Below are 72,089 nucleotides of genomic sequence, written 5' to 3'. Positions count from 1 at the left end.
GAGTGATTTCCAGGCCCATACAGTCTGGTGGCAGAGAAAATTGCTAAAACTGATGATGGTATGATTCATTAAGCATCATGAAGTGTGAGGCATTTGGCAACTTGCGGAGGAAGGAAGGAAGGAAGGAAGGAAGGAAGGAAGGAAGGAAGGAAGGAGGGAGGGAGGGAGGGAGGGAGGGAGGGAGGGAGGGAAGGAAGGAAGGAAGGAAGGAAGGAAGGAAGGAAGGAAGGAAGGAAGGAAGGAAGGAAAGTGGGAAAATGAAATAAAAAAGAAAACTTAAAAACTGAAAGTCTATAAGTAAAGGACGACCGAAAACATTACCTGGTTCCCCATCAATGGATACCTATCTCTAAAAACTCTAACTGGGAGAGTTATAGGCTATATCGTGTGTGTGTGTGTGTGTGTGTGTGTGTGTGTGTGTGTGTGTTTGCTCATGGGCATGTACTCAAAGTAGAATATTAAAAGAAAGTCTCAAACTGTTGGGAGGGAGCCAGGGAGGATCAGAAAGACCCTACCAACTCCTGACCTCATTCGATTCTTCTTAGACAACAGTATGATGAATAGTGAAGAGTTTTGGTTTGGAAGTCAAACTGTTGGGTTTGGAGCCCAGTTCTACCTCTGAGTGTGGCAGAGATCACTGTTTGATTTCCAGTATCCATTCTCCCCTTCTTCCCTGAACTGTAACCGGACATGTGACCGGAATAAAGACCACATTTCCTAGCCTCCTTTGCAAGGAGATGTGACCATGTGACCATGTGGCCAATGGAGTGTGAACACAACTTCCAGGCCATGCCCTTGAAAAGAGGGCTGGATCCTCTATTTCCTTCCCCTCCCCTCCCCGCAATGGAATGCAGAGGTGACATTGTTCCTTCTTTGACAAGGTGGAAGAGGGCAGACCTAAGGGAAGGCAGAGCAACATGAAAGTAGCATGTTGCTCTGCCTTATCAGCCCTGGACTGCTCCTAGTGAGACTGACATGAGAGAGAATTAAGCTTCAATCTTGTCTAAGCCATTGCTACTTTGGGCCTGTTAGCAGCCAAATTAATATCCTAATAGTAACTGATTAAAAGCAAGTTACTTAACCTCTCTGAACCTCAGTTTCCTCATCTGTAAAATGTGGAAAATACAATAACACTAGCCAACAATAATAATACCTTCCTTAATGTAATGAGTGCATGTCAAATGATTAGATGAATTTTTGTCACATAGTGTGCACTGGAGATGCTCTTATTATTAAAGTAAAATTATTGAATTCTGGTAATATGCATAGAATGATAGTAGTCTCTGGTAGTTCTAAGTTTATTCTTTATTCAGCCATCCTCTCCTCATTGGCATTTGAATATCTTTTTAAAAATTTTTTTTATTGATTTCAGAGAGAATGGGAGAAGGAGATAGAAACATAATGATGAGAGAGAATCATTGATCGGCTGCCTCCTGTACACCCTCTACTGGAAATGGAGCCTGCAACCCGGGCATGTGCTCTGACCTGGAATCGAACCTTGACCTCCTGTTCATGGGTCAAAGCTCAACCACGGAGACATACCAGCTGGGTGGCATTTGAATATCTTTAGTCAATTACTAAACACTATTGTAATTATATTTGGTGGGTATAAGTTCTGTCCCCTGAGCATTGCATGCTGTATTTTAAAAAAAAAAAAAATTGCTATCCTATATATCCTGTATAGGTTCCAGAATATGACTTTCACTGCTTAAGAAAATGCAGGGCAAGCTTAAAGATAATCACAAAGGCTGGTATATACTTGATAGGTGGGCAGCTGTGAAACTCCATTAAAATCTGGATTTAGCCCTAGCCGGTTTGGCTCAGTGTGTAGAGCGTTGGCCTGCGGACTAAAGGATCCCAAGTTGGATTCCGGCCAAGGGCACATGCCCCGGTTGCAGGCTCAATCCCCCCATAGGGGGTGTGCAGGAGGCAGCCAATTGGTAATTCTCTCTCATCATTGATGTTTCTATCTCTCTATCTTCCTTCTTCTCTGAAATCAATAAAAAAAATATTTTTTTAAAAAAATCAGAATTTATAATAGGAAGAATAGTCATACAGATAAATTCATTATGTTCAGAACAGATTTCATCTCCCAGGCCTTCTCCTTAGTCAGGACTAGCCTCCTTGCAGTGTCTTCAGCCCAGGATCAATTATAGCCAGGTGGAAACACTTTACCCTGTAACCAAATATCTATGAAGCATTTTCCCGTGCCTCATCTCATTTGATCCTCACAGAAGTCCTGGAGTAAGTAGATAGGAGACTCAGTGGAATCCTATTTTCTTTTCATTTAGCCAGAAAAACGGAGATTTAGAAAGCTTAGAAACTTGACCCGACTGAAAAGAAGTAAGAAATGGTGGGCCTTGAAAATGACTTCAGGTTTTCTTACTGTGCAGAATATAGTCAAACACAGCTGCAGTTCAGTATTTTACCCTTTGTTCTCCCTGCCTGATCTACAATAATAATCTGCTTTGTGTTGATATTTACTGCTGTGTTGCTGACAATTACCTGAAAGAGAAGTTGGGGTGCTTCACTGGGCTGGAAAAAGTTTAGCTAAATCAGAAAGCAAGTCTAATTAAGCAAGTTTGTTCTATATACATATATAAACGGCTAAGTTGATTCACACATGGGTGATACATATAAAGCTCTGGCTGGCACCAATCGCACTTGTGTGTTTCCATTTGTCATTGTCGATTGTGAATTTGGTTGACACTTTTATTCTAGAGAAAGGACAAATAGTGATATTAAAATATTTCTTCTAATTAATTTCCTTTCAATGTGCACAAATTTGTGCCCCGGGTCACTAGTAGTAAAATAAAAGACATATATTCAGATAATTTAGGTAGGCTAAGTAGGGTGCACTGGAGAGGAGGAAGGAGAGGGGAGACAGCTGCAGACCTGGCTCCCATCGAGAGGCTCCCACATCTTTGTCATGAGACGGGAGCATGGGAGGACCAGCTTCCTTTCAGCTCTGCAGGCTCGCTCCATCTCACTATTAAGTCCAAGATGAAAAGAAATGTAATCTCCTTTAGGACCTCAATCTACTACAATATTTACACTTATGATCTTGTCTCTGATATCCTCTTGAATCTGGGCTTTCTTCATCTCTCACCTTGATTACTCTGACAACCTTTCTACTGGTCTCCTTGGGCCAAGCTTCCAATTCCTCAAACTCATCCTCTAAACTTTACATTTCTTTTCGGAAATGAATACCTGGTCATGCCCCTCCAGGCTCCTTCCATGCTTAAAATCCCACAGTTACCCAGTGAGCACAAGACAACATCTACATTCCTTCTCCATCCTTCAATAATCTTGCCTCTCCCCACTTATCTTTGCTCTGCCCACCCATGGCTGTGTGTGGTTTTCTGAATGGCCCAGCCTGTCATACTTTGTGGCTTTGAAGGATATGTTGATCCTTCTCCCTGAAGCCCCGCCCCCCTTCCTGTATTGTCACCTGGAAAAGTCCATTCTTTCATCAGGATTGGGCTCAAATGCCATCTTGTCTTTGTGACCCAAGATGACTCCTCTTTTTTGCCTCCCCCCCGCCCCCAACCATGACCCCGATCACCCACACACGCTGGGCACGTGCCTGTTAACACTTTACCCTATATTAACATTATTTCTACACTTTTATCAGACTCTCTGCTGCATGAGTACAGGAGTTATAACTTACTCATCTTTATATTTCCAGCATGTTCCGTGAAGAAACTTGGAAGAGCAGTTTGTTCTGGATTAAATCCTCAGGATTGGCCACAAAGAATAATAGCTAAGGTACCCTGAGGTTGCCTTCCAGAATTCTGTAAACTTGGCTCTGTCCCTGTCTAAATAATGATGAAGTTTAAACATTACAATTGGCTCTGCCCCTGACTAAACAATGATTGGAGTTGAAACTCCAGCCAGCTCAATGTTTAGCTCAATTGTGTGTGTGTGTGTGTGTGTGTGTGTGTGTGTGTGTTTAATGCTTAAGTACTTGAAGAGATGTGGCCTTATACCACGGAACACAGAGTGGATTTATGTGCTATGTGAATGCTTTGAAAGTTAGGACATGTCACATTCCTTAGTAACAGCACAGCGATACTGTGGCAACAGGTAGGCTCCAATAGCAACCATGTGTGGACAGAGTCGCTTTGGGGGAACTCCAAGCAGTAGAGTAGCGGTGTTTGTGGTTCCAGACTGGACAGCCAAGTGTGACTTTTGCACAGTGCGCCTCTCTGTAGGGTGCTTGTGGTGAATGCGAATGAAATGAGAAACTACTGAAAGACTAAAGCCCGTAAAACTTTTTGCATACTTTTTCTTGGTATTTTTTTTATTGTAGTAAAGTAGACATCACACACAAACTTACCATTTTAACCACTGAAAACAAGCATGTCAAACTCAAAGGCTAACATGGGCCAAATACACAAGGTTTAAGTTTCTGTGGGCCACAAAAAAATAAAAGCTTCCATTTTCATAGAAACGTAGGTTTATTTCAATTGAGACATGCTGAATACAAAGGGCTGAAATCAATGAGTCACCGTGAACATAAAATAATAGAACATTTTAATAAAAATTAATATTTTTTCTTGAACATTAACTTACCAGACATTGAATAACTGCACAAATTAATAAGCGTAATGCAAATAAACCTATTTTTTTTTTTGTTTTCCGAAAGCGAAATATTTCCTGTTGCTCACACCAAACAAGTCAGTACAAGACTAATGACGTGGCAATCAGCTGCTAAAATATTTGCAACTAGTATTTGTGGAGAGATATAGTACACCTGTGTGTAAGGCACATAAGGGAAATGAATGCAATGCGATTATAGTAATCGGTCATTAGCGAATGTTGTAGTTCGTTATTAATAACTAGAGGCCCGGTGCACAAAATTTGTGCACTTGGTGTGTGGGGGGGGGTCCCCTCAGCCCAGCCTGTGCCCTCTTGGCCAGGAGCCCTTGGGGGATGTCTGACTGCCAGCTTAGACCCGCTCGCCTACGGAGGCGAGAGAGGCTCCTGCCACTGCTGCTATGCTCGCCAGCTGTGAGCCCGACTTCTGGCTGAGCGGCGCTCCCCCTGTGGGAGCGCACTGACCACCAGGGGGGCAGCTCCTGCATCGAGTGTCTTCCCCCTGGTGGTCAGAGCACATCATAGTGACTGGTCGTTCCACAGTTTGGTCATTTTGAATCATGTTTCCAGGTTCATCCATGTTAGGGCATGGATCAGGACTTCATTCCTTTTTATGACTGATAATATTCCACAATTTGTTCATCCATTCACTTTTTTTTTTGTAATCCTCACCCAAGGATATTTTCCCCATTGATTCTCTTAGAGAGAGTAGAAGGAAGGGAGGGAGGGGGAGAAAGAGCCAAAAACATCAATGTGAGAGAGACACATCGATTGAACCTGCAACCCAGGAACGTGTCCTTGACTGGGAATCAAACCGGAGACCCTTTGGTGTTCGGACAGACTTTCTAACCACTGAGTGACACTGGACAGGGCCATCCATTCACTCTTTCTAAAAATATATATATAGATAGATAGATTTTATTGATTTCAGAGAGGAAGGAAGAGGGAGAAAGAGATAGAAGCATCAATGATAAGGGGAAATCATTGATTGCTGCCTCCTGTTCGCCCACAATCTGAGCATCAAACTATGGCCTCCTGGTTCATAGGTCAATTCTCAGCCACTGAGCCACGCCGGCTGGGTTCTACTCACTTTTTTTAAAAAAAATATATTTTATTGATTTTTTACAGAGAGAAAGGGAGAGGGATAGAGAGTTAGAAACATCGATCAGCTGCCTCCTGCACACTCCCCACTGGGTATGTGCCCGCAACCAAGGTACATGCCCTTGGCCAGAATCGAACCCGGGACCCTTGAGTCCACAGGCCGACGCTCTATCCACTGAGCCAAACTGGTTATGGCATCTACTCACTTTTTGATAGCCATTTGAGTTGTTCCACCTTTTGGCTACTGTGAATAATGCTGCTGAACAATAGTGTACAAGAATCTGAGGTCTTGTTTTAATTCTTTTGGGTATATACCTAGAAGTAGAATTGCTGTATCATTTGGTAATTCTATGCTCAACTTTTTGGGGGAATTGCCCAATTGTTTTCCACAACAACTGCACCAGTTTACATGCACACAGGGCTTCCACTTTCTCCACATCCTTGCTAACACTTGTTGTTTTGTTTTGCTTTGTTTTAATAACCATTCTAATGGGCTTCGTGTAGTTTTTAATTACATTTCCCTAGTGATAGTGAGCACCTTTTCATGAGTTTATTGGCCATGTGTGTATCTTCTTTAGAGAAATGTCTATTCAAATCCCTTTTTAAGTTGAGTTTCTTTCTTTCTTTTATTTTTCTTCTTTTCGAATTTTTTTCTTGTTGAGTTGTAGGAGCTCCCTTTCTATTCTGGATTTTAATCCCTTATCAGATATATGACTTGCAAATATGCTTTTGCATAATTTTAAAACTTCATCCAAAAGAAAGTAGCAATGTTATCATTAATAGCCATCAAAGTGATAACGGCCTGCCTGTCGAATGCTAGCTAACGTCAAACGCATTGCCAGCTGGGAGACTAGCTTCCTTCCTGTCAGTGCCTCCGGAATGGGGGCAAGCCACCAACAGGTGGCAAGAACGAGAGCCCCACGGGGTCATGGCACAAGGGGGAAAACAGCCAGAGCTGGAGTCCTGTTTCAGAAACTTGGAAGGTCGAGCGATAGACCCTGGCTTCTCCCTCCTCCTGCCCCACAGCCATGCCTGTTGACTGGGAAAGCCTCTTCCCAGTCTTCCTCCCAAGTGGCCCGCCCTCCTCCTCCAGCTTCACTTGCTGAGTTTATCACCTCCTCCCCTCCTGATCCTGTTCCCCAACAGGGAGCCAAGCCGTTCCTAGTATTTCAGGCCAGGCTGTCTTTTCACTTTGTTTCTAGGGCCTCATTCATCTGAGGCTGACCGTGGAGCTGGCAGTAAGATGGCTGACAGTCCACATCTCTCCAAAACGGGGCTGGGGTTAAAGACACAGGCTCAGGCCTCAGGGGCAGTGCCATGTTTGAGCTCAGTCGTCGAAGCTGTGTTTGAATCCTGGATCCCCTCTTTCTGAGCCCTGTGATCTTGGGAAACCACTTCTCTGAGCCTCATTTTTCTCGTTTGCCATTGGGGAATCATCAGAGGAATGTGTCTAGACCAGGGATAGCATGTTGTATGGGCTTAATAAGCTATTATTGTCGTCACTCGCTCCACAGTTCTTCTGGAGTTCTGGAATCGGCACGTCCCTGTGAGTAACCCCAACCATGCTATGATTTTCTGCTCGGTGCCTTTCCCGGGTTGCTGACTGCATGCTCCACGAATAGACAATGATTCCGCCCAAGGTGTCCTGATAACATTAGAAACTGAATCACGGTGCCCAGATACAAAGCAAGAGAAGAGGGTGTCCCAGAGAAAGGTGGGGCACTCAGAGCCACCCTGTGGAGCATTGACAACACTATGTGGTATCTTCCTTGACTGCCTAAAACAGCATCACACTCACCTGGGAGCGTGACGTAATTTCAGTGTTGTGGCCAAGATCCAGTTGTGGGCAGTGGTAATGCCACCAGGCGTTAGAGTGGTGAGTTCAGACCGGGCCTCAGTTCAGCAACCTGGGTTCTTGAGTTCTGGCTAAGAAAGAATTCAGAGCCAAGACTCAAACTATAAGAGAAAGTTTATTTAGAAAGTCACAAAATGCCTGTTTGATTCTCAATCAGGGGGTGGGGTGTGCAGGAGGCAGCTGATGTATGTTTCTCTCTCATCGATGTTACTGTCTCTATCCCTCTCCCTTCCTTTCTCTCTAAAAGTCAATTAAAAAATTTATAGAAAGTCACAGAGGTAGAAGAAGTGAACTGTAGAAGACATGGGCTCAGGAAACGAGTTGCAGAGGCAAAAGAAGGGACCCCTGGTGCTTAGGAGAGAAGGTAAAGGTATGCACCTGGGGGGAAGGGGAGGGGGGTGGGAAGGGCGTGGGCATACTCTTCATACGGAGAAGGCACTGGGTCCTCTGTCCTAAGGGCTTTTAAGGGTGACTATTTTAGGGGCGCTCTCAGGGAAGGATCTCAATAGAATATTCATCAGCTTTCCAGGTGTGTCCTTTCAGGGTGATAGGTCACACCAGGGCAGGGAGTCATTAGTCAATGCAGCTGGTCCTGATGTCAGCCATGGCGCTGCTTGTCTGGTTTTGCTGCTTTTCTAGGCCTGTAGCTGAAACACAGCTGAGGCCTAGATGTTATCCCTGGGGGCTAGTGCTTAAGGGAGTGGTTGTGCAAGGGTCTACTTGGAAGTTGCTTGAGACCACTCTTTGGCCCCTTGTTCCTCCTCTGGGAGAGGTGGGGGGTCAACCGCACGAACAGCGCTATGAAAGGTCAGGGCATGTAAACCGCATGGCCAGCAATATGCTAAGGGAGGAAAGGTTACCCTGGGGGCAAGGTCCTTGTATTCCCAGTTTTGCCCATGGCTAGGCACCTGGGGCTTCCCACCCTGGTGACCTTCTGTACCTGGCCCACCAGCCTTGTTTTGATCTTGTCTAACTGCCTACCACACGGCATGGCAGCAGCAACCCAGCCATGGATAGGTCTGGCGTGCCCAGGAAGGGATGCCTGAACGAACACCCTGACTCAGTGCAGAATCACTATGGCAGAGCAGCTAAGAGCATGGGTATGAGAGTTAGGCAGTACTACTCATCAGCTGTGTGACAGAGGCAAGTAGCTTCACCTCTCTGGGCCCCAACTATTTACCACCTGTAAAACGGAGATTTTAGTACTACCCACTTCATACTATTTTATGTGGATAAAAAGAGTTCACGTGTGCACAGGACACAGAGCAGGGCCTGGCATTTGGTAAGCACGCTCTTAAACAAAGCACATTATGTTCTGGATTCATCCATCATGAGGACGCAGTAATGGAAGAGAAATTTAACTATCAGGGTGAAACACACGGACAGAATGACCTGAGACCCGCCAAGCAACATGCTTGGCTGTGCAGGGAGGAAGAAGATAGCTGGGTGCCAGGCCTTGGTGTTGGTACTTAACTGGCATAGTTCCGTCACTATCACACAGAGACACCTGCACCCAGCGGGGCGGGGCAGGAAGCTGAGGTGAGGAAGGATAAAGAGCCTTCACTGGGGCTCTTCTGGGGAAGCACCCTGGGGAGGAGCACTCATTTCATTCAAAACATCTTAGCAGACATCTCATGACTTACTAGTAAGCTTCATCATTATTATTACTTATTATTTTGCCCCAACAACATATATTGAAATAAATTTACATTGAAATAAATTCTAACATCCTCCCGTGGCTTTCCACACCTCTGCAACTTCCACACTGAGTTAGTGTCAGGCAGCGGCTAAGGTGCTGCCTTTTTATACTTCTGCCAAAGGAACTCAAAGAGTCTGGAGCCCAGCCAGCCTGGCTCAGTGGCTGAGTGTAGCCCTGTGAATCAGGAGGTGCCAGTTTGATTCCTGGTCAGGGCACATGCCTGGGTTTCGGTCTCGATTCCCAGTGTGGGACATACAGGAGGCAGTTGATCAATGATTCTTTCTCATCATTGATGTTTCTATCTCTTTATCTCCATCTCTCTTCCTCTCTGAAATGTATATATCTATATCTATATCTATCTATCTATCTATCTATCTATATATATATATATTAAAGAGTCTGGAGGCTTGAGCTAGAAATAAATGTTAAAGATTTATTCACCGGTTTTAGCCTTTGCAAGCTGGCAACACAACTAGGCAGAAAAACTAGATGCGTTTCAGAGAAGAGAAGTTAAGAGTTCTTATACTAAAAAGTACATTTTGAGAATTATCAGTCCTGTATTTTTAGCCCTAGGATAGACCAGGATGGTTATCAGCCAGACATCATGAGGTCTGAAGAATGGGTATCAGGTGGGTGTTAGGTGGTATGGATGAGTGAGTCTTGGGGGGGTGGAGGGGCTGTAATCAGAGGGTTATCTGGAGGTCTGGATATCCAGGAATTGACCCAGGACTGAAAAGTTTACAAAGTTAAGTTTCCAGTCTAGTGAGGACAAGAATAGTCTTTTCTCAGCCCCAATCTCAATAATGTTAATTGCTTTGGAGCTTGGCTAAAGTGACCCCATTTTATAGATTCCTTAGCTTTCCTCTTTCCTCGTGTCTACAGGGGCACGCAGGGTTTGCTGTTTGTGTCCCACTCCGTGTCCCAGGAACACCTCCTACCCCCTTCGCTCCCCTCCCCACACACACACTGGGGTTTCCAGGAGGTGATCTGTCAATTCTCAGGTTTCAAACCCCTTTCGGTTTGGCATTTGGCAATGGCTCCCTTCCTGGCTCAACTGGCATTTCCTGGCACCCACTCTCCTTAAATTCATCGGCTGGAAGAAACAGCAGTGTCGCATGGCGCTTAAAAGCACAGAATCAGATGAGAGTTCAAACCGGTACTTACTGGCTGTGTGGATTTAGGTAAATGACCCCACCTCTCAGAGCCTCAGTTTCCCCATCATCCGCATGGGAATCACCTGCCCTTTCCAGCACGGTGGTGAGGATTACCAGAGATAAAGGAGCAGCGCTTAGCACATACCTGGCGGAATGAGTGCTAGATACATGGGAGCTATTATTAGCTGGCATCTGATAGCTCAGCCAGGCCCTGCAGCTGCTCTTTTGAGTCCCCACCCAGACTCCCTCCTCCCTCCCAGCCGCCAGGGTTGAGGAGTAGGATAATTACTAACGTGTTGAAAACTGGGTGGGGCACAGGTATATTTAAAATTACAAACCAGTTTGATTTCGGGCGGGCAGATTGTAGGGCACCATTTGCCCCAGGCTGATGGTTTGCTGTTTTAATCATTTGGGTTGGGGGTGGGAGTGGGGAACCAAGACAGGGTCCCAGATGCTGGGCGCTGTTGTTGGCTGGCCTAGGAAGCCACCCACAATAAGGGGGAGGTCACATCCCTCTCTGTTCTCCTGGTTCCAACTGGAGTACTTGCGAGGGCTGCGGACAATTGAGCCACAAGTAGGAGGTACCAGAATTTGTTGCTGGCACCAAGGAAACCAGACTCTAAGCGGCTCCTAAGACTCACTCTTTCGAAACAAAACAAAACACACAACTAAACCAGGAGTCTCTGGCCAGTATGAGGCAGAATGTTGACCTCTGAAGCAAGTTCACAGAAACAGTTGCTATCAGGAGTGGAGTATTTGGTGACTTTTCATAAAGCTGGAATGAGTTCTACTTGTCTTCCAGTCAGAAAACGAAAACAAAACAAAAGAGATCTTGGGTCCCCTGGTGCAACGGAGAACAGTCTTTATCTCTTTGAGGTTCATTCATGTCAAATGAAGGACACAAAGAGGTCAAAAGTGCCCATGCTTATCTCTTAGCTAACCCCGGGCTTTCCTTGCTTGCAGCAAGGTTCTAGGCCAGGCTCAGGTGTATCAGGGCATTGTCCCTGGAGTTCCCTCTCTCGGCTGCCCTTGGGGTCCGAGAGCCTGCAAAGGTCCTCTTTTGGGGACCAGGAAGCATTGAGTTCCAGCCTCCCAGCTTCATGAAAGCCGATGTAATGTGGCCAAATGGACTGCGACGCACGTCCCGTGTTGCATTTGGAATCCAAACTGGAGCTTTCTGCTGAATGAGAGGCGACAGAGTGAAAGGGAATGGAGGAAACTGAGAGACAGAAAAAATTCCGTGTGGCATTTCTAAGTGCGGCTGTAATTAAACACACAAATATAGTATCTGCTCTGAGAACAAAACTTGTTTGGAGGGTAGTTTTGGGCCTGATGAACCTTCCCTGAAAATCTCCTAAGAGAGTCCTAGGTCTTGGTTTTTCTATCTTTTCCTTTTCCCCTCATCTTTCCTAATTCCTTCTTTCTCCTTTGCTCCCCTCCACGGACATTTTTGGAGGAAGGCAAATGGGCTCCATCAGCCAATTGCAGAGCTCAAATCCTATATAATATGCAGGTTGACCAAATGGTGGGACGACCAGTGGCGATGACGTGCACTGACCACCAGGGGGCAGATGCTCAATGCAGGAGCTGCCCCCTGGTGGTCAGTGTACTCCCACAGGGGGAGCACCACTCAGCCAGAGGCCGGGCTCATGGCTGGTGATCTCAGCGACAGTGGCGGGAGCCTCATCAGCCTCCATTGCAGTGCTAAGGACTCCTGGGGGGATTTCCAACTGCCGGCTTAGGCTGGCTCCCCGCAGGCCTAAGCTGGCAGTCAGACATCCCCCCAGGGGTCCCAGACTGTGAGAGGGCACAGGCCAGGCTGAGGGGACTCCCCCCACCCCACCCCCCACCCCCAGTGCATGAATGTTGTGCACTGGGCCTCTAATATGGAAATAAAGATGCACCACAGCTGAAATCTCAGTGTTCTCTGACAGCCATGTCTCTGAACAGAGCGTCCCAGAACAGCAAGAGAAGTTTTGAGGCATGGCTTGGGCGTTTCAGGTCTTTAATCCTCAAAGCCACCAACTCTCTGCAGGGCTCTTGGGGTGACCTTGGAAGCAGCCCACTTCACCCAGCCCTCTCTGCTCGATCCCTCCTACAGTGGTCCAGCAGTGCCAGGAGCGTCCTAGGGTGCAGACATAAAGACTGGAGCAGAGTGCTTACAGCTCTTTAAGAATTTGTCCAGCAGGTTGTTAACATAAAAAAACCATTGAAACCTGTAAAGAATTTTTGTGAGTTTATTTGAGCCAAACTGTCGACATAAGCCGGGAAGCAGAACCTCAAGGAACTGAGGTAATGCTCCAGAGAATGGCCAGTTACATCTGTATGTATACATTGCAATCAAAGGAAGGGATGTAGGTGGGTTACATGAAATCCATTGGTGATAGATTAGAGAGGCAGGAGAAGGCAAATTGGGGGGGGGGGGGGGGGTGGGGGCGGCTGGCAGGAACCCCTGGGATTGGATAAAAAGTAAAATGATGGACACATACTTAGGTGGGTGCAGGAACAATTAACATGATAATGAAGGAATCTGTGGTATCTGTCCTGGGACCCAGCACACCTGGTTGTGCCCCAGGGGCTCCAGAAAAAGGGAAGTTACAAATTACCCAGACACTTCAAGGGTATGTTATCATAGATGCAAAAAGACAGATAGGCTCAGTTAAGGTAAAGGTTGACCTTGTCAGTGAAGATACTGGCCTAGGACGTAGCTGCCTACCATAACTGCTTTTAAAGTTTAATTTCAGGCCATCTTTTGTGGTTACTTTAGGTCTCTGAGTTTGCAAGACCGCCATGCAGGCCTCCCCTGAGCTTGTCAGGTCAGCATGTGGCCCCTTTCGTCCACAAGGTCTTCCGACTTTTACCAGAAGCCTCTCCCCCCCGCCCCAACTTCCCCCCCAACTCCTACCGCCCCCCCCCCACCCGCCAAAAAAAAAAAAAAAAGACTGGGGCAGTTGCCCGGCCAGCATGGCTTAGAGGTTGAGGGTCGACCATGAGCCAGGAGGTCATGGTTAATTCCCAGCCAGGGAACATGCCCGGGGTTGCTCAATCCCCAGTAGGGGGCGTGCAGAAAACAGCTGATCAATGATTCTCTCTCATCATTGATGCTTCTATCTCTCCCTTCCTCTCTGCAATTAATAAAAATACATTTAAAAAACAAAGGAGACGGGAGCAGTTAAAGCACATGGGTAAGTTTAAGGATATAAGGTCTCTGGGCCTGCAGCTCCCCAATATCCAGGCAACACCTACTTGAGCCCAATAGGGAACCCCAGAGTGCCCGCAGCCACAAACCGCTACATACCTTCTTTCTGAGGTGGGTGAGTAGGAGCTTCTCCCCACGGAGGGGCTGGGCTGCATCCTAGCATCTCCGACCTTGAAGGGAAACTCAAAACCCTAACTACACAGGGAAACAAAGCCTGGAAATACCCTGGGGCTTCACTTGGGTGAGTCTCTCCTCAGCGTTGGAATTGGAAGGGGAGGCAAGGGACTGTGGGAAACCCCTCCCTGCCCAAGGGGGGAAAGGCTTTTCTGTGTGTGCCTGGGAGCCACGAAGAAACAAAACCAGGAGGGCCGTTGTGATTGTGATGGAGATTTCTTTCTTTGCAGTTAAACAAAGGCGTAGCACTCTCAGGTTGGCTCAGAGGACCAAACTTGAACTTCCATCCTGGAAGGATTCCTGGAATACTGCTTAGGTGAGCAGAGAACCCCCACTTACCCCCAGGGTGTTTGATCCTTGCTACCCGGCCCTTCTACACATGCCAAATAGACAACTTGTGCTAACCCAAGAAGCTGAAGGTCTTGTGAAATTCAAGCAGAAAATTGTCTGAAGGAGGCTGACAGCAACAGAAAGGGCAGCAAGGCGCAGAGAGGCCTTGGTGAATCACACCCACAGTAGCTCACAGTTTTGCCTGCAGGCACGGTGCCCAAGCTGTTAAGTGATTATCCTATGTGAATATGTAAATACGAAAGTGCATCGACACCCATTTTACAATCTGTGAATCAGAGGCAGCGTAGGAGAGCAGCCCAGCGCTCAGTTCCCAGAGCCGCACACCCAGGTTCAAATCCTGACTCCATCACTGCCCAGCCATGTGACCTTCAGCGAACTACCCAGCGCTCAGTTCCCAGAGCCACACAACCAGGTTCAAATCCTGACTCCATCACTGCCCAGCCATGTGACCTTCAGCGAACTACCCAGCGCTCAGTTCCCAGAGCCGCACACCCAGGTTCAAATCCTGACTCCATCACTGCCCGGCCATGTGACCTTCAGCGAACTACCCACCTATCCCAGGCCTCGGTTTGCTCTCCGGTGATCGGGGAAAATAATAGTACCTGAAGTGCTGTGAAAAGTATGTGAAATCAGCCCAGCCAGCGCGGCTCAGAGGTTGAGTGTTGACCTATGAACCTAGAGGTCATGGTTCAATTCCCAGTCAGGGCACATGCCCGGATTGCAGGCTCCATCCCCAATGTGGGGTGTGCAGGAGGCAGCCGATCAATGATTCTCATCATTGATGTTTCTATCTCTCTCCCTCTCCTTTCCGCTCTGAAATCAATACATAAAAGTAAGGTAAGAGTCACAAAGTGCTCGGGGCAGTGCTGTGCACACGCAAACACACGCAGTAAAGTATGTGTTTTATCATCAGAACCTTGTTTACCCAGCTGGGAGGCCACGGAGCCAGGATTAGACCCAAGTCACCTGGCCACCAAGGCCTCTGGTTGTGCCGGTGGATTCTAGGAAATAAGCAGCTGCTGAAAAAGCCCTGGAAGCAGGGAACGGCCTTTGCTGCTCCTGTTTCGGGTGCCTCCTGCTCAGGCAGGTCTGGGTTTTTCCTTTCAGCCAGAGGCTGAGCCGCAGCTCTGACTCCCTCTGACACATCCATCAGCAGCAAGCCACAGGCAGACAGACAAAATGTGTGAGCTCCATCTGTCCCTGCAGTGGCCAGTTTTTGATGCAAAATGTTCCTCCGATTCTGAGAGGCCCTGGCTGAACCTTTCAGGCTGGTGTCCTGCCAAGCACTGTGCTTGAGGCGGCCTTGTTCTCCAGGTCTGGCTTCTCGGGCACCACTCTTTTCCATGAACAATTCAATGAGCTCTTTCTTCAGCCCAGCCATGCATCACCGCGGCACGACATGGGCTTGGCTCACCACCTCCGAGCAGTGGGACTTCTGGACTCCAATGCCCAGTTGAGTTGGCTGCCCTCCCTGCTGAGGGCTGCTCTTTCTTGGGTATTCCCCTGGCTTATACCCTCACCCTGGGAACTATTCCCAAGGGACTTCAGTGATTGTTGCTAAAGCAACTTCCCACCCTCACCCTGACACACACTCACACCATTGTCAGGCAGGGCCCTCCTAAGCTCAGGAAATAGGCCAGAATTCAAGTCCATGTCCTGCTCGTGGAGAGGCTCATGGGACATCAAGAAACCACCGCCCTGCCCTAACTGGTTTGTCTCAGTGGATAGAGCGTCGGCCTGCGGACTGAAGGGTCCCGGGTTCGATTCCGGTCAAAGGCATGTACCTTGGTTGCAGGCACATCCCCGGTGGGGGGGTGTGCAGGAGGCAGCTGATTGATGTTTCTCACTCATTGATATTTCTAACTCTCCATTCCTCTCCCTTCCTCTCTGTAGAAAGTCAACAAAATATATTTTTAAAAAAAGAAAGAAGCCACCGCCCCAAATCTCCACTGATCAGGCTTCTAGCCCAGGAATCTGTTCATTGCAGGCGTTCCTTCAGGTTATATTTAGCCTAAACCTCTGTTCCAGGTTGCCAGGACACACCTAGTTTATACCTGTTGTTCTTTATTTTTTCTTTGTTTCGTTAATCCTTACCTGAGGATCTTTTTCCATTGACTTAAATTTAGAGAGTGGAAGGGAGGGGGAGAGAGAGAGAGAAACATGGATGTGAGAGAGACACATCGATTGGTTGCCTCCTGCACATGCCCAACAAGGGCCGGGATGGAGCCTGCAACCAAGGCATGTGCCCGTGACCGGAATCAAACCTCGGACCCTTTCAATTAAGTAAAATGAATGGGGGTTTAGGGGGGAAGAACCAGGTGTTGGGAAGGGTGTACATACAACATTATTAGTCACAGAAAGTGGGGGTGAGGAGAAAGGGGGCAGAGCAAATATGAAAGAAGGGTGTTCCCAGGGCACCTTCATCAGCTTTGCAGTACTGTGCAGGACCAAGATGACAGCTCCGTGTCCTATGGCACCCTCACAGAGTCCGATGCAGGGGGTATTATGACCCCTTTCACTGCAGGACACTGAGGAGAGTGGCCAGACAACTCACCTAGGATTCAACAGCCGTTGAGAAGCAGCATTGAGCACTGACATGCACTGCAGACCTGCCTGGGCCAGAGCTTCCACACAGTCTTAGCTTGCTGCCCTCCTGGGGTAGGGGACGCAAGAAAGATCTGGAGTGAGGTAGCCCAATTTCCATTTCCTGACACAAGCTACTAGAGGTGGGACGCCGCTGGGCTCACCCCCCAGCACAGGGCCTGGTCTCCAATAGGCTCCCAGCCAACAGCGAATGAAGCCAATGAGAGCTGAGTTCAGGTAAGCTCTTGCTGGCCCATGGCAGTAAGGCAGACACATACCCAAACTGGAATTGTCATTGGCATCATTCCTGGATACTCTTTGCTTCTCACACAAGGATCTTGCATCAGGAACCGAGAGAGAAATGTAATTATATATTTTGCTTGGAAACCATTACTTTTAATTTAATTTATTTATGTATTTATTTCTTATTTGTATTAGTTTTAGAGAGGGGAGGAGAGAGAGAGACAGAGAGAGAGAGAGACAGAGACATTGATTTGTTGTTCCACTTATCTATGAATTCATTGGTTGATTCTTTTTTTTTCCTTCTTTTTTTTAAAATATATTTTTATTGATTTTTTACAGAGAGGAAGGGAGAGAGATAGAGAGTTAGAAACATCGATGAGAGAGAAACATCGATCAGCTGCCTCCTGCACATCTCCCACCGGGGATGTGCCCGCAACCCAGGTACATGCCCTTGACCGGAATCGAACCTGGGACCTTTCAGTCCACAGGCCGACGCTCCATCCACTGAGCCAAACTGGTTTCGGCTGGTTGATTCTTGTAGGTGCCCTGACGGGTGCCTAAACTCAACATTGGCACATTGGGATGATGCTCTAACCAACGAAGCTACCTGGTCGGGGATCATTTTATTTTTTTAAATAGGAGAAATAAAATAAGAGTGCCCATTAGATGCCTATAAAAATAAGGTTGGCCTATATAATGTACATACAACTTAAAATTCATGCTTAATGACTTTTCTTCCATTCTAATACTTTTTTAAAAATTAGAATGTAAAAAAAAAAAATTAGAATGTAACCCTAACCGGTTTGGCTCAGTGGATAGAGCATCGGCCTGTGGACTGAGGGGTCCCGGGTTCAATTCCAGTCAAGGGCATGTACCTTGGTTGTGGGCACATCCCCAGTAGGGGGTGTGCAGGAGGCAGCAGATCAATGTTTCTCTCTCAACGATGTTTCTAACTCTCTATCCCTCTCCCTTCCTCTCTGTAAAAAATCAATAAAATATATTTCAAAAAATTAGAATGTATACTTATAATATTTTGCAGCTTGGCATTTCTCTGATCAAACACCCACTCTTCAGGTAAGAAAGTTGAGAACAATTTGTATCATGTGGCCAAGCTCTGTGGAGCTTGGTTAAAAGGCACTCCCTCTAGACTACAAGTTTTCAAATTGTGAAGAGTGACCATTAGTGGGTAATAATATCAATTTTATAAAGTTATAACCAACTTTTATTTTACTTGAATTTTTTAAAAAATAAACTTCATTTTTAGAGCAGTTTGAGGTTAACAGAAAAATTGCACAGAAGGTGAAGCATAGTAATCTCTATTTTGTAAAACTGCTGTTTGAAATTCTCTGCTATTTTTAGACCGTCCCTGTTCTGTGAATTAACTCCGCTTTTTAGCGTCTGTAAACACACGCTTCATGCTTGCTTGAATAATAGGGAAGATAAGCTTAGCGTCTGACCTTGCAGGCTAGTCATCTAACATAAGGGGCTGATACTCCCCTGCTCCCATACCAGGTACCTTTTAGTTAGCTGTACTCAAGGCTACAGGCTTCCTGCGGGCTATCTGCTAAGCGTTCATAGGGCTCTTTTGAAAACTTGCACAAGGGACCGGAAGTCCCATATTTAGGAGACAAAGATATTAGAAACGTATAAAGGGAAAATTTCCCCCATAATTGCTTTGCTCAGACTCTGGAAGCATTATTCCTCTGAGCCCGCTAGCGTAATAAAAGACTCCAAATTAATTTGGCTTATTAAGGCGTCCTATGTTCAGCTCGCTGATTTACAATATAACAAAGGTACATTTGTTACAATTGATGAACCCAAATTGATACATGATTATGAACTGGAATCCATAGTTTATGTTAGTGTTCACTGTGTTTTATTGGGTCTTGACAAATGCTTGTCCTGTGTCCATCATTAGCATATCATACGGAGCAGCCTCGCTGACTTAAAGGCGCCCTGTGCTCTGCCTGTGCATCCTTCCCCACACCTGCTGAGCCTCTAGTGCGATATCTTTACATGTAAGATAGAATACAATTTTAAAAAATCATAGTACACACCTCACAGCATGGGTATTATTTCATGAAACTTTTGCTTTATATGCATATATATGTAAATATACGTATATTTAGGTTAGAATGTAAAATACATTTCTTATTGTGGATTGGAGGGGGGGAAAGTCCAAGAAACACTGCTTTAAACTGTCTCTTACTTAAAATTCTAGGGACTAAATCTAGAAAATGAAATACACAGATGGAACATTTCATATGTGAAACCAAAACAAGATAGATCACAACCAAGAGACATTAAGAAAATAAACAAGCACACAAAAATTTCCTGAAGAGTGAGTACAAAGAGGTCAGAAAGTTTTCCCCTAAATCAGTTTTGATTTTAGTTTCCCCATTGAACTGCAAACCATTCAGATTTGAAAACTTTAATGTTCTCAAAGGACAAGATATGGAAAGTTTCAGGGGGACGGGTAAGAGGAGCAAGAATTTCATCCTTGGGAATCGATTCTGTTCAAAGTTACTAAAAACGTTTTCTGGGCTGCAAGCAACAAAGAAGGGCTTTTTGAGGTTGGTTTGGCTCTACAGCTTTAATTCCTTACCTTTTTTTTTCAAGTTATTAAATTTAATTACAGAGCAGTTATGGAGATGGTGATGAATCAGAATAGGTTAAGAGTAAGTGTCTTTAGTGTAGAAGTAACTATAGTTGATAATCCACATAGTTTTGGGAGAGTATTTTATTTATTTATTTTTTTTATCAGAAACATCAGGGAAGTAACAGGGATGCTGCTGTATTTAACTTCATGTCAAGCCAAGTGTCTAAAGATTTCTAAAGGATTCTAATTAATGCTTGAGCTAGAGTCCTATATTTTAAAAACTCTCCCTTCCATGTGTATTGATGCTTCATCTGTCCAGGAGCAATGTGGAATCTAGACACGCCAGGGTCTCAGAGAAATCCTGATTTCAAACTTTGAATCACATCGGCCAATCATGTGGCCTGCCCCTCAGACTAGGATTCGAATCCCAGGTTCTAGTACTGATTACTGTGTGAGCCTGAGAAGGGATTCTCTCTGAGTATTCTTTTTCAAGCATGCTATGTAAACAGTCCACATTAAATGATGCTAAGATTATATTAGGAGCTTCTTATGAGTAACATGTTGGGCTAAACCCTTTGCATGTGTCTAAGCCTATTAACAATCCTATGACAGAGAGATTATCATACTCATTTAACAGTTGAATAACCTTAAGCTCAGAAAGCTCAGGGAACCTGCCCAAAATCACCCATGATAGCAGTTAAACTGGTTGGGAGCCCATGCCTTCTGAGTGTCTCCAGGGCCTAACATAGTGCATGGTACATGGTACATGGTACGCGCTCAGGAAATGTGTCCTGAAGGAATAGCTGATGTGAAGAGCAAGGCTTAGCAAAGATTGTTGGTGGTTGTAAGGATAAATTATACTTTTTTATACTACTACTATGCCTGTCATTCATTGAGCACTTCGCATCAGGCACGGTGCTAAAGGCTTTACCAGTACAGTTATGGAATGAACAGGAGGCATGGCCTGTAGTAAAGACATCGGTGTTACTAACATCATTCTATGTCACTAGAATGCTAGCTATCCTCATGATAACACTGCGATCACGTCCAACCCACACGCTGAGCCACGTGGAACAGGGCACGCTGAGGGGCAGCCCTCTCAGCCGTGAGCTAGCCCCAACCTGGTTTCTCCTTCCACCTCCTTTTCCCTTAGGTGCCATTACATCAGATTGTGTTGGTTGATCCCTAAATTACATAAGGATCCCCCAGTGTGCTCTTTGGTGTGAGGGAGGAAGGAGGTTGTGTTCTGTGCTCGCACTTAGTTTGCATAACGTGTTCTTCTTTTTCAGGCTGAATTGAGAAAGAGGCGATGTGGTCTGGTGGCAGCAGCTGGGAGGAAAGTGTGTGACTCAGCAGTGCTCTGCGTGGAACAGTGCAGGGCAGTTCCGAGGAGCAGCGAAGATCGGCCTCCCCCCAGCCGTGAGGGAGCTGCGTGCTCTGAGCAGAATCCGCCCCACAAAGCAGCCCTGGCTGGGAGGAAGGAGAGGAAGAGAGCTCCCGTGGTGGGACCTGGCCAGGCTGTGTCAGTGGCCTTGAGGAAACTGAAGAAGTTGTGAGGAACTGGACCGCATGGTATCAAAATAATTCTGAAAGTTCTCTGCTCCCTAGCTGGTTCGGTTCCGTCAATAGAGCGTCGGCCTGCGGACGGAAGGGTCCTGGATTCGGTCCCAGGTTCAATTCTAGTCAAGGGCACATGCCTAGTATATATTTTTTTAAAAAACACACACAAAAAACTTCTGTGTAACCTGAGCTAACATATTTTTTTAAAAATATATTTTATTGAATTTTTTACAGAGAGCAAGGGAGAGGGATAGAGAGTTAGAAACATCGATGCATTGATCAGCTGCCTCCTGCACACCCTCTACTGGGGATGTGCCCGTAACCGGTTGCCTCCTACCCCAAGGTACATGCCCTTGACCAGAATTGAACCTGGGACCCTTCAAGTCGACGCTATACCCACTGAGCAAAACTGGTTAGGGCTGAGCTAACATATTTTAGGATGAGGAAGTACCAGGTATTGACTGCCCATGGGTCTAGGTTAGGTCTTGAGCCTACAGCCTTGAAATTAAACTTCTCAATGGTAACTGGAATCCAAGAAGCCTAGGCCGCAGCAGGAGTATTATGCATATTTGTAGAAATGGAGCAGTTTATTATAACAATAGATCTTCAATCTAATGGTCCTACTATTAAACTCAGTATCAATATATTTTAAAAGAGGACCCATATAAATATGAAGTTACTGTTAACTCTAATGACTTGAAAGTTTTTCACCAAAAGCTCTCAAGAAAGAGATCTTAGAGTTTATTCATTCATTTGTTCATTCATTCATTCAATCAATCCATCTGTATTTATCATCCTTAAAAATGATTCTTTATGTTCTTTGAGGTAGAGTTGATGGTGACCTGAGCAGATAGAAGCCAGAAGACTAGTGTGTAAGTCCCATTTGCACTAGAGGCTTAATTTTGAAATCTTGGGAAAGTTTCTAAGAGGTGAACAAAAATTCTTTGCTTGTATTCCAAGAACTTTTTAAAAATATTTTTTTATTGATTTCAGAGAGGAAGGCAGAGGGAGAGATAAATAAAAACATCAAAGATGAGAGAGAATCATTGACCAGTTGCCTCCTACCCCACACTGGAGATTGAGCCTGCAACCCAGGCATGTGCCTAACCAGGAATAGAACGATGATCTCCTGGTTCATAGGCCGACGCTCAACCACTGAGCCATACTGGCCGGGCCCAAACACTGATTAAAAATTCACCAAATAATGTATGAAAAGGGATTGGTAAGTGGTAAAGCACCATATGAAATTGTGGTGTTTTACCTATTAAAGAAACTGAGATAGGGAATGACAAAAAATTTGTCCAAGGTCATAATTAGCTACTAAGGGAGGGCCAATAAATTCAAGTGATTGAACACGTTTCAGGCTGGAGTTGCTTCAGCAGAACAATTTTCACTTTGCGGCCAGGATGCCCGTGGCTGTGAGCAACATTAGTCCTTTGAGGCGAAAAGGGGTAGGGGCATTTAGGGGTAGGGGCACTCACTGAGAGTATCCAGAGATCTTGCAGCATTCAAGGGTGGAAAACAAAGTGCTGCTGGGCTTCATTTAAACTAGCCAGAGAACGGGGAGCCCTCGGGGACAGGATGGCTCACCCCGTGTTTCTGTCTCTGCTCCTGAGCAGCTCCAGCCCTTCCTCCACTGTGCCTGCCTTCCTCTGCTCCTTCATCTTACATGAGGCCCAACATGGCTGCTCCTCCAGGACCTGCACCAGGACCTTTAAGCCCCAGCACCCACCTCCGTTGGCAACACACTGAAATTCTAGGGAAGGAGGGACTGGCCTGGCTCAGAAATGACCTCTGAGTACTGGGGCCACACAGGTCATTTCTGAGCAAGGGAGTAATTCCTCCTGGGTCAGGTGTGTGCTCACCCCTGGTCCAATCAGCTCTGGGCTTCCCCACCCCCACCATCACCAGCTCAGTCCTTAGAAGTCACATTATCACACATTATCTTAAGCAGCTATAGCTTCCAGAGAGCTGTGGGCGGTAAGGGTGCTACATTGCCAGGCTGGATGTTATCACATAAAGAGAGGAACTATTTTTAGAGAGAGTGTAGTTGGAATGATTTTATGATGTAGTTCAATCATGAAATTTAAGACCTGGATTTCCTGGTCAAAAAAAAAATTAATTCGATGTAATAAATATCGTGTTGGGCTCTCTAGACAGACACATGTGTCTACAAGATATGTGCACAAATAACTGTAATATAAGATAGTCTATGGAAGCACAAAAAGAGGAGTAGCTCTAGCTAGTTTGGCTCAGTGGATAGAGCGTCAACCTGTGCACTGAAGAATCCCAGGTTCCATTCTGGTCAAGGGCATGCGCCTGGGTTGCAGGCATGATCCCGTGCAGGTGGTAACCAATCAATGTGTCTCTCTCACATTGATGTTTCTCTCTCTCTTTCTTTTCGCCCCCCTTCCACTCTCTCTAAAAATAATGGAAAGATATCCTCGGGTGAAGATTAAAAAAAAAAAAAAGAATTAAATCTGGGGGACTCTCAAAGGTTGCACTGAGTAAGTGCAATTTGAGATATATCTTTAGGTACTCATTTAATTTTTATAGAGAGAGAGATGGGAGATCGGGAAGGCACACATGAAACAGTGGATAAGATATGAAGCAAAAAGCTGGAGAAATGAAATTACATGTATGCTCTGAGAGGGCACAACCTATAGTATGGCTGAAGAGCAGGGTGTAGAAGGGAGAAAAAGAAACCAGCATGAATTGGCTGGTATCACTATATGGCAAACATTTTCAGATGTCACCTTATTTAATCCTGTCAACACACAATCCTTATTGTGGTGTGTATTGTTCTGATTTTACCAAGTGCACAAAGGCCAAAGCCATTCCTTCCATGACAATGATGGAGATGAGGTGAGAAGCCCAACAGAAAGCAGATAGAAGGAGATCCACCCATCATAGAAGGTGGCTACAAGGAGCATTTGACTCTGAAGGCACTGAGAAGTCTTGCAAGATTTCTGAGCAAACAATGGTATGATCAGATCTCAATTTTAGAAAAGTAATGCTGGTGGTGATGTGGGAATTAAAAAGAGTATTCTTTCTCTCTCCTTCATTAATTTAATTAAAAATAGATATTGAAGTCCTAGCCGGTTTGGCTCAGTGAATAGAGCGTCGGCCGGTGGGAAGGATCCCAGGTTTGATTCCTGCTAAGGGCACATGCCCAGGTTGTGGGCTCGATCCCCTGTAGGGGCTGTGCAGGAGGCAGCCAGTCAATGACTCTCTCTCATCATTGATGTTTCTCTCTCTCCCCCACTCTCCCTTCCTCTCTGAAATCAATAAAAATATATTTTAAAAAGTAGATATTGAAAATTTAATGTGGGCCAAGATCTTGTACCAGGCACTATGGGGAAAAAATTATACATGCCAGACACAACCCCAAATCTCATCAAGTTTACAATCTCTCTTTGTGTGTCTACATATAATACATAGCCTATCTATGCCTTTCTCTACATAAATATTGTCTGATACACACACACACACACACACACATAACTAGAGAGAAAGAGAGAGAGAGAATAAACTTTTAAATTTTAATTCTCTTTTATCTCACAAAAATAGTATGATAATATTCTTTTAAAAATAATCTGTAGATTCTGGATATTAATTCCTTAACAGATATAGAATTTTCAAATAGGTTCTACCATTCTGTGAGTTGCCTTTTAACTCTGTTGATAGTGTCTTTTGATGCACAAAAGCTTTATATTTTCATAACATCCAATTTGTCTGGTTTTCTTTTGTTGCTCTACCTTTGGTGTCATATCCAAGAAATCATTGCCAAATCCACGTCATAAAGATTTTCCCCTATTTTTTGTAAGAGTTTTATAGTTTTAGCTCTTAAGTTTGCATCTTTGATCCATTTGAGTTAATTTTTGTATATGGTGTGAAGTAAGGGTCCAGCTTCATTCTTTTGCATGTGGATATACAGTTTTCCCAAACCATTTGTTGAAAGACTGTCCATTCCCCATTGAATGGTCTTGGTCCTCTTGTTGAAAATCATTTGACCATATAAGTAAGGGTTTATTTCTGGGCTCTCCATTCTATTTCATTGGTCTAGATGTCTCTACTACACCAACACCACACTGTTTTGAATGTTATAGCTTTATCATAAGTTTTGAAATCAGGAAGTGTGAGTCCTTCAACTTTGTTGTTTTTCAAGGTTGTTTTGGCTGTTTGAGGTCCCTTTAGATTTTATATAAATTTTAGGATGGGTTTTTCTTTTCTTTTTAAATATATTTTTATTGATTTCAGGGAAGAAGGAGAGAGAGATAGAAACATCAATGATGAGAATCATTGATTGGCTGCTTCCTGCAAGCCCCACTCTGGGGATCGAGCCCACACCCCAGGTCTATGCCCTGACTGGGAATCGAACTGTAACCTCTTGGTTCATAGGTCGAAGCTCACCCACTGATACATGCCAGCTGGGCAGGATGGGTTTTTCTATTTCTGCAAAAAAGATGAGATTTTGATAGTGATTACATTTGAATCTGTAGACTGCTTTGGGTAGTATTTGCACAGCATTTTGAATGCACTAAATTGTATCCTTTAACATGGTTAATTATGTGTAATGTGAATTTCAGCTCAATTAAAAAAGTGATAGGGTGATTACACCTGCAGAGCAGGTATGGGGGTGGCATGAGGCAGCTGGAAGGGAAAGGAGGTTGCAATCAGAGGAAGGAATGTTGGGCTTCAAGACCCCTATTACAGAACAGTGTAGGGTAGGTGAAGGAGTTGAGCAGATAAAAAGGCTGCGAGGCTAAGGTACGCCAAGGTAAGCAGAAAAGACACCCACTTCACAAGGAGACTCCAGACTGCACTTTCAGAGGGACACATGTGTATGTGGGAATGATGGACATCACTGGAGTGTAGGGTTACAGGGGAATTTTATTATTTAAGGAGAAAAAAAATAATGAAAACTGTTTTAAAGCTGTAATATAGAAAATGTAAGAAGACAGTGAACAAGGTGCCTCTCTCTCACTTTCAACCATCGTGGGAGTGGCAGGAAGGTGTTAGATGATACGGGCATGGATAGAGAGGGGGTGGGCATACCAGCTGGTTTAATCTCTTATTTATTTTCAGTATAACGGTCTGGCAATAGCATTGTGGAGCTGGGAGAAGGCCAACCCTGCCTCCCAACCCTGAAGTGTATGAGGCTTGGTAGGGTAAACACCCCTCGATTCAAGACTTGGCAGGGGAAGCTATGTTCTTGTAAGACAGCCAACTTTCAGTTAAAGCAAGGAGTAAGAGACAGGCTGGGGATGCAGAAAGGTCTGTTCGTCATGAAATGATCTTCCACAGGGAACAGAAGCGAGTGTGAGGAGGAAAGCAGCAGTGCAGGAAGGCACAGGATGGGCTGGCGACCAGTGAATAGGATAAGGTGGATGATTGAAGGCCCTGAAATTTTAGGTGCTTCTCTAGCACAGGCATAGAGGGGTTCAGTAGGGAATAGTGGCTTTGTCAAGTTTAGTCACAGTGAAACAGGCCTTCTGGGATCTGAACAGGATGTTGGACTTGAGCTGGGACACCTTGGGTGGTAGAATTTGGGTAGACAAAACAACAGCAGAGCAGAGTCAGATACTTGCATGGATGACTTGAGGGCCAGTGAACAAACTAGACAGAGCTAAGTTCAAGGTTTGTGTCAGGGATTAGAAAGCTGGCTCCCAAGGATAGAGCTGGGTTCTGAAGAACCTTATAAGCCAGCAGAAAAGTCAAGGCATGATTTGTAAAAAACAGAGGTTCATTATGGGTTTACCAGTGGAGGGTCAGATTAAGGAAGATTAGTGTGAAAAATAGCCATGCAAAGTGGATTGGGGCAAAAAAACTTAGACTTGCTGAGGATTCTGCAACTATCCAAACATGATGTGGTGTAGGATTGGACTAGGAGGAGAAGGAAAAGATAATTTCAAAATAAAAACAGAATTTAATTTTTGTTGTTGAATTCATTGGGGTGACATTGGTTAATGAAATCATATAGGTTTCAGGTATTACCATTCTATAATACATCATCTGTACATTGTATTGTGTGTTCACCACCCCAAGTCAAGTCTCCTTCCATCACCATGTATATCCTCTTTACTTCCTACCTCCCCACCCCCCATATTTCCCCCTGGTATTGTCTGTGTCTATGAGGCTTTTTGTTTGTTTTTTGCTTAATCCCTTTACCTTTTTAACCCAGCCCCCAACCCCTCTCCCCTCTATATCTATGAATCTGTTTCTATGTTGTTTATTAGTGTACTAGAAGCCCAGTGTGGGAAATCTCGCCTTCCTGCCCACCAGCCCACTGCCCCGCCCGCTCGCTGGCCTCCAGGCACCTGGAACCTGGGCTGCTTTGCTCTGGCTGCTGCTAGGCACCTACCTAGGACCTGGGCTGTTTCACTCTGGCCACCACCGCCACCCACCTGGTTCCCCATGGTTCCCCGTCTGGTCGTTGGTCGTTACGGTGTTACAGCCACAGGCCTTTTATAATATAAATTTTGTTCATTATATTACATGTATGAGTAAAATCATATACTTGTCTTTCTCTGACTGGCTTATTTCACTTAGCATAATGCTCTCCAGGTCCAGAACTTGTTTTATATATGGAGAGGTGAAGAAAAGGGATGAAAAATTTTCAAAATGTTGTACCTGGCTGATGAGTTATAATAAGAACATGGGCGGGGGACCTGAAAGAGGAAGATCAGTTTAGGGGGAAGGAATGGACAATGATGAATTTAGTTTGGGACCTAGATTCCTTTGAATATTACAGCTAGATGAGACTTTGCATTAGACTATGTAGAACATCTAGAATATTTTATAGATGAAGAAATCTGGAGTTTGAGATAATACAGATCATCTTAGTAGAGTTGTCCTAGAGGCAGTTTGGCCATTTGTAGCTGGATTTTATGTGTGTAGTTTAAAAAAAATTTTTTTTGAATTTTTATATATTTTTATTTATTTCAGAGAGGGAAGGAGAGGGAGAGATAGAAACATCAATGATAGGAGAGAATCATTGATCGGCTGCTTCCTGCACGCCCCTTACCAAGGATTGAGCCCCCAATCTGGGCATGTGCCTTTGACTAGAATCAAACCTGGGCCCTTCAGTCTGCAGACCACCGCTCTATCCATTGAGCCAAACCAGCTGGGGCTATGTGTGTGTATCTTTTGGGTTTTTTTTTATAGAGAAAGAGGAAAGGGGGTCGGGGGGGAGAGAGAGAGAAAGAGACAGACATCAAATCAATTGCCTCCTGTACACTGGGGATCGAACCTACAACCTAGCTATGTGCCCTGACCAGGAATCAAACCCTCAACCTTTTTGGTGCATGGGATGATGCTCCAGTCAACTGAGCCACCCATGAATTGTTCACTTAAAGGTTATAATGAATTGTTCACTTAAAGGTTATAGCTGGATTTTAATGACAAAAAAACTAGTGATACCAATGTTGGATTCACAACAATAGTCTTGTCAAATAATTCTATAAGAATGGATGGAAGATCTGAGAGAGGGAATGGAGAAAAAGAGGAGACGACTGAAGACGTGAAGGAAACAGAATTGAATCAAAAGGCAAAGAAGAGACAGGAATTTTAGCTTTGTTACTTACTAGCTATACGAACTTGACAATTTATTGACCTTCCCTGGGTCTCAAGCTGCTGTCATATCCAGGCTTGATGGGGGGTGGGGGGGTGGGGGGTGGGAGGTTGAAGGGTGGAAGACTCTGCTTCCAAGCTCACTCATGTGGCCTCTGCTCCTTGCTGGCTGTTGGCTGGAGACATGGGGACCTTGCCATGTGGGTCTCTCCATAAGGGCACTCACAATGGGGCCCTGGCTTCCCCGGAGTGCTCTTGCCTCCTCTGTCAAATACTAATAGCCATGGAGGCATGGGTTGATTTCTTGGTCTCTGTCCTGTCCCATTGATCTATATGCCTGTTCTTACGCCAGTACCAGGCTGTTTTTATTACAATGGCCTTGCAGTATAGTTTGATATCCAGTACTGTGATCACTCCAATTTTGTTCTTCTTTCTCAAGATTGCTAAGGCTATTTGAGATCTTTTTGGGCTCCATATACATTTTTAGAGTATTTTTTCTATATCTGTGAAATATGCCATTGTTATTTTAATAGGGATTGTGTTGCTTCTATGGATTGCTTTGGGTAGTATGGACATTTTAATTACGTTAATTCTTCCAATCCATGACGGATTATGCTTCCCCTTGTTTGCATCTTCCTCAATTGCTTCAATGTTCCATTGTTTTCTGAGTACAGGTCCTTTACCTCTATTCAATTTATTCCTAGGTACCTTGTTTTCTTAGTTGCAAGAGTAAATGGGATTGTTTTCTTAGCGCCTCTTTCTGATAGTTTATTATCGGTGTATAGGAATGCTTTCAATTCCTAGATATTGATTTTGTATCCTGCTACTTTCCTGAATTCATTTATTAGATCTAGTTATTTTCATAACATTTTAAAATGAAAAATTTTTAAATTATTTAAAACCTATATATTTGGGGTTTCTTTATAAGGAGTACTCAAAGAATGAAACTCAGCGATAAAAATTCCTATTAAGCTCTCTTTACACAGTCCCATTAAACTGGAATTTTTACTCTCAGTTACTATTGGACTCTTTACACTTATCACATTTATATGTGACTATAAAATATTTGTTATAGGCTGCTGATTTTAGGTTTACCTCTTGTTTTTGAGTGACTTGTCTTTATCAACAATCTAATTCATTCAATCTTTTATATCTATTGGTACAACAGTAAGTTTGAGTCAGTGTACTAGGATGACCTAAGTGTGAATGGTTATATCATTTCATCTTAGGGCTCTCTATTTAATGATAATATTTCCTCTGGCACTACCTGTGTATGTATGTATGAGTAACCCAACTTGGCAAAAAATCCAAAACCTCAAACCCCAAACACAATTAAATATGCTGTTCTCATTGGGAAGCTATCCTTCTGTTAAAGTTACACACTATGCTGTCTATTTCATTGCAGTACAGTTTTCAAGGTTCTATTGTATTCATTAAAAGCTAGCATTATTCTTTAAATTTGAATACAACAATGTTAATCATGAGGACACACAGTTTGAATAATAAAAGTTGAAATACTTCCCTATAAATGATGCCAGATTAGGCTCTAGTCCAGTAGCTTCCACTTTAAAGAGTGGTCACCATTCAAGGACTTCATGTCAGCTGCTCCTCACTCCAACCTCTGCAACTCATCTGTGCCTCCCACTCCACTGAAATTGTTCACTTAAAGGTTACAGATAACTTCTTCTTAGGCCCTTATCATTCTTCTCTGTGAATCACTCCAATAGCTTTCCAGCCCAGCAGGCGTGGCTCAGTTGGTTGAGCATCGCCCGAGCATTAGGAGGTCACGGTTCAATTCTGGGTCAGAGCACATGCCCTGGTTGCGAGCACAATCCCCAGAAGGGGATATGCAGGAGGTAGCCAATCAATGTTTCTCTCTCTCCCTATCCCTGCCTCTCTCTGAAATCAATCTTTTTTAAAAAACAAAACAGAAAACAACAACAATAGCTTTCCAAGTGTTCTCCCTGCCACACACAGTCCTTTCTCTTCCCAACTCCATATTATTCTCTTTTCTCAACTTCAAACTGCCATCATGATTGAAACGTTTTCAGGATAAAAATTCAGACTTCTTTAAAAAAAAAATTCAAAATTTTCAATGTGGGACTGGATTTACCAATGATTTGCCATTTGCCAAAACCAGGACCCCCTTTTCATCCTGCTTGAGGTTGTGGACGAAAGGGGCCACATGCTGACCTGACAAGCTCAGGAGAGGCCTGCATGGCAGTTTTGCAGACTGGAGACCTAAAGTAACCACAAAGGATGGTCTGAAATTAAACCTTAACTAAAAGCAGTTATGGTGGGCAGTTATGTCCTAAGCCAATATCTTCACTGATAAGATCAACCTTTACTGTAACTGAGCCTATCTGTCTTTTTGCATCTATGATAACACACCCTTGAAATGTCTGGGTAACTTGTGATTTCCCTGTATCTGGAGCCCCTGGGGCACAACCAGGTGTGCTGAGCCCAGGACAGATGCAGCAGATTCTTTCATTTATCATGTTAATTGTTCCTGCACCCACCTAAGTATATGTCCATCATTTTACTTTTTATCCTATCACAGAGGTTTCCCCCACTTCGCTTAATCCCACCTCCTTAAATGTGTCACCAATGAATTTCATGTATAAATATGGATGTAACCCTGACATTCTCCGGAGCACTATCTCAATTCGTTGAGGTTCTGCTTCCCGGCATATGTCGACAGTTTGGCTCAAATAAACCCACAAAAATTCTTTACAGGTTTCAATGGGTTTTTTTACGTTAACAAGGTACATGATATCCTGATCACTCATTCCATCTTGAATGGCTTGACAGTGTACAACTGGGACTATCCCACTTCTCTGGCTGGTCTTCTTGGTCTTCGTTGCCAGCATCCCTTCTCTCTGGCATTTCTGTAGATCCTGCGCTTATTTCCCTTTTCCTGTAGACCTCAACATTTCCTTAATGATCATGCCTGTAGAAGGGGCTCCCAAATTCACAGCCAAAAGGGCTCCAGATCTATTTCCAGGGGCCTTTGCACCATCTTTATATGAATATTTCATCAACAGCTCAAACTATGCTCAAAGCAGGCTCATCTTCCCTCCCAAATGGGTCCTTGTATTTCTCTCTTTCATGATTCCAGAATTCTCCCTGCTGATTATCTTATATCCCCAAATCATGACACTTTCTTATATCCCATGACATTCAAGATTACCTCTATTTTTCCTGTCTTTTCCCTCCCATCCATTCTGAATCCCTTAGTCCCTTAATTGTGTTAAGAGTCTCTCTCCCAAACTTTCTCTTTTCAATCCCACTGATGCCAGAGTAACCTTTTAAACACATCTTTGGGTATACTGTGTCCCTGATTAGTGGTTCCAGAATAAAGTCCAAGCTCTGAACCCCTCTGGATCTCACCCTAACCTACCTTTTCAATCTCATTTGCAACCTTGCCCCAATGTTGGATCCCGAAAGCCCATTTGCAGTTCTACAAACTGACCCATTTCTCTGCCTTCTCTCACCCGTTTCCCTTACCTGGAATATCTGCTCTCAAAGTCACTTGTTTCCCATGTTTGGAACTTCTCTCAAAATCTATCTTTATCTTTCCCCAGCAGCCTTTTTCTCACTTAGCTGCGATCATTTCCTCCTCCTATTAGATTCCACACAGCATTTTATCTATCTGTCAACAGTTTATTTTGTGTCATCTTATTTCCCCTGCTAAATTGTAAGCAAGATTTCAAGTGGTGTATTCATTTCTTGCCTTCCTATTTCCACCAGGGGGTCTAGTGAAGTGTGCTTATAAATTTTCTGAATCAAAGAGAATTTTTAAAATGAAAGAGAAAGCCACGAAAGCAGAGTGAAATATGGGGGGGAAAAAAACGGGGAATAGAGTCCACAGCTTCTGATTTCTACCTAATATTTTCATCCAAGAGTTGCTCCCTTTCCACGCAGAAAGGCTCTCTTTCCATTTGATGATTTATTAATCACGCACCGAGCTGCTCACAAAGTAAACAGACGGCGGGGAAAGGACGAGAAACTAAACAACTCAGGGTCTTAATCTCAAAAGACTTGAATGTGGGAGGGGTGTGTCAATCCGTATTGCATTTGGGTCCCTGAGTCTGAGCGGCAAGGCGTTTTCACCCCCAGAACTCGGGGTTTCTAAATCACTAGTGCGAAGACATTTTTAAAAGATGAGAAATTAAAAGCTTTGTAGGTTGTCCCAGGTCCGCCAGTAGAAGTTTGTTATGCGGTGGTAACATTAAAATAACTGCGAGAACGAGACGGGGGAGATGACAGTAATGCGAGCTTGGAACATCAGCAATCCCCTCCCAACACTGGTTCTTTATTCATAAGGGCTGGGTCTGACTGCACCAACACCTCTTAAAGTGAAGACATAAAAGCCACGCTCCTTAAAAAACAAATCCTGCTGCACCGCACTGCAACTCACGAGCACCCGGGACGTGCTCACGCGGTCGCTAACATGGGGCCCACGGCCCCTGGCCATGGGGAACCCGCTTCCGTTAGGGGCGCCGCAGCCCGCGCGGGCAGGAGCCTCCGGCTGGAAGGTGGTCCCCGGCTCGCCCGCCCTCACAAGGCCGAGGGCTCCCGAGGGGGGAGGACGCTCCCCGATGGCCCCGCGGGCCTCCTGCGCAGCCTCTCCAGGCCGTGCTTGCATCGCGCCGCCCCGGGCCCGGAACAGCGCGGGCCGCCGGGGCCGCCGGGAGGCCAGGCCCCGCTCCCGAAGCTCGGGCCGCCGCCGGCGAGGGCTCAGGCGCCCGAGGGGCGGGGACGCGGGGCGGGGCCGCGCTACGGCTCAGCCACCTCCTCGACCCCGCCCGCCCGGGCTCGCGCCGCCCGCCCTCCGCCCTCCGCCCGCCGGGGACCCGCGGACCGCGGGAGGGCGGAGAGACGCCAGGCGGCCGGCACCTGCCCCGCGGGGTCGCCTCGCCCCGCCCCCGGGCGCCCTGCGCGCGGTCCCCTCTCGCTTCCGCCCCCTCCCTGCTCCCTGCTCCCGGCCCGAGTCAACCCCGCCCCGCTCGCGCGGCTGCCGGTCGGCGTGACGTCACCAAGCCCCGCCCCCGGCTATAAATACTGGCGGCGCCCGCACCGCCTTCCCACACTCTCTGGCTCTTCGTTCCGCTGCAGGGTCTCCTTGTCTTCCGCCTCCTCCGCCTTCTCTCATCCTCTCTCGCTCTCCTCCTCTCTGTCTGTGGTGTGGCGACGCCGAGTCCTCTCCCCGCCCGGCCCTCGCCCTCCTCGTGCCCGCGCTGGGGTCCCGTTTCTCTCCGTCGGCCGCCGCCTCCACTGCTGCCCAGCTGGTGTCGGGGCCGCGCTTTTCCTCCTACGTCGTCCCCGCAGCTTATGGCCCAGGCCGCCTTGGGTATTTCTGCTCAAGGTAACCACATCCCTCTTTAAAAATTCCGCCGAAAAAGAGAAGACGCTTTACCCGACTCTTTGGGCCGTTATCTCACGTGAGTACCCATCCGAGAGGGGGTGTCGGGGGGGTCGGGCGGGCGGGCGGGGCCGGGACGTGGTGCCGGCCTCGGGGGGCGGCCGGGTGCTTCCCGGCTGGGCCCCGCCGCCGCCGGTCGGCGATCCCCGCCGCCAGCCGCCTCGAACATGGCGGACGGCGGAGTGTGTGTGGCGGCGGCGGCCGGTGCCGCGGCGGCGGGCGCGCCTCAAGGGCCTCCGGCGGGCTCCGGACGCTCGGCGGAGTCGGAGCGGCTGGGGCGAGGGGGCGTGTGCGCGCGGGGGGCGCGCGGGGGTCTCGCGGCCGGGGGTCGTCCGCGCCTCGGGCGGCGTGGTCCCCCCACCCCTCTCCCGTGGTGCTTTGCTGTTTCCGGGGAGGGGGGCCGGGCCGGCGTCCCCGAGGGGCCTGGGTCCCGCCGCCCCGACCCCGAGAGGCGCCGAGCCTTCTCCGGGCGCCCGGACGGGCGGGCGGCGCGCCGGGGGCCGGGGCCGGGGCCGGGCGTTATGAATGGAGCGGGGCGGGCCCGCGCCGGCCTCCGGTGACAGCTGCCGGGGGAGGACGGGCGCCGGGCGTGCGGTCTCCCTCTGCTGGAGGAAAGTTGACGCCACGCGGGGCCCGGCGGCGGGGAACCCCGGTGTCAGGTAGCGAGCGCGAGGCCTTTGGCCCCGGCTGGCAGCCTCGGGCCTGCCGCCCCGCCCCCCGCGGCGCCCGGGATTGGGCCCGGTGGCCTTCACTCACCCCGGGTCTCCTCCTGGAGCCGGAGGACCCGTCGCCATGGCTTCGTGCTCCGTCCACGCCACGACTCCTGGGCAGGGAGGGCGCGCGGCGGGCTTGGGTGGCTGATCAAGTCCCGGTAAGTGCGATCGCCAGCCGTTCACGGTGGTAACGTGTGTTAACTCTCCCCCGAGATACGTTCTGAGCGGAGGTTTCTGGGGCTCAGCGAGCTCTGCTGGTCCGGGAAGCTGGAAGGGCCGGTGCGCAGTTCGCAGCCCCGTGATGTTTCAGCAGTTTTAACTGGATTTGGGGGCGGCGGGGGGGGGGGGGAGCATCTTGGATACGTTATGAAGTGTTGGTGGCCTGTCCCGATGCCACTGCTGAGCTCCCAGCCGGGGTGGGAACCCGAGGGAGGACACTTGAGGAAGAGAGAGCTACCGAGCCTGGCAGAAGCTTGAGCAAGGCCCCACTAATCCTTTAATTCCTTGGACAAATGTAAGAGTAGCAGATGCTGGTGGTGAATACAGATAAGCCCTGAGGGGTTTGCGTTTTGTGGGGTGGATGGGCTCCTGAATGACTGCTGGTCGGTGCAGTCATCATCAGTACCTTCCCTCTGGCCGCCCAGGTTTAACTCGTAAATCCTCGAACATCCAGAGAAGGGGAAAGAATTGTACCCTCGCCTAGATTCACATTTTACTTTATTTGCCATCCTGCTATCCATTCATCAATCCATCATGTTTTTCCATATATTTGGAAGTAATTGGATGCTGCCCTGGCCGGGTGTCTCAGTTGGTCGGAGCATCGTCCCATACACCAAAGCAAGCTGAAGTTGCCTGAACACTTCACTGCTCCAGCTTCAGTGTGCACATATCGTTAAATAGGGTCTAATTCTGTTTATTCTTTAAAGAACACACACACAGTCAAATTCACATAGTTAATGCACACCTCAAGTAATAATACCGTTTGATGAGTTTTGACAATAATAGAGCTGTGTAATCCAAACCTCTGCCAAGATGTGGAACATGGCCAGCACCCCAGAAAGTTCTCTTTTGCCCCTTCAAACGCTATCCCCTTCTCACCACAGAAGAAGCCATGATTCTGGTTTTTGTGTTTTTAGCAGATTAGTTTTGTCTATTCTAGAACTTGTGTATGTAAGTGGAATTACACTGTATGCATTGATTTAAAAGACTTCTTTAACTCAGCATATTTTTGATACTCATGGTGCATTTATTAGCAGGTTTTTCCTTTTTGTTGCTCAGTAGTGGCCCACTATATTAATCCTTTCTCTAGTTTTTTAAAATAAACTTTATTTTAGAATAATTTTAGATTTATAGAAAAGTTGCAAATTTAGTGCAGAAGCTGGTACTGCATACCTCTCGCCCAGATACATTACTAACTATACTCCAGACTTTCTTTGGCTTTCACCTGTTCTTAATGTCCTTTCTCTGTTCAGGATCCGATCCAAAGTACCACGTTGCATTTAGTTGTCCTGCCTTCCCCAGACTCTCTGATCTGTGACAATTAGTCTTTTTTGTTTGTTTTTCATGTCCTTGACAGTCCAGAGAAATACTGACCAGATACCAGTAGAGCATCTTCCAATTTGGGTTTATCTGGTCTTTTGTCATGATTAGACTGGGGCTTGGGGTTTTGGGAAGGAATATCACAGAACAACTTTAAAAGTCATTGGTAAAGGCAGTGTGAGTTGTTCAGAGAAATATTGGTAATTTGGTGATACTAGGTTTTTGTGGGTAGTGTCTCCAAGTGATGAAAGAAGTTTTCTTCTTCTTCTTTTTTTTTTTTTTTGGTCTTACTGGCCTACTGCCGAATGCTGTTCACCAAGATGAAGACAGTCTCTTCAAACAATTGTTAAGGAACTTGAATGCAGTGTTGTACATGGTCCGGCTGATTTACACACACCATTCTAAATGAGAATAATTTAACTCCTTTTCTCCACAATTTTACCTAACTTTTCATGGTTTATCTTAACTGTACAGATAATTCTGTTTATCCTGCATGTAAAGGTTCTCTTATTCTACATGCCCTTTTTATTATTTCTGTTGAGATCTGCCTTTCAAATTTTAGGGCCTTCATTTCCTACTCGTATCTTTTAGTTAGATGGAAATGTTTTTAGAGATCATACTGAAGAACATTCTTGAATATCTGAAGTTTAATGGCCTTAGCATTTCACATCACTGCTCTTGGGTTGCATTAAAGCGGCAAGATATGGGGCGGGGGGGGGGGGGAATGTCTCTGTCAGGATAATTATCCTATTTCTTGGAATAACTGAGAATAAACCATCTCTGTCTCTAGCATGAGTCTTTTAGTTTAGTTTTAAAATTATCATGGTGTGGGCAGAATCAGAATCTTTGTTATGGAGTCTAATGTAAGCTTATAATCACTGTTACATGCCTCATCATCCATTAGTGTCATTGAGAGTGTGAGCAGACCCTACTAGATTGAAAGAACATTTTCTTTACCTCCTACAAAAGTGACCATCCTGGTTGAGATGAGATATGCTTTAGATATGCCTATAGTGCTTCTGAAATCTCTCAGGTTCTTGTCCTTATAATTTCTAGTTTTGCCATTTTTCTGATTTCTTTCTTAGCCCTTTTCTAGCAAATGCTGCCAGGTTATATTTAAAGTAGCAACCACAGAATTATAGAAGTATGAATAGGTCTGGTCTAGTGGTTTACCTTAGAGATTATATAAGTCTGTCCTATTAAATGATAGCAAGTAATAAGCATTCCTAAAACTTATTTAGCATTTTTTAGTATGCCAAGCACATTCACATTCATATGTTGTTCCTAGTATAGTAGTGACTTATGTTTAGACAAGCTATGTATGAGGATGTAAACCTTTAGTGGTCATTGCCCAATATATAAGACAGTTCTCAAAAGTTAGTTCACATAATGTATTAGCTAAGTCATAAAGTCTTTTTATCGTTTTGGTATACAGTAGGATTTTATACTTTAAGCAAAGAAGAACTTGGAATCTGGAGAGTAAGAGAAAGGTTCTGGGTAGTTCTAGACTACATGTTATAACATTATACATACTGAGTCTTGCATACACATCAGGTTGGTGAGAGTACTGGACACTTAAATTTTAGGCAACTTAGAAATTTCAGTTTTGGAGGACAAATAAAAGCAAAAATGAAATTAGATGAAGGCTGGAAACTGAGTAAGTAAGTAGGTAAAGATACTTGGTAAGATGACCATGACATGAGGTTATGTGAATTTTGTACTATTGCAGCTTGGAAATGCTTACTATGTAGAGAGTACTACTTCATACTGTGGTGTAAACACTTTGAAACATTTTGTGTAATGTGACATTGAAACACTAGAGGTCCGGAGCATGGAATTCGTGCATGGATGGGGTCCCTAGGCCTGGCCAGTGATCAGGGCCTATCAGGGCTGGGCTGATCAGGGCCTACTGGCCAGGGGGAGAGACCAAGGGAGGTTGGCCTGCTGGACTGGGGGAGGTTGGCTGCATTGAGCATCTGCCCCCTGGTGGTCAGTGCATGTCATAGCGACTGGTTGACCAGTTCTGGTCATTCAGTCGTACTGGTCACTTAGGCTTTTAGATAGATAGATAGATAGATAGATTGATTGATTGATTGATTCTATTAAAACTTATTTCTGCAGTTAAGATGTCAATTCAACCTAACATTTTTAAACATAGGATTAAATGCTACTACTTTATTTCCTTCTTTAGGGCGAACTTTCTGACCAAGTGTACAACTACCCAGAAGGCCTAGGAGAAGTGCTGTATAGAGAGCAGTTCGACTTCAACGCTGAGCCACCTTGGGAACCTAGCTGATGATAGGGGGGTTCCATCTCCTAACTTGTCCATGTAAGTATTTTCACATCCATGCAGGGATCTTGTAAAGTTGAAGTGAAGGAGAGTTCTGTTTGCTCGATCTTTTTCAAACTTGCAGTTGTATTTACCTCTTAAAATGCAGTGACTCTTAAAACTCTTTAAAAGTTCTAAAACAGGCTTGACATTAGAGGTATACTGATTCAGTTATATGCATTGTTTACCAAAGACTGGATCACAGCATTTATTTTGATTCATGACATGTATTTATTGTAAGCTACATTTTAGGAAATCTTAATAGTCAGGTTTTAATGTAAATTGGAGAGAGGTTTTTAAAGTTCAGATGTGGGTAGTAGTTTATCACATCATTCAAACAGAGCAAGTGCTCTCTATTCCACTCACTGCACCTATATCCTAGAGCAGGGGTATGAGGGGCGAATCTTAGTTCTTGTTTTTCTAGTTATGAGCCTCTTGCCAGACAAAGTGATGTTTAGAGTTTATATTCTTTTTCATCAAATAACTTTATATAACACTCAGCTGCTGGGGAAAAATGGGTTTTTTTAGAGGACTTACTGGGAGATCATATATGTAAACCTGAGCAGATTTTTCAGGGGGTAGTTTTGTTTTGACTATACTTGATTTTCTATTAATGAATTTGACTTTTGAATTAAATCTCTGTGAAAAATGCAATTCCACAGTAAACTTGTTTGAATTTATTAGTAAATTTGTGTTGCTAGGTTCATGTGTTTAAATTTTAAATCTACTCTTTATAGATGCTTTTGAGATTTGGATGTTTTTAAGTTGGCCAGAGACTTGGCAAGAACACTTGAGAAATTTTTAGGAAAGCTTAGGGCAGGGGTGGGCAACCTTTTTGTGAGTGCGTGCCAAAACCAGCAAAAATCTCTGACTCAAAATTCTTCTACGTGCCAACCCTAATTTTTTGAGAACATGTTACGCCTACTTGATATTGCTTAATTAAGGTGTACGTATGTAAAGAACCTTGAGAAAATAATAGAATTCATTCGAGTGACAAAAACACAGTATATGATGATGAAAAATACATTTTTTAATGTATACATGTACACTGATAGTCTGACAGAAAACTTTATGACTCCGTTTGATATTATCAGTGGGACTTTTGCTGCTGCATCACTGATGACAGAGATTTTACATCAGGTTTATATTTCATGACCAGAGATATGCACGAGCTACTACTTTCATCCATCAGGCTACTCCTGTTACGAGACTTAAAATTCATCACTGAGAACAAAGATTCACAAGCATATGTGGATGAAACTAAAACACTGGTCGGATCTAGGAAGGCAAGGAGAGTTAAGGCAGAGGCATAGAAATTGCTCTTTCCCTCTCGTCAATCCGTGTCTATGGTCTTTAAGATAACTTGTTATGTAAAATTATTTATCTAAGATGCATCTACACTGAATTTATCTGAAAAATAAAAAAGTTGATATTAAGAAAGAAATTGTAAATGGAAGATCATAAGAGAGGGTTTCGCGTGCCAGCAAAAGTTACTGGTGTGCCATGTTTGGCATGTGTGCCAGGGGTTGCCCACCCCTGGCTTAGGGTATCAGTTTTGTGTTTGTTTAGTCTCTCTTGTTAAACAGATTATATCAAAAGTATTTGCTCTATCAAATTAGGGAGAGTATCTTAAAGCAAACCTTTTCAACACATTTGATATTAACCTCAAATTACAATTTAAGGCGGGTTTTTTAAAGATTAAAGAGGGGGGAACACAATTTAATGACTTAGAACCCTGACTGGAGGGTTTCTCATAGCTTTGTGAATTTGAGCAAATTGCTTACTTTACAGCTATGATTTTTATATAACATTTTCTTTATTTTATATAAAGTTTCTTTAGTCCTGAAATGATAAAATGATTTCTCTTTCAGTGTGTGTGTGTGGTCTTTGGAATAGCATCTATTAGCATCATTTATAACAGAAATTTGGAATTTTGGCCCCACCCAAACCTTCATTAGAATCTGCATTTTAACCAAGTAGTATGTATGCATATTAAAGAGAAGCACTGTTGCCACCATCTCAGTTACCAAGTCAGTTTTCTCTTAATTTTTGTTAACCATCTGTTCTATTTCCAACATATCTGATGTTTTTCCCCAAGTTGGATTGGATATTTAAAACTTTCCTGAGGTGGCATTAGTTGACATCATAGTCATAAATAGATTCTAAGGTGGAAATTTAAGAACAAGTGCCATGTTTTAAGAAAGATCCTATTAAAGTTAGATTTCTTTTAAGTTCAGGTCTCTTGCTATAATGGAAGCTTAACAGTGATTATATTTAATATTTCTAGTGATGTTTCTCCACCTTGAGAAGCTGATATCAATGAGCTGATAAGATCACTACCAAATCAGAGAAAAGTACTCTCTATTTAGAAAAATTAGTATCTTGTAGAACTTGGAAAGTCCATAGTTTCCCCCTCTTCTGAGGGGTGTGTAGATGGATGGGCACAGATAGAATAAAGATATTACTTAATCTGCAGGTTCTGGCAGCCAGAGTGACTGTCTCTTATTTATCATGCCTAGGTGTACAATGTATGTTGTGTTAAATGACACGTCAGTACTTGATGCTGTGCTGTAAAGTGATGGTCCACAATACCTTATTCATATAATTTTGAAATCCAAAAGTTGAGGAAAAAAATATTTATAGCTTCCTTGATATAACCTAAGCCAGTGGTCAGCAAACTCATTAGTCAACAGAGCCAAATATCAACAGTACAACGATTGAAATTTCTTTTGAGAGCCAAATTTTTTAAACTTAAACTGTAAAGGTAGGTACATTGTTATTAACTTAATTAGGGTACTCCTAAGGCTTAGGAAGAGCTACACTCAAGGGGCCAAAGAGCCGCATGTGGCTCGAGGGCTCGAGAGCCGCAGTTTGCTGACCACGGACCTAAACTGATTTGGGAACAAAAACTTGACCTGAGCCAAGACGGGTTTGGCTCAGTGGACAGAGTGTCGGCCTACGGATTGAAGGGTCCCAGGTTCGGTTCTGGTCAAGGGCATGTACCTGGGTTGCGGGCATATCCCCAGTGGGGGATGTGCAGGAGGCAGCTGATCGATGTTTCTCTCTCATCGATGTTTCTGACTCTCTATCCCTCTCACTTCCTCTCTGTAAAAAAATCAATAAAATATATTTTTTTAAAAAAAAAAAAAACTTGACCTGAATCTGAGCTGATTTGAGGCCTTTTTTTTTTTTTTTAATATATTTTATTGATTTTTCACAGAGAGGAAGGGAGAGAGATAGAAAGCTAGAAACATCGATGAGAGAGAAACATCGATCAGCTGCCTTCTGCACATCTCCCACTGGGGATATGCCCGCAACCCAGGCACATGCCCCTGACCGGAACCGAACCCGGGACCCCTCAGTCCGCAGGCCGACGCTCCATCCACTGAGCCAAACCGGTTTCGGCGATTTGAGGCCATTTTTATCTTATTACCACACAATGCTAATATTCCTAAGTTTTGCTGCAGAAATGATTATAGGGTGTTGACTAAATAGCCTGTAGAGTATTACATGATATGTGAAGTATATGTAGTATACTACCATTCTAAAATCTTAAAAATTTTAAATTCAGAAAGATACCTGGCTGCAAAGGTTTCATATATATATATATACACACACACACACACACACACACACTAGACGCTCTCACAGCCACAGTGGCTTGCCTTGGCCCTCACAGTCCCAGCTTCGTCAGGAAGGACATCTGGTCTAATTAGCATATTATGCTTTTATTATTATAGATTATTTTTTTTATTGATTCCTGAGAGGGAGAGAGATAGAAACATCAATGATGGGAGAGAGTCATTGATTGGCTGCCTCCTACACACCCCACATTGGGGATAGAGCCTACAATCCAAGCATGTGCCTTGACCGGGAGCTGAACCGTGACCTCCTAGTTCATAGGTTGAAGCTCAACCATTGAGCCATGCCGGCCAGGCTCCAAAGGTTTCTTGGCTAAAATTAATAAAAATGGCAAGAGAAAATTTTATGTTCCAAAGATATCCTCAGATAACTTAAAGCAGTTGACATATGAAATTCTGAAGTTAATTTTTTGTGGAGCAACAATACTGTTTGGAAAACTGGAAGTCATTAAAGGCACTTAACACACTGGCCTTTATGGAAAATACTTGGCATGTAGCATTGCAGACTGTGTAACTAAACTATAAACTAACTATTTGAACCGTGTAATATTCCAATAACTCCCAATAGGATTTCTATGCAGGTGGCCTAAGATCTAGGAGTTGGCTTCAGAGTTAGGTTTTTAAATCAGATAACCATCTGAATTTTGAGGTAAATATCTGGAAATTTTGTAAGTTGCTTACATAATGAAGTTTTTTTCTTTCAAGACTGTTCTTTAGAGTATGTGTATATTATAACATGTGAACACGAGCCCAGTTGAACGTTGACCTATGAACCAGGGGGTCATGGTTTGATTACTAGTCGGTACGTGCCTGGGTTGCAAGCTTGATACCCAGTGTGCAGGAGGCAGAAAATCAATGATTCTCGTTCCCTTCAACTCTGAAATAAATAAATGAAAAGAAAAAAAATATGACCACTATAAAATATCTTGACAAGTATTTTTTTTTAATTGTTTAAAGCTTTAGATATGTCCCCTTTTCCCCTGATTGACAAGTATTTTAATACCAATAATATCTCAGATGAATGAAGGGGTGCTAATTGTACAAAAGTTTTTTCATGTCTTTAAAAGAAAATTCTTTAGGGGTTTATGATGCAGTTTTTTCCCGTGGGCTAGATTTTCAAGTTTTATAACTCTGATTATAATTAATAAATTAGCCCAGTGGAAAAATTTTTGAAGATTGCATTCCAGAAAACTAAATTTTCTTCTAAATAACTGTTTCTATTGATGATGAAATCAGATTGAATTAATCATTAGCATATACCCTATGTGTTGTATCTAAGTATGGAAAAAGGATGCAATTAATTGATTTGTTCAAATTGACTCTTAAAATTTGCTTAAAGTTTTTTTTTTTACCTGATTATCATCTGTTAACTTTGTTATGTGTTTGTTCATGTAGAAATTTCATACGAACATCAGAGTTTTAAATATCCATACTCTGTCTCACTTACATGTGCCTTAATAGGACCTGCCCAACCTAAATTGATATTATTTTAACTAGGGGAATAGAATGTTCTTTACGAGTTTACTAGTACTATTAGAGGCCTGGTGGACGAAATGCCCATCAGGTTCCCCGCCTCCCCCTTCCCTAGCTCCCTCAGGGCCCTGCCCTGCCTCTGCCACTGATCACCAGCCATGTTCCCTGCCACTCCGTCATAGCGAGCGATTGAACTCCCATTCTCCTGGTTGAACTCCCAAGGGGACACTTTGCATATTAGCCATATATATATATATATATAAATTTTCTTTTTTTCCCCTCATGTTTCACTGTTAAATTGTCAGTAGAAAAGGCAAAATATTTACTCATTAGTTTTGGTAATTTAAAGATTCTGTGATGCAAGCAAATTCAACAGTACATTCATTAATGGTTGTTGGTGCTCTTTGACCATAAAGCTGAACAAAACTGTCATCATTGAAATTAGGGACCAGTTTTTCTAACGTAAGTGTATCCTCTTGGCATGCATAAAGTAAGTAGTATTTGATGGTGCTTCCTTGCATGTGTAAAAGTAGCGGAAATATATTCTATACAAGCACAGTGTGAATAATAGCATGTTAACGAGTCAGTTGAGCCTAGAGGCTTAACAATGACTATCAATATGTGTGTTCATTACACTCTCTATGCCTCGTCTTATTTCAGTTTTTGAGTTTGAAGTTTCCTCCCCTCTTCCAAAAAAAAATATTTTTTTGAAACAATTCCAATTAGGAGTAAAGGTGGTATTGGGTAAACTATAAAATTTAGGTAAGGTTAGGCTGCCATTCATGGTTGGCCATTGTTAAAATAAATCTAAGGCGACTGTTACACATGAAGTGCTCTCAATACTGGAAAGGCGTAGGAAACATATTTTTGTTCTTCACTGCCATTTCAGGGTCATCCATGCACACTTGAGCAATTTGTCACAAGCTAACTGTAGCAAAGATTTGGCCATTCCTCCCCCTCCCCCCTTTAGTCCAGTGTTAGCCATTCTTTTCTTTAATCCAGTGAATATTGTGAAGAACATTATTGGCATAAATAGAAAATATTTGAATATTTGTATAGCATACAGTTGCAAGGATTAGGTTGATGTTCAGCCTGCCCAGACCATACCTAGCCTTCAGGAGGTCTGTAACTAACAGTAGGAGCCAAGATAAACGCTTTTGGAATATTCTGCTCTAAACTTTTTGCCTTTTTATTCTATGTAAGCACACATTTCAATCTCTCTTTAAGATTTAACTTGCTATGGAATTTTGTTCCCCTTTTTCCTCTTACAATCTGGCCTTTTGTAAACTTATGAGTTGGTCTTTGCTACCTTGAGCAAAGTTATTGGGGGTGGGTAATCTGTAATGTGTGTGGACTTGGTCCTTAGTTTAAAATTTTCTTATGAAAACAGAATCTTCTAGGACTGCTCTGTTTAGTACAGTAGCAAGTAGGCAGGTGACTATTTAAATTTAAAATAAACTTTAAATAAAACTTGAAATTCAGTTCCTCAGTTGCATGAGTCATGTTTTGAGTGTTTGGAGCTATATGTGGCTAATGGCTATTGTTTTGAATAGGGATAAAGAAAATTTCAATCGCAGAAAGTTATATTGGACAGCATCACTCTAGGACAGTGGTTCTCAACTTTCCTAATGCCGCGACCCTTTAACCCCTAGAGTGCCGGGGAGCGCTATCCCGCTCTTCCTACAGTGTCACTATTAGATGCTAGTAGTTCACGCTTTACGTGGGGAAAAAATTTAAAAACCTTAACTCAAAATGCCTTGGCAATTTTAGCATAGTTTCTAGAATATTGGTTGGCACTCAGGGTTAATACAGTTCCTCATGTTGTGGTGACCCCCAACCATAAAATTATTTTCGTTGCTACTTCATAACTGTAATTTTGCTACTGTTATGAATCATAATGTAAATATCTGATATGCAGGATGTCTTTTCATTGTTCGCGACCCACAGGTTGAGAACCGCTGCTCTAGGATAATTGTTATTGTGAGCAGTATTAGCCATGATAATCGTAAAACATCTCTATTAATGCCGAAACCGGTTTGGCTCAGTGGATAGAGCGTCGGCCTGCCGACTGAAAGGTCCCAGGTTTGATTCCGGTCAAGGGCATGTACCTGGGTTGCGGGCACATCCCCAGTAGGAGATGTGCAGGAGGCAGCTGATGGATGTTTCTCTCTCATCGATGTTTCTAACTCTCTATCTCTCTCCCTTCCTCTCTGTAAAAAATCAATAAAATATATTTAAAAAACAAAAACAAAAAACATCTCTATTAATAATCATACGAATTATGTATTCTCTTTGGTTTTTTTCTCCTTAGATTTGTGTAATAAAACAACTGTTTCTTTAAAATAATATTATAAGGACTTTTCAGGTGTTTTTTTTCCTTTTAAAAAAATGTTTCTTGTTAAAAGTATTACTTATCCTTTTCCCCCCCATTGACCTCTTCTAGCCCACCCCTGCTCCCCACCCCAGGCCTTCACCAGGACTTTTCAGTTTTATATTCTAGTTGAATTCTTTAGTTGTCTACATGTTCTTAAGACACAATTTCCTACTACGGCTGTATGTGCTCATGCAGACTGAAATTATTATTAGGTTTATGTTAACTGTATGACTTTCTATTATCTATTTCTTTTTACTGCAAGGGTCCTCTGATGTCCAGTTTATAAAGAGCTTCTAAATAAATATGGTATATTCTTAGCTCATCATGTTTGGCATGACGGAAAGTAGAATGGGATATCCTAGTATGTTCAACATGGACACTATAACAAAACTCCCCAAATAATTAAGCAATCCTTAACATAGGAGATATTTGCTATCCTGAAATTCATGAAGAGCTCTTACAGGTAAATAGAAAAAAGAAGGAAAAAAATTGTAAAATAAGTAAAAAACTTGAAAACTATTTTTCACTAACAACTTAACAATTCTGCTCTCGTGTATGTGGCTTTAGACTCTGGTGCCTAAACCAATGCTACTTAAACTGCCAATCAGCAAAATAGACTTGCACCAGCATGTAAAATAGCATAGTGCTTGGTTCTTAACTTGTCAGTTAGTTAGTTTGCAGACCACAGTTTGACTAGCACTTTTTGGGAAGGCCATAAAGATTGGGAAGCAGTGTACACCAGTTTTTATGTAATTACTCTTGAGGGTTACATAAATAATAGCAAGAAGTTATAAATAATGGACATTTATAAATACTGTAGCAAAAAATGGGAAGTAATCTATAGGTCAGTTCAGATAAACAAATGTGGTATATCTACACAGTAGGATACTACACAACAGTGAAAATTAATGGACTCCAGTCACATCAGTCCGCATAGATGAACTAAAATTATAAAGTAGAGCAGAAGAGGTCAGTCATAATAAACAGTAGTGATTCCATTTATAGTTTAAAACAGTAAAGCTACTGTTTTATGGGCATATAGAAGAATAAAACTATTAAATAACAAGAGAATGATGATTAGAAAAGTCTGACATGCCCTAGCCAGTTTGGCTCAGTGGATAGAGCGTCAGACTGCGGACCAGGGGGTCCCGGGTTCAATTCCAGTCTAGGGCATGTACCTCAGTTACAGGCTCTTCCCCAGCCCGGGCTCTGGTTAGGCGCATGCAGGAGGCAACCAATCAGGAGGCAGCTAATCAATGTGTCTCTCCCTCTCCCTTCCACTCTCTAAAAAATCAATGGAGAAATATCCTCGAGTGAGGATTAACAAAAGAAAAGTCTGACATGCATATTCTTAAGTTTTCCTCTTGGAGAGGTGACAGATCTGCTGCTATAAGATATTCAAAGTAGTAATTAAAAGTACATCTGTTTATAGGGTTATTTCCGATGCTGCACCAGGAGAGCTTGAAGTTAATATGGTTATGTATTTACTGTTCGTGTTATGTTATAGTAGTTATCTTTAATGTTACCACCTCTTAATTACCAAAACAGATATTCCCTCCAGAAACAGATTTAGTTTCCATGTCAAACACTTTTTTTAAAAAAGGGAGCCTAATCTTGTCAGTTGTATATGCAGAAGCATATCGCTATGAAAATCCCATGTTTCATCTTCTCATTAAAGATATATTTTAGAATTTATTGTGAGGCATTTCATTGGACAGCTTTGCACAGGTACTTCATCATATATAGCCTGCTGGGTTCATTCTTTTAGGGGTTCCCTCACCCCCCCTTAAATATATTCTATGCATTCTTGTTCTTTTCTGTCTTAAAATTCAAGCAGTCAGCTTTATATTCTTTCTCTAGGATTTCTCAGTTGTTTTCCAACCTCATCACCTGAAAAATAACTTTAAGGATGCTTATTGCCATTTCTGGCTTTCCTCTTACGTCAGTTGAAGCAAACCCTGTCCTGATTCTTCTGAGTACTCAATGTAGGCTATTGTTATTACCTCTAAGACTACCAGTTCCAGAGTGTAGCTTCCTGGAACTACTTTTTTTTAGCAGGTTTACCTGCTCCAGGCTTCACATCTGTAGTGCGCAACCCATCTTTTAGAAGTCTCTTTTAATACTCTTTTGCCCAGTTACTTCTAAAGGTATTCTGTAGGGTAAGTAACTTTTCTTTTGGAGCTAGAATGCAGAGGCGACTGACAGCATTGTGTCTATTTTTAAAGCTGTGAGCTGAGTGCTAAGTTATCAAATGCCAACGTAATAAAAAAAATACAGTTAGAAGTGTCCTCAGGCTTCTTCAGAGTAATAGTAGTAGTATAAATTTCCAAACAGGTCAGGTTCTCATTTGTAATGAGTAAGAGTCCTTTTAGAAAAGTGGTTGATGTACTAAGGTTGGATTTCCTGAGTAGATGTCTCTGAAACAGTACTCTTCAACCGTTCAGCTCTCCCTATTCTACTTTCAGGGAGGTCTTCACTTCAGAAATCCAAGACTCATATTCATCCAGCCTGGTGTCAAGTGGGCTGTTGCTGCCAGAATTATCTTGTGATTATTTGAGAGATGTATCAGTTTCTTCTGAAGTACAATCAACTGTAGAAGCCTTTGTAGCAGGTGTGTAACAAGGCAAGTGCCCAGTGCTGCAGCCATTACTCTTGGAGCTACCTTTTTGATGAACATGAGGACTCAGCTGCCTCATGAAAGGCTCCAGGGAGAGCAGTGTGCAGTTCTTTGGAGATTTTTCTTTGGCAGCTCTTCATAAAAAATGTATTATCAAAAAACACCAATGTGAAGGTGTATAGGAATGTTAAACAGTTCTTTCTTCCCAGCTATCCAAGAGGAAATTACTTATAAAAGTAGTATTGTGATTACACCACTTGTATTAGTGTAAAATAAGATGAGCTTTCTTTCACCATATATTGTATAAATAAGGTTTTTAGTTGTGAAAATAGCTTAAAGACTCCTGTGAGAAGAAAACACTTCCTAGTATCTATTTTTTTTTAAAATATATTTTATTGATTTTTCACAGAGAGGAAGGGAGAGAGATAGAGAGTCAGAAACATCGATGAGAGAGAAACATCGATCAGCTGCCTCCTGCACATCCCCCACTGGGGATACGCCCGCAACCCAGGCACATGCCCCTGTCCGGAATCGAACCCGGGACCCTCCAGTCCGCAGGCTGACGCTCTATCCACTGAGCCAAACCGGTTTTGGCCCTAGTATCTATTGATAAAAGTAAATTTGCTCGTAAGTTATAAAGCATTTTGGAGAGAATGTAAGATTTACATGGGGTAGATTTTCTCAGGTTTAGTGTAAATAATTCAGTATCCAGCAGCACCAGACTATAGTATGTAATGGTCTATATTGTATTGGAGCCAGTAAACCAGTCCTGTTTCTGACTGACAAGCCATAAAATGTGGTACAGTGTCTGTTAGGGATTTTACTCAGGATTAGAGCACTGGGAAGTTTGGCAGAAATTCCCTATGGTGTTTAAAATTGAGGTGGATTAACTTGGCAGATCTGGCATACAGCATAACCTCTGCTTACCCCCAGGACACGCACACTTATTTCATTTTGGCCGCCTAGAACATGCTCGTGTCTCAGATCCTAGGTTAATGTGTCATCACCAAGTAACTTTACATGTCACTTGAAAACATTTTAGCAAAATAATTTTCTTTCTTTAGTGCTTGAATTAAGATGGAGATGTTCTTTTCTGAGACAGTAGAGGTATGTTTAAGAACTGCTTTTTAGGAACCTTCAGTGAGGTTGGGGGTAGGAAAGACTCAAGATAAGCCCGCCTTTATCCAACTCTACTTAAGCCTCTTCCGTTGTGGAAATAGGCGGCTTCCAAAGGGACACTTTGAACAGAACGCATTGGTGGCTCAGAATGTATTGCAAACTTCCCTCCTGAAGGTTTTTGTGTTTTGCAGATTCTTTTGAGGAATTAGTTTTCCCTGGGCAAAGCTTTTAGTGCTTAACAGTAACTGGTGTTTAACAGTAACTGACAACTGAGATTTACATTTACATGTGGGTCGCTTGTGAATCAAGGTTTTAGGCTCCTTTTAAGAATGTGAAAGATGAATCATGTTTTCCAACACACTTCAAGGGAGTGTATTGCTGTCACCACCATTGCTAAGTTTAAGAGTTGTGAATCCTTTGTCCCATCTGTTTCTGAGCACCTACTCTTGGTTAGGAATTAGGAGAATATCAAAACCTTCAGGGAGCATTTAAGAAGATGGAGACAGAACTCACTTAGCCACATTTACCATCTGTTATGTATAGGCTTTATTAGTATTGGTTTTAATAAACAATTTTATTGCAGTGCTTGGTATAACTAAGTAAATTAAATAATATTAATGTCCTATATTTCTTTTAGTGTTTTAAGTGTGTTTAGTCCGTTGGTCCTTTTGTCAAGTATTGCCAATATAATAAATGAGTTTTATTTTCCTATCAATGCCCTTTTGTGAGTCAACTAGAGGTTGGTAAGCTACTTCTATGGTTACTTCTGAATTGAGAGTTCCATTTCAATGATGGTATTAGTCACTCTATAAACATCGTATCTTTACTTTAGAGCAGGGAATATTTTCTAATATATTATTCACATTGGTAGTACCATTATTTGCCAACTGTTTCAGTTTGGTGCCCTCAGTTGATGTTTAAAATTATTTCACTTCTACAAAAATCAGATTAGACAGAAAGCAGATCCTTTTTGAGGTGGAATTGGGGAATGATTGCAAAAGGGACATGAGGGAACTTATCTTTATAGTAGTGGTGATTACTGGGGTGTACACATTTGTCAAAATTGGGTACACATTGCATGCAAACTGTTGATAAGGTGGATGAAAAAGGAAAAAATAATTTTGGGTTTTACTTGAGAGAATTAGACAAAAAAGAAGGAACAGCCAGCAAGGTTAAAATGTAGAAAACATTTATATCAAGAAAGGTTAAAAGGCTAGGAATGAGTAGGCAGGATAAGATGTTTTTATACCATATTTGAATAAATTTATTAACAACTGTGAGAATTTAATCTGAGAAATGGTTAATTTATTATGGGAATATGCTAAAGCTCTAATAAAGAAACTGTTGCCCTAGCCAGTTTGGCTCAGTAGATAGTGTCGGCCTGCGGACTGAAGGGTCCCAGATTCGATTCTGGCCAAGGGCACATGCCCAGGTTGTGGGCTCAATACCCAGTGGGGGTTGTGCAGGAGGCAGCCGATCAATGATTCTCTCTCATCATTGATGTTTCTATCTCTCTCTACCTCTTCCTTCCTCTCTGAAATCAAGAAACTGTTGTGTTGGTTTTCCAGGAAAAGGAATCCTGTGTGCTGAAGAGACATACTTTAAACATGACTTGATCAGCATCTCTAGAGTTAGCCTAATTAGTTATTCTGTGCCCCAGTGTCTTCAAAGGTAAAATGAAGTTAATAACATCATGGCTTTAAGGGTTAAGAAAATTGATACTAGATAGATGATGTACTTAGAACAGCGCCTGGCATACTGCCATAAAAAAAAATGTTTGCTGTTACTTTTAAGCTAGTTTAGCAGGCAGTGAGAGTTGGATGTATAGATTATGTAGATCAAAAATAGTTAGGAGCAGGGGAGGGACATTCTTATCTCTATGAACATATTACTCTAGGAAAAGCCCTGAAGAATATGGGCATTCAGCAGAAAAGACTGCATGGAATGGGCCTGATCTTTTCTAAGTACTGAGGATCCTGACATTAGAGGAAAATTACCTTTTCCCTAAGCACTATTGCTATAAGAAACTAAGATTCATCTTGTCCTGACTCTAAAAGCTAGACTTCTTTAAAAAATTAAAGCCTGTGGTGGTCTATAATTGATAACTCAAGATTCCCAAGTAAATATTACATATAAATAGTAGAATAGCCCTAAGTCAGTTTGGCTCAGTAGATAGAGCATCTGCCTATGAATTGAAGGATCACTTGTTTGATTCTGGTCAAGGGCATGCACCTGGTTGTGGATCATGCTGGAGGCAACCATTCCATGTGTCTCTCACACTGATATTTCTCTCTGTGTCTTTCCCCCTCCCTTCTACTCTCTGTGAAAATCAATGGAAAAATATCCTCGAGTGAGGATTAACAAAAATAAATAAAAATTGTAGAATATACTGAGGAGTCTCATGAGCAGAAACATTAGGCTAAAGACCTTGGTTAAATTATTTTTCATTGTTACTAGAATAAATGAAAGCCTTTGTGCCAGAAAGATTTGTGGTATAATTTAACAAGAAGTTTCTACCGTACTCTTCTTACACTTAAACCTTTCTTCCCATTGGACTTTTGAATGAGTAGCCTTTATATTTTCTGTTTCTCTTACTGCATAGTTGACTATCTCCCTAAAATGATGTTCTAGCTAGAGTTACATTGCTGAAAATAAACATGTATCCTCAATCCTACAATGGCTTACTTTCTGGGCACAGATTTATACCAGTCCTGGTATAACAAACTTCAGAGAATGTTCAGGCCACCATTTGACTTTACTGCCTAAGTATGAGGTCTCATGTGAATATGCCCTATTAACTCCCTTGGTAAAATAAAAATATTATCACCTTTACAGTTTCTACTATTTCAGAAAGATTTGATGACCTAAACCAGCAGTCCGCCAACCTTCTGGACCTCACGGACCACCAGTTGGTGACCGCTAACCTAAACTGAATGTAATTGACTTCTTGGTGGTTTGTGTTTTAAATTTTAAAACAAAAAAATTGCTTGTATTTCATGAAATTTGACTAGTATTATGGCTTATTGGTGAGTTTGTTTTGGTTGCAACCAGAAAGCTGACACTTTGGGAACCATTGGAGTATGCTTCTAGGATGAGGGCCATCACCATGGTGAAGATCTAGGATAGAACAGGGTTGGCGGGAGGAAAATGGGTTAAAGACTCAAGAAAGGCTGTGCAGATTTTAAAAGTAGGTTGCCAAGAGCTGGTCTATGCCCATTGTTAATGTGACAACCAGAAATCTGTACAAGACAATGAGTAGTATCCTGCCTGAAGGACTTCATTTGTGGACTTCATGTTAAAAAAAACACACACAAACCTGAGGAGAACCAAGATGGTGGCATAAGGTATAGACCTGTGCGTGCTGCCTCCCACAACATTGAAACTACCAACTTTAAGACAAAACAGCTATCATCCAGAACCATGGGAAAGCTGGCCCAGTGGAAGTTCTACAACTGGAAGGAAAAAAAGAAGCGCATTGAGACTGAGTAGGAGTTGCAGAGGTGCGTGCCAGGCGGGCTGCAACTGGATGCGCGGTTTTTTTCAATTGGAGGGGGATACAAGCTCTCAATCCACTGAGCTTGTTTGGGGCGGGATTCTGAGGTCCCAGACCCCTAAGGGGAGAGGCTGGACTGACCTGCAATGGGTCAGAGAGCGAGGGTGGCTTTCTCGCGGAGCTGCTCGCAGGGATCATTGTTGCTGTGGGGGTGCGGCACTGGGGGACGCGGAGTCACGGAGTCACGAAATGCTGACGACAACCATTGCTGTTTTGCTCCGCCCTGGTGATTCTCTGAGACCCCGCCCTTCTCAATTTACATCCCCACCCCAGCTGTGCCAGTGGCACAAAAGGAACCACCTGTGCTTGTGCAGCCTAACCCAACAAACTGCAGATTTCAACTCCTCGCATCCATAAGGGACACACTCAAGAAGCAGACTCAGGTTCAGAGGAAGCTGGAACCGGATCCGGCTGTGCCGGCGACATGGAACCACTGTACCAGCAAACGCACAAGCAGGTCCACCAGATCCAGTCTCACATGGGACGCCAGGAGACGGCAGACAAGCAGTCTGTGCAATTAGTAGAAAACGAAATCCAAGCAAGCATACCAGATATTCAGCCAGCTGGAACGCCTGGAGATTTTGTCCAGCAAGGAGCCGCCCAACAAAAGACAGAATGCCAAACTTCATGTTGACCAGTTAAAGTATGATGCCTAGCACCTGAAGACTGCTCTCAGAAACTTCCAGCATCGGCGATACTCAAGGGAGCAGCAGGAGAGACAGCGAGAGAAGCTTCTGACTCACACCTTCACCCCCAACGTGGAATGCATGAGGCTGCGACAGCCCCTGCAAGGCTGCATGAGGCTGCAACGGCTCCTGCGAGGCTCTGACGGCCCCTGTGAGGCTGTGTGAGGCTGCAACGGCCCCTGGGAAGCTGGCAGAACCGTGTTGACAGCCCAGGAACCAGCTCACAGCCCCACGCACAACTATCACCCAAGGGGCGAGAGCAGCTGTAGTGTTGCTTTCTCTTCAGTTTTGGTAGCGAAATCCTCATTTTAAACATACGAGAATACATTATTTTAAAAAGCCGTTATGTGGCTCTGCACCCTTTCTGAGTAGAGCGTGAACAAGTTGTGAGAGACCTTTCCAAGCACAGGGACACGTTGCGGATGGAAATAGCTACATTTTCCATGTGTGTGACCTTTGACCCAGTGACAAAAAGCGTACACCTATGGATGAGGACAGTGGCGGGGGGGGGGGGGCGGTAAGGGCAGAGGGTGGTGTGGGAACTGGGTGGAGGGGAGCTATGGGGGGAAAAAGGGGAACAACTGTAATAATCTGAACAATAAAGATTTATTAAAAACAAAAACAAAAAAACACACAAATCCTTGCCTAAAGTAACCTGAGGACTAGTGAATTCAGCTTAAAAGATAAATGTTTATGTCAGTATATGCTGCCCCAAGGAGAATGGAGGTCTGGGGTAGTGGAAAGAGCTCTTTGGAGAGGGATGGGATTTAGTGTGATGCCTTCTTTTTTTTTAAGGTATATATTTTTATTGATTTCAGAGAGGAAGAAAGAGGGGGAGAGAGAGATAGAAACATCAGTGATGAGAGAGAATCATTCATCGACTACCTCCCACATGCCCCCACATTGGGGATCGAGCCCACAACCCATGCATGTGCGCTGACTGGGAATCGAGCCATGACCTCCTGGTTCATATATGGGTTGATGCTCAACTATTGAGCCACACCAGCTGGGCGATAAATATATTTTAAATCTTCAGCTGAGGATATCTTAATGATTTTAGAAAGTGGGGAGGAAGACAGAAACATTGATGTGAGAGAGAACCCTTCCATGTGTGCCCTGACTGGGATCCAACCTGCAGTCTAAGTATGTGCCATGACCAGAAATCAATTTATATTGAATGCTTACACTCTACTGCCCCTAGTGTCAACTTCTGTAGAATCATATTCACCACTACTTAAGATGGTTTATTTTATTTTGTACTCATTAGACATTTTGTATACTTTTGGTGTACAGGACAATGCTCCAAACAACTGAGCCACCCAGCCAGGGCTCCGATGCCTTTTTAAAAATCAGTTCCCAGTGAATGGTTTAGGATGGACAGTGAACTGAGCTTATACCTGGTTTTGAATTACGATAACATTTTTGTGTTTCTGGCAATTGGCAACTTAATTTTAGCTCTAACTACAACCTTTTGAGGAAGTAAAGATCATTAACTAAAATTTAGAGAAAATGACCTAGGACTGCAAAGCTATTAAATGACAGGGCCAGGACCAGGTCTTCTGACTTCTAGTCAATCAGCTCGCCTCATAAGAGACATATATTGCTAACCTGACCTATACAGTCTGTAACAAATTTCCTCTTAGATCACCCTCCACTTCCACTGACATATTACTTAACTTTCATCTACTCTTAACATTTTATTTAGAAAACATTTATTTGAGTTACCTGGTAGCATGCTATGTTATCTGGCTGGCAATATATTGAAACTCAGTATTTTAATCTCTTGGCTGTAGATACTTAATTCACTAATTCACAAGCTTTTTTTACTTAAAATTAATAAATTGTGTTATGGAAGAACTACAAAACAAGATGATGATTAATACAGACTGGGTCTGCAACTTTATGTAAATAAGGTGACCATATTGACTTGTAATAAATTGTGCATATGTGTGGATTATCTTCTCTAAAGTCACATCATATTGAGCTTTTTATAAAAATATATAAAATACTTTAAAATGGCACTAAAGTGTTTCTGAAAGAGTTGAGTGATCATACAGAGTCCTCATTAAATTTGGCATTTAGCACACTTTTGTTGACAACTCATACACTAAGGTAACTACTGAAATAATACAAATTTTTAAATAACTTATGTTTTGCAGTTTGTTGCATATTCTAAGGACCCAGACATAAGGATTGGTGGCCCGTCTCTTGTTTTTCCTGGTTTATGACTTTCGGCTTTGTGGAATACGGCTGAGATGAAAGGATTTATTGACGATGCAAACTACTTCGTTAGCCTGTTGGATGAAGGAACAAACCTTGGAGATGTTATTGATAACTATGTTAATGAACATACCCTGGTAAGTGCTCTGTCTTACATTTCTCAAATTTCTGAATTCTAAAATACCAATGCTTTATTTCCAAGATGTTAATCTAGTAAGTACCTGTTCAGATGTTAACTTTTCCAGGTTGTCTTTTTTCTAGGTTGCCTTAACACTCCCCGTTCCCCTTGAGTAGGGATGAGGTTTTCTTTCCAGCCCACATTTTTTAAAAAAACATGCTCCCTGATAGCCCTTTCCCTGCTGTGCCCTTGACTGAGAATTGAATCCTCCATCCTGCGGTGCTGAGGGCCCAAGCCATAACCACTGAACCGCACTGACCAGGGCTAGGTCTTCATTTATATTCCAGATAATCTTGTGTATGTGGACAGAGAATTGATAATTTACATTGAATGCTTACACTCTACTGCCCCTAGTGTCAGCTTCTACAAAATCATATTCCTGACTACTTAAGGTCATTTATTTTTATTTTGTACTTATTGGTAGAATTATTTTTGTTTATCACCTTACTGATAGAATTTGCTTTTTTATTGGAGCTAATTTCCCATATTCCCCAAATTTGTTGAATTGTTTTCATGTTACTAGTGTTTAGTAATAGGATGAAAAAAACTTGTTCTTCTAGGGGTAGGTAAATAGAGAAAAATAAAACCAAAAAACTAATCTCTTAACTTTTATAGATGTGCTCACCTTCCTACACCCCAGCAAAGTTCCTTTATTTCTGTCTTATCCTGCCATCAAAATTCGTCGGCGGGGGGGGGGGGGGGGGGGGGGGGGGGGAGCCACACTTTGTCATACTATTCAATCTATAGAGCGAAGTCGCTCTTCAGTTAATCTCTCATGATCTTTGACATTCTCTTTTCATCCATTCTTGTTTACAGTCTCAAATATCCCACATTTAGTAAATAGCTGTGCTCTCTTAATGATTTTATTTAATTGTATGGCTGAAGGTTGGTTTACAACTGAATATCTTGTTTCTCTTGCTGGTACTTAAAATTGATTTTTTTCCCATGTTAAAGTAAAAATAAAATATCTGTCTTTAGAACATTAGAAATGGCATTTCTTGTAAGGATGGGATAATTTCAGTACAACTGTCCCATATCTGCCACTCATAGCCCATAATTTCCAATCATGTCTGTTTCCTGGTATGTTTGAGTAGTATATATGTTTTTCAAAACTATGTTTAAAAAATAGCAGTAGTAATGGTTTCATGGCTTTCAAAGCAATATTTGGGTGTTGTATATTCTAGATAAGATTATTTTATCTGCCAACCAACATTTTCTGGCTGACAGGTACAATCATCTCTCTACTCCAGGAGTAGGCACAGCTTTAAAATCATTACAGATCTTCCCCGAATCCCTAATAAAATCACTTTTCTTTTGAAGGAAGGATATTTTTACTCTGGTTTATCTGATATTCTGGAATTTTAAATTTAATTTTGCTTTTTAAACAGTAGTATGGAAGGAAATAGGTAATCTCCATCCCCTCTACTCCTAAAAAGTAAAATTGAGGCAATTCTGAAATAGAAAGTCATTATAACATTTTTAAATCAAAGTACAGAATATTTTATATGCCACAATATAGCAAAACAAAAAGGGAGTTCTTTCCTACTCAGTGGTACTCTGTTTTCAGTAGTTGTGACTGTTTCTCTTTTTTTCATGAACATAATAGACAGGGAAGAATGCATTTTTTGTGGGAGATCTTGGAAAGATTGTGAAGAAACACAGTCAGTGGCAGAACGTAGTGGCTCAGATCAAGCCATTCTACACGGTAAAGTGCAACTCTACTCCAGCTGTACTTGAGATTTTGGCGGCTCTTGGAACTGGATTTGCTTGTTCCAGTAAAGTAAGTATTTTTTTCATTATTTTGCCATTAAACTACAACACTTAAAAAATTAATTTTCTAACTTTTGGTTACCCCACAACAGTTGGAGAAAAACTTCAAGGAAATTTGACTTTTGGATAGGTTTTTTAAAAACTCTTACTTAAATTTGAAGCCGAATAGTGGAATGGATCAACTTTTTAAGTGTGCTATCAATGAAAGGAAAGTTTCAATGAGATGAGACTTTTAAAAGTTTTCTTTATCTTTGACACTTTTCCTCCCTCATTCATATTCTCTCTCTCTCTCTCTCTCTCTGATATATTTTTATTGATTTCAGAAAGGTAGAGAGAGATAGAAACGTCACTGATGAGAGATAATCGATTGGCTGCCTCCTGCACATCCCCTATTGGGCATATGCAACTCGGGCATATGCCCTTGACCGGAATTGAACCCAGGTTCCTTTAGTCCACAGGCCGACGCTCTGTATCCACTGAGCCAAACCAGCTAGGGCTATTCCTCATTCTTAGGCTAGACCTAGCTAGACCAAGTAACTTCTGATGACAAGTAATATTCTAAATTAAGAAATTTCTCTGGTGGTAATTATACCTTTTAAAAGGTTTTAACACAGGGTAGTATATAGTAAGCATTACCAGAATATATACTATGGCATTATGTAATACTAATTTAACCTCATGTAACTTGAATTTAACAAAAACTAAATAAAAATATAAGGTAGTAATTGAGTGAAAAGTAATGGGAAATTTGCCTTTTAGATGACACTATTTAACCTCTATTTTTACAGACCGAAATGGCTTTAGTGCAAGAATTGGGTGTGTCTCCAGAAAACATCATTTACATAAGTCCTTGCAAGCAAGTGTCTCAGATAAAGTATGCAGCAAAAGTTGGAGTGAACATCATGACATGTGACAGTGAAGTCGAATTGAAGAAAATTGCACGTAATCATCCAAATGCCAAGTAAGTGTAAAACTTAGTACCTGGGTAGATTATCTTCATTGCTTAGGGTTTGGGTTTGTCTTATCCTGGGAAAAGGAGGCAGTTATGTAGAGCAGTGGGGTGTATTAAAATTACTTTAACTTACTTAAAATTTCTACATAGAAAATATAGAATCTATGAACTCATAGCTTCAACTTCCAGTTTTGTATATTAAATATATATACATATAATTTTTTTCACCTTCTTAGTGTAGGGAAAAACTAAATATGCTTTATCCTTTATACTATTTTGTGCTTCTATCTCCCATCCAATTTTCTGAGTTGCCATTCCATTGCTAGTGTTTTATTGGCTATTTCTGACCCTTCAGGTGGAGTTAGGATAAGATAAGGACAGTTTAGGGCGTGAATTTATAATCTTCAACTTAAGGAAGATGTGGTTGGTGGGATAAAAATTAGGGCCACAGCTATATTTTTATAACCATTTTTAACCCTAACATATGTCATGTTAGGAACAAGATGCATTTTGGTCAGCTTTTTTCCCTGTTTAGCTAAGGATATATTCTGCTCTTGGCTGTAGCTCTTGAATGGTTGTCCTTAGTGATTTGAGGGATTTCTTTAAAGTCGACACTTCTATTTGAACAGGAAGTGTGATATATATATATATTATTTATTTATATACACACACACACACACACACACAGACACACACACATATATATATGTATATATTTTTTTACTTTGCATTCCAAGATTCTTTTTTTAAAAAATATATTTTATTGGTTTTATTACAGAGAGGAAGGGAGAGGGACAGAGAGTTAGAAACATTGATGAGAGAGAGACATCGATCAGCTGCCTCCTGCACACCACCTCCTACTGGGGATATGCCTGCAACCCAGGTACATGCCCTTGACCGGAATCAAACCTGGGACCCTTCAGTCTGCAGGCCGACGCTCTATCCACTGAGCCAAACCAGTCAGGGCGAAGATTCTTTTATAAATTAAAAAATTTACTTTTTAAAAGCAAAACGTTTTGCCCTAGCTGGTTTGGCTCAGTGGATAGAGCGTCAGCCTGTGGACTGAAGGATCCCAGGTTCGATTCCGGCCAAGGGCACATGCCGTGGTTGCAGGCTCGATCCCCAGTCGGGAGCTTGCAGGAGGCAGCCAATCAATGATTCTCATCATTGATGTTTTTCTCTCTCCCTCCCTCTCCATTCCTCTCTGAAATCAATAAAGAAATATATATTTTTTAAAACAAAAAGTTTTAAGGCAAAAATAATCTCAAGAGGGATTCAATATATACTAAAAGTATATTGTATTAGCACAAAATTACTTGCTTTGCTTTCAGAGAGGAAGGGAGAGGGAGAGAGAGATAGAAATATCAGTGATGCAAGAGAATATCTTGTCGGCTGCCTTCTGCACCCGCACAACCCAGGCATGTGCCCTGACGATAAATCGAACCATGGCCTCCTGGTTCAGAGGTCAATGCTCAACCAGAGCCATGTGAGCTGGGCATGTTTGCTTACTTTGAATGAGTTATATGTTCCTGGAAATGTGTATCATCCATATTTTTTTTGTATATTTATAATTTTCTTAAGTGATGTTAATGTTATCCTGAGAAAGGTATCCTGATAGGATTGATACCCTAAAAACCTTTGGGCTTTTAAAGGAAATTTTCTAGAGAACTGTCTCTAAAAGTTTCTGTTCCATGATCTTCTAAAGATAAGCCTTAATTTGGATGGAATGTTTACTGTGTTAAATTGTAAACTGAATGGTACATTTTTGCTAGAATTTATTCTACCCATAGAATAATTTAGTTTTTATCAGACTTGCCCACTCATCATCATTCACCAAAACTTCCTTGGAAAAACAGTATTTGTGTATTTGCAGTTTTTAGTGGTTTTGTAATCATTTGAAGATCTCATCGTTTTGTCTAGATTGTCATGGTTTGAAAGGAAATACCGAGTAAATTTAAGTCAGTAGTTTAAAAAGCTTTTATACAAATAAAATAAGTGAAAGCTTCCCAAATTTTTTGTTAGATATAAGAGGTTAATAATGTTCAGAATAAGTGGGTGGAAAGTTAGTGGCTAGAATAATTTAGAAATTTGAAACATTTGAAGCCCTAATATTTTTACTGAAAAAAAATGATGGCATTGCTATTCAATTTAGTCTTTCCAGGTGGATTTATGGACTGATGGACTTCATTTGAAAGTAATGTCTTTCATTACAGAGCCTTACCTACCCTTGCTGCTACAACAGAATCTTAACTTCCTATTTCCAAATTCCATCCTTTTAAGCTTCATGCTTTAGGCCCTAATTGCTAGTTTTTTCTCTATACAGGATTGTTTTTCATTAGGTTCACTTGATTCATCCGTCGCTGGATTTGGGAACACTGGCAACATAATGAAAATTTCTACAATCTTCAGGCTTCACATGTGCTGATGATGATGTAAACCAACTCTGCCCCAATCATCTTCCCCTTCTCTTAGGGTCTTACTACATATTGCAACAGAAGATAATACTGGAGATGAAGAGGGTAACATGAAGTTTGGCGCTACCCTGAAGAACTGTAGGCATATCTTGGAATGTGCTAAGGAACTTGATGTCCAAATTATTGGGGTTAAGTGAGTATTTGTTTTAAAATCATTTTATGGTGATAATCTTTGTCTTAAGATTATTGCTTTAAGACTTCATTTGTATGAACTCATAGATTCAACTTCCAGTTTTGTATAATATATATATATACACACACACACACACACACACACACACACACATACATATATACATATAATTTTTTTTACCTTCTTAGTGTAGGAAAAAACTGGATATGCTTTATTCTTTATACTATTTTGTGCTTCTATCTCCCATTCAGTTTTCTGAGTTGCCATTCCATTGCTAGTCCCATTATAGTACAGGATCTTGCTTTTTAAATTGTTCATAAAGATGAATAAAGAATCGTTGGTGTTAATCACTACTTTAGGTGATAATGTTGACATTTTTTTAAGTTAGCATAGAGGGGAAATAACTTTCTGAGGGTAAACTATGAATTTTAACAGATTTATGTAATCACTGCCACAATCAGAGTACAAAATCATACTTCAATTAAATTTAAGTATTCTCTTCTAAATCTGTCACTTACATAATATTGACAAGTTCAGATGTCAGTAATATTCAGCTGAATTAACGTTCATTTGTATTTCACAATAGACATGTTTTTATGTTTTGTCAGATAAAATTACACATTCATATTAATGGTTTTTGTGGCCCAGTTTTATTGGTGGAACTTGTTACTCTACGATATCTGCAGAAATCTTCCCTTCCCCAATCTGATAGCCATGAATCATGACTGATAACTCATTGTTAAGTATTGTAACTTGATGATTAGAGGTTAGGGCTTTTAATACTTTAACTATTCGGTAAAGTTAAGGTAAAAACTTAATTGTGTCAATATGGTGAATGAGAACTGAAAGGAATTACAGGAAGGACCTCTAAAATTTGCTGCTGCTTTAAATTTATTACTTTATTTTTTTCAGATTTCATGTTTCAAGTGCTTGCAAAGAATCTCAAGTATACGTACATGCTCTATCTGATGCTCGATGTGTGTTTGACATGGCTGTAAGTTTTTTCCTTAAATTTTGATATTTTTATCAGGTTGTTAGAAAAACACTTTTTTTAAAAAAATATATATTTTATTGATTTTTTACAGAGAGAAAGGGAGAGAGAGAGAGTCAGAAACATCGATGAGAGAGAAACATCGATCAGCCGCCTCCTGCACATCCCCCACCAGGGATGTGCCCGCAACCCAGGTACATGCCCTTGACCGGAATCGAACCTGGGACCTTTCAGTCCGCAGGCCGACACTCTATCCACTGAGCCAAACCGGTTTCGGCTAGAAAAACACTTTTATCTCTGAAGTACTCTCATTATACTTATGACACACACCGTACTTATTTTTTTACATTATAAGCAGAGTTCCATACAGTTCATTTTTAAAGTGGGTGAAAGAATTAGTGATTTACTTGTCTGCAAGACAGTACAGACAACATCAGGAAGCTAACATATATAACATTTAATTTGCTGCTGTATTAAATGTCAGAACAGATATTTATCAACCTGGGAGGGGGTTTTCAAAATGTCCCTATTTTTCATCTCTAGGGAGAATTTGGCTTCACAATGAACATCTTAGACATTGGAGGAGGCTTCACAGGAACTGAATTTCAATTGGAAGAGGTAAACTCAGTGGGTGGACATACTGGAATAATCTCTTATTCCTTGCTACTTAGGTGGTAGATTAGTAAGTAGCCTAGGGTTTTTACAGTGGCAGGAACTAAAAGCCTGTAATATCTTTTTTTTTTTTTTTTTTAATATATTTTATTGATTTTCCACAGAGAAGAAGGGAGAGGGATAGGGAGTTAGAAACATCGATGAGAGAGAGAAACATCGATCAGCCGCCTCCTACACACCCCCCACTGGGGATATGCCTGCAACCAAGGCACATGCCTTTGACTGGAATTGAACCCGGGACCCCTCAGTCCACAGGCTGACGCTCTATCCGCTGAGCCAAACCAGTTACGGCAAGCCTGTAATATCTGTTTAAAATTTGATTCTAAGAAAATGAGCAGGCAATGAGAAGACCTAGCTAACTTTGATAAGTTTAATAAAATAAATTTTTTTTACCTCTGTATCATAATAACTTGATCACAGAAAAGTTTCTATTCTGTTGTGCTCTTACAGACTGCTTGATGGTACAAATTCACAACATGGATAACTTAAGCTATTTTACCCATGTGTATGTCACTCCTTAATTTCCTGCTCTGTCCTCCTCCACATTCTATAATACCTAAAAATCGATTTGAAGTTTTGATCCCTTGTTGCTAGACAGGAAAGTGGCTTAATTTGAATTGTCTAATCCAATATTGAAACCATAATGTGGGATTTAAAATCCATAGGTGAATCATGTTATCAGCCCTTTGTTGGATGTCTACTTTCCTGAAGGATCTGGCATTAAGATCATTTCAGAACCTGGAAGCTATTACGTGTCTTCTGCATTTACACTTGCAGTTAATATCATTGCAAAGAAAGTTGTTGAAAGTGATAAATTTTCCTCTGGAGGTAAGTTACAAAGTTTATAGTTTCTTCTGTTAGTAGATAATTCCAATTATTTTGAAGATGAATTTATCAGATACTATAGTGTAATTATATTGTATGACATTTTATGGATTATATAGGTGGGTGGTCTTCAGCCAGCTATAGGCAGTTTGGGAACTTTTCAAAATGTCCACCAGACGTCCTGAATGCAACTCTCATGTGCTGATGTTGAGCTAGGCATGTTTTAGATACACTTCTCCCAGGTGATTCTCATCCCTTGTTAAGCAGTGTTTTATTATGGGTTTTTTTTTATAGTCACATGAGTCACAGGGAGTATCTGCCTCGTACTTGCTTACATAACAAAGGCCAACAGAGTCCTTTTAATCTAGACAGTCTAAAAGTATCATTTATTTTCAAAATTCACTATTTTTTAAAAAAATACTTTTATTGATTTCAGAGAGGAAGGGAGAGGGAAAGAGAAACATCAATGATGAGAGAGAATCATTGATCGGCTGCCTCCTGCATGCCCCCCATTGGGGATCAAGCCTGCAACCCAGGCATGTGCCCTTGACCAGAATCGAACCTGGGACCCTTCAGTCCACAGGCTGACACTATCCACTGAGCCAAACTGGCTAGGGCTAAAAATATCACTTTTAAAAAAATGGGTAGGAAGGTACTGTTCTACAGTAAGGAGACTTATTTCTTCCCGTAGTTTTTTTCCTGTAAATAAGCAAGAGTGAGGTAGTCTTTTTTTTACCTTTGAGTTCTTAATAAACATATTTGTATATCAAGAGCTGTGTGGTACACCACAGGGCACATTTGGTTTCTCCCTCTCCCTGTTGTAACTCCCTTCCCAACGAGAAGCCTCGCTCCCGTTATTCCTCTCTCTCACTTGCTTAAGCCTAGAACACACAGGAGGAGTTTCCAGAATAGCCAATTCATACCACTGCATAACAGCAAGCCATTAACTAGACCAAGCATGTCAAACTCAAAGGCTAGCACGAGCCAAATCAACAAGGTTTAAGTTTATGTGGGCCGCAAAAAAAAAAAAAAAGCTTCCATTTTCATAGAAATGTAGGTTTATTTCAGTTGAGACGTGCTGAATACAAAGGGCTGAAATCAATGTCATTGTTAACATAAAATAATAGAACATTTTATTTATTTTTTTAAAATATATTTTATTGATTTTTTTACAGAGAGAAAGGGAGAGAGAGAGTTAGAAACATCGATGAGAGAGAGACATCGATCAGCTGCCTCCTGCACACCTCTTACTGGGGATGTGCCCGCAACCCAGGTACATGCCCTTGACCGGAATCGAACCTGGGACCTTTCAGTCCGCAGGCCGACGCTCTATCCACTGAGCCAAACCGGTTTCAGCAAAATAACATTCTTGTACAAATCTTAATTCTTGGGTAAATGATTAAGAATAGTTATTCGGTCATAGAATAGAGGTTTTCAAAGATATCAATGTGGTGGTACTATTTTACCCTCCCCCAGGCAGTGTAAATTACATGCAGGCTCTGCTTGTTTCCCCACCTTTATTGATTTTTCAAAATATATATTTTTATTTATTTCAGAGAGGAAGGGAGAGGGAGAGAGATAGAAACATCAGTGATGAGAGAATCACGCCCCCCACCAGGAATGGAGCCCGCAACCGGGCATGGGCACAGTCCGCAGGCCAATGCTCTACTCACTGAGCCAAACTGGCTAGGGCAATTTTTTTTTTTTTTTTTTTGCATTGCATTGCCTATGTTATCCATTCAGTAAGTGTGTGGTGGTGATAGCTCATTGTAGTTTTAATTTGTATTTACCTGGTGATGAATGATATAGAGCACTTTTTCATATGTTCATTGGTTATTTTCCTTAGTGTAATGCTTTTTTTTTTTTTTTTTTTTAGGCTAACAGTTTTGTTTAAGGTTATGTCAGTATATATCTGTGGGTTGTTTTTGTTTTTTTTAACATTGACTTTTAGAAAGAGAGGAAAGGAAGAGGGATAGACAGAAATATTGATGAGAGAAAAACATCATTGATCAGCTGCCTCCTGCACGCCCCCTGTTGGGGTTCTTGCCGACAACCCTGGCATGTGCTCTGACCTGTAATCCAACCAGGACCTCCAGGTTCATGCCCAACCACTGAGCACACCGGCTAGGCTGTAGGGGTTTTTTAAGTTAAATATTTTAAGGCCCGGTGCACAACATTCGTGCAGGGGAGCGGGGGAGTTCCTCAGCCTGACCTGCGCTCTCCTGCAGTCCCTCACCCCTTGGCTTAGGCCTGTCCCACCACCGCTGCTGTGCTCGCCAGCTGTGAGCTCGGCTTCTGGCTGAGTGGCACTCCCCCTGTGGGAGCACACTGACCACCAGGAGGTAGCTCCTGTGTTGAGCATCTGCCCCCTGGTGGTCAGTGCATGTCACAGGACCGGTTGTTCTGCCATTCGGTCAATTTACATATTAGCCTTTTATTATATAGGAGGATGTGAAAACTAGGAATCTGTTCTATAAATTTTTTATGTATTTGATATGCATTTCATGATAACTATTAGGCATTTTACTGTAAATTCACCTTCATTTTTTCCTCTTTATTTCAGTAGAAAAAACCGGAAGTGATGAACCAGCCTTTGTGTATTATATGAATGATGGTGTTTATGGTTCTTTTGCAAGTAAACTGTCTGAGGACTTGAATACCATTCCAGAGGTTCACAAGGCAAGTTCTATTACAAATAATGTTAAATCTGCTCACTTGGCAGTTTGTAAATTGAGCTGATATTTTAAAGCTGTATCCTAGTTTTTGAAGAAATACTTTAGGTTAGGTACTACCCTTTTTTGAGGATCTGCACTCTTCTTTAGTCTGTTGCTTTAGATCAGCAGTTCTCAACCTGTGGGTCGCGACCCCTTTGGGGGTCGAACGACCCTTTCATAGGGGTCGCCTAAGACCATCGGAAAACGCATATATAATTATGTATTGTTTTGTGATTCATCATTATGCTTTAATTATGTTCAATTTATAACAATGAAAATACATCCTGCATATCAGATATTTACATTACGATTCATAACTAGCAAAATTACATTTATGAAGTAGCAATGAAAATAATTTTATGGTTGGGGGTCACCACAACATGAGGAACTGTATTAAAGGGTCGTGGCATCAGGAAGGTTGAGAACCACTGCTTTAGATGGAGTTATGAAGGACTACCACTGATCCTGGCTCTAGACCTGCCTTTCATGGCACATTGGATCTGAGAGTAAAAAATGCTCTTATCTACCCTCAAATTCAGTAACCTGCATGAGTGAAAACTTACACTTTAAAATACTTTTTCTTTCCTACAGAAATACAAGGACGATGAGCCTCTGTTTACAAGCAGCCTTTGGGGTCCATCCTGTGATGAGCTTGATCACATTGTGGAAAAGTGTCTTCTTCCTGAGCTGAATGTGGGAGATTGGCTTATCTTTGATAACATGGGAGCAGATTCTTTGCATGAACCATCTGCATTTAATGATCGTCAGAGGCCAGCTATTTATTACATGATGTCATTCAGTGATTGGTAAGGTGTTTTTATTTTAAAGCAGATTTGATATTCGAGGTGACAGAATGTTTGCTAATTTTTTAAAAAATACATATTTTTATTGATTTCAGAGAAGAAGGGAGAGGGAGAGAGAGATAGGAACATCAATGATGAGAGTCATTGATCAGCTGCCTCCTGCACATGGCACACCGGGGATCAAGCCCACAACCCGGGCCTATGCCCTGACCGGGAATCGAACCGTGACCTCCTGGTTCAGAGGTCCACGCTCAACTACTGAGCCATGCCGGCTGGGCACTAATTTTAATTTTGTGATGAGTGCATAACTTAAAGTAATAGCAAAACATTCATCTTTTAAGGGTTATTGAAAGATATTTTATTGTCAAGTCAGTAGTTCGGTGATCTTTGTGCATAAATTCTGAATTATCTTTTATGTAGGTATGAGATGCAAGATGCTGGAATTACTTCAGACACGATGAAGAACTTCTTCTTTGTGCCTTCTTGCATCCAGCTGAGCCAAGAAGACAGTTTTTCCACTGAAGCTTAAAACAGGCATTAACGAACGCTTCTTTAGATCTGAAGTTGTAGGTTAAGCTTGTCTGGTCTACATTCCAGTGTGGGAAAAATTCAATCAATCTTATTCTGTTAATTCTCTTGGAAACAAACTACTAGTAATAACTATTTGGGACCAGACAAAAACAGCTTTCATCTATAATTCATGGGGGGTTAATTGGGAAATTTAGATGATGTATCCAGATTTAAACTTACCAGTTTGTTCTGCCCCTTAAGCGTTTAAAATAAAATATGCAACAAAATGGATGACTTAGTGGAGATGGAAGCCCATTAATTGGGTTCCCCATTAAATCGTTTACATACAAGTACACAGTTTTTATACTAAGGATTTGTGTTTAAAGTCTTGTAAAGTTAATGTCTTTCACCCAGATATATCAGATGTCAGTGGAAGACCAGTGTGACTTCATTAGATGCGTTTAGTGTATTTAGAAAGTGTAAATTTGTGCTTTGAACTGTAGTTTAATAAATGTAAAATTGCATCATAGTATTTGTTGTATTTGACCTAATGTAACCCTTGTATGATTGCAATAAAATTTTGTGTAGATTTTACTGTTTTTTCAGGCTAAAACTTTGGGAAAGGGGCTAGCTAGCAAAGGTAGTTTTGAAATAGATGTGTATATGGACTGTTTTGAAGGTTATTTTCTTTTATAGCCCACTTAAATTTAGTTTGACTCAGTACATTTCAGTTATTTAACTAGTAATTTAAATAAAATGTTTCATTGTGAAGTTAAGATGCATCATGGAGAGTTGATGTGCAGTAAGCATGATGTTTAACAATTTTAACACCAAAAATGTTAATCCTGCATAAACCAATTGTAATAATAGGTGTTTCTGTATAGATAGAATGCATAGAGTAACTTAGTAAATCTTTGAATCACAAATCTTTTGGCTGAGATGGACAATTCTATTAAATACTCTGAATAACCTGGGGGGAGGAAAAGTAAAATTGCAGAAAACTCGGCAGCACACTAAAACTTAAAGAAGGGCTACATCTATATCCAGAAACCTGATACTCTTGCATGGAATATTATTTAATTTCAGAGTTGTGAGGGGCTGAGGGGGAATCACACCTATTTCCAATTTCTCAGTTTGCAGTGATTTCAAACTTTAGGGGTTTGTTTTATTTAGCCAATCGATTAGTTTCTTATTTCCCCATTTGTTCAGCTTAGTTATGCTTTTAATTCTTTTCATATTAAAATTTTATGGTGATTGGGGGGAAGGGAGTTAGGGTCACTTATCTGACAGTTGTTGCCAGGAATTTGCATTGTTCACTGCTAGTATATTAGTAATCCTAGATCTCAGAATCATAATAGTAATAAAATAAACAACAGGGGTCATATTTTCCTAACTTACTCTATGTTCAGATGTAGAATTTCTGTCTCCCAAGAGGAAATGTGACTTCACTTTGGTGCCAACAGACAGAAAATTCTACCTGTGCTACATAGGAGAAGTGTGGAATGCACTTAATAGCTGGTTTTTACACCTTGATTTCAAGGTGGAAAGAAATTGATCATGAATCTCAATAAATTTCACTTAAACCAGTAGGTGCTTAATATTTTTTGATTTGATTAATGCCCATTTGAATTTTATGGGTTCTACTAATGAGAAAATTTAGGACCCCAATCCATTGTCATCTTATACCTTGGACTTTACCAAGGTATAATACGGGGTTTTATGCAAAATTCCAAGCTACCATGCAACTTTTTTTAACCGAAATAAGGAGGAGGAATTGTTCCCAACCTTTTTTGCATATTGTGCTTTGGTCCAGAAATGCCAGATCTTTTAAAAGATGTTACAATTTTGAGTCTTTGGCTTGACTATACAACCTTGAGCTTCATGGAGTGTCAATTGAGCTGTTCTATGTATAACAGCTCAGAGTTGCAAAATCACATGTGAATGATACGGTAATTTTAAGAAATGTCTGTATTGTATTTGAAGACTGTTTGCCATAAATCTGAAGTTTGAACTTATGTATTTCAATTTTTATGCTAAAAAAGTACTAAATTAATGTAACAACCTTTTTTTTAATTTACAATATTGTAATCTCGGTTCAGAATTTAACTGACTATAAAACCCAAATGATTTCTATATAGTAAATTGAACTGTAAAGGTATCTTGTGTGTGATTCTGAATACACAGATAAAATGTTTTTTATTCCTCCTTACGTTTTATTTTGATGGCTTCTATTGTGAAAGAAAGTTAAAATTCCTTATCAGCTTTGGATATTAGCTTGCTGAGTATTATTTCAGAATCTTGTTTTATTACAGAGCAACAAACTGAATTTGGTAAAATGATGCTGGGCATTACAGAAGGAACAATGAAGATTTTGATAAAATACACACACACACAGCCACATTTTCTAGGCACATTAATTGACCAGCCTCCTAACAATTTTAAACTTAGACAAGGTGAAATAATTTATAAATTGACCTAGTTATTCCAAGTAAACATGAGCACAGATGATATACCATTCAGTGCAAATATTGGGTTGAAAAAGTCACACTGCAGTCTTTTGGTCCTTGAATGGGGGAGTTAAAATTTCCTCTAGTTAGCAACTTGACCAACAAAGAATGCTTGCTTAATGGCTTCAAAGTATGAAATCAGAAATAAGTCCATATCCAAGTTACAGTAATTCTTGTCTACCCTGAAGGCAAAGTAGAAGTATGGTTTAGGTCAGTCATGGCGAACCTATGACACTCATTTTTTTGGTTGATTTTTCTTTGTTAAATGGCATTTAAATATGTAAAATAAATATCAAAAATATAAGTCTTTGTTTTACTATGCTTGCAAATATCAAAAAATTTCTATATGTGACACGGCACCAGAGTTAAGTTAGGGTTTTTCAAAATGCTGACACGCGGAGCTCAAAAGGTTTGCCATCACTGGTTTAGGTATTTGCAGGTGGAGGCCTTCGGCATGGCCAGGAGTAAGAGGAAAACCAGTTCTGTTCTGTACTGGCCATTTGCTGGGGGCTGGTCTCTACCTATTTTTAAAGCAATAAGCTACCAGCTGTAAGGTTGCTGTATTTTCTAGCAAAAGTATGTTACAGCTACAATTTCTGGAGCTTTTTCTCTGCTGGGGCGAATCAGATTTGGGTCATGGATCATTTGGGCTGAACATTTTCCCAGCTTTGCTAATTAGGGGCAGGGAAAGGACAGAAATAGGAAAGGGCTCTGAGTTTGAAGAAATTCTGGTCATGTATGATTATTTGGGCAAGTTAAACCTAACCTGAAAAGTAGCAGTTCCTACTCTTAAATGTACGGAGGAATTTTGTGGATGTTACATGTGTCTTAATCGTAGTACATATTTTCACCCGGAAAGGAGTATAGGTAGGGGAACATGAAGCCACTCCAGCTGAAGGTACTCAGACTCAGTGTTACACAGTTGAAGGATTTGGATTTGATTTATTGGAAATGGGCTGGGCAAACATTTTTATTGGCAGTGAATAGAAGGTTTTCTCTGCCCAACATGCTCACTTTGTGTGTTGTGGACTTTGGCTTCAGAAGCAATTCCATTGTTAATGGTCTTTTCAAATTCTAACTCAACCATAATATCGCTTATGTCTGTCAACAGCCTTTGCAGTTGATGGCTTAGTGAGAAAATTAGCAGTGGATCAATTATGGGAAGTTGGTGAATTAAGAATC

General features: G+C 42.1%; 1 protein-coding gene across 2 annotated transcripts; it reads left to right on the top strand.

Annotated features, from left to right (window-relative positions):
• Positions 1-33,775: 33,775 nt before the first annotated feature.
• On the top strand, positions 33,776-70,609 carry AZIN1 (antizyme inhibitor 1). Of its 2 annotated transcripts, XM_081111182.1 has the most exons (12): positions 33,776-34,133; positions 38,558-38,695; positions 56,318-56,515; positions 58,163-58,336; positions 59,115-59,287; positions 61,751-61,885; positions 62,798-62,879; positions 63,420-63,494; positions 64,214-64,376; positions 66,937-67,052; positions 67,679-67,893; positions 68,311-70,609. In XM_081111182.1, the coding sequence occupies exons 3-12, from the start codon at positions 56,414-56,416 to the stop codon at positions 68,417-68,419; spliced, it is 1,344 nt and encodes a 447-aa protein (XP_080967308.1). In that variant the 5' UTR covers positions 33,776-34,133; positions 38,558-38,695; positions 56,318-56,413; the 3' UTR covers positions 68,420-70,609. The 2 variants fall into 2 exon arrangements, with proteins under 2 accessions (XP_080967308.1, XP_080967309.1); XM_081111183.1 differs by lacking the exons at positions 33,776-34,133; positions 38,558-38,695 and having other exon boundaries at positions 56,420-56,515; positions 61,602-61,885.
• The last annotated feature ends 1,480 nt before the right edge of the window (positions 70,610-72,089 follow it).

The sequence above is a fragment of the Myotis nattereri genome, assembly GCF_964212035.1.
Source record: "Myotis nattereri genome assembly, chromosome: 17".
NCBI lineage: Eukaryota > Metazoa > Chordata > Mammalia > Chiroptera > Vespertilionidae > Myotis > Myotis nattereri.
Note: the sequence above shows the minus strand (reverse complement) of the source record. Positions and strands in the feature narration are given on the sequence as shown.

Excerpts from the sequence above, each read along its gene's own strand:
- AZIN1 (XM_081111182.1), top strand. The coding sequence starts at position 56,414 with ATGAAAGGATTTATTGACGATGCAAACTACTTCGTTAGCCTGTTGGAT. Across the intron at positions 61,886-62,797 it reads GTCCAAATTATTGGGGTTAA|ATTTCATGTTTCAAGTGCTT; the intron begins GTGAGTATTTGT and ends TATTTTTTTCAG. Across the intron at positions 63,495-64,213 it reads CTGAATTTCAATTGGAAGAG|GTGAATCATGTTATCAGCCC; the intron begins GTAAACTCAGTG and ends TAAAATCCATAG.